The following is a 72089-nucleotide window of genomic DNA, read 5'->3' as shown; positions in this document are numbered from 1 at the left end:
AAGAGATAATAGATAATGACTCACACCACTGGCAGCTACGAAACATGCTTGATGAAGATGCCGACGTAGTGGCCGTGGATTTTAATTACGTGAAAATGGAAGACATTTGGGACATCTTACTCCAGAAACATGACATAAAACAGAATAATACTGCATATATGTAATTCACATCACAGCAAATGACATAAAATATATGGTAGTACTTGACTCTGGCAGTCCTGTTTCAGTGAAACAGCTTTTTGTAAAAGCAACAAATTGAACAATTGCCCCACACTTCCTTTATATAAGATTAAATTACAAGGTGCAATTTTTGGAAGAAAGTGTGGTTTTACACCAACAGACTAACTTACAATTATTTTGTCACAGACACTGATTTACTAAGAATTTTCTTATTGTTCCATTACTGTCGATGTAAATTATATTCGTGTAAACTTTTTTAATGAATATAAAGCAGTTTGAAAATTTCACAATGCTGAAATAAATTTAGAGAAAGATGGTAAGTCAATAGCTTTGAAATTTGAGGATTGGCTTTCAAACCATGACGAGGAAATCAATAGGATTTATCTCTTGTTAAACCACAGTTCGGAACATTCGATGGAGTTTGACTATATTAATCACTTGGGAAGTAATGACAGGGATGATATTGATAACGTATTAGATAGTAACGATTTAATTCAAAATAAAATTCAAACAGCTGCGAACTGTTCAAATGGCTCTGAGCACTATGGAAACATCTGAGGTCATCAGTCCCCATGACTTAGGACTGCTTAAACCTAAGTAACCTAAGGACATCACACACATCCGTGCCCGAGCCACGATTCGAACCTGCAGCCGTAGCAGCAGCGCAGTTCCGGACTGAAGCGCCTAGAACCGCTCGACCACAACGGCCGGCAATTGAGAACTGTAATGATACTGATATGCTGGATTTTTTTGACATTTTACAAGCATATTCCACAGTTGTTACAAAAAAGGCACAATTGAACGATTTCAATTTCTTGTTTGTGAGCACACTAAATTTTGCGTCAGACCTTAAGTAATTCTGGCACATTATAGGGACTGTGTTAGAATAGAAATACAATCTATGTTTGACGACGGCATTATTGAGCCTGCAGTAACCTCATACAATAATCCATTACATGTTGTTGAGAAGAAAAACAGATCGATCAGGCTTGTCTTATATTCGAGACAAATAAATACCATCTTCATTCCTGAAACAGACAGGCCGCAAAGGTTGGAAGAACTCCTTCAATATTTCAGTAGTGTAAGAGAGTTGTCTTCTATTAACCTTAGATAAAGATTCTATCAAACTGAACTTCATCCAGAGTGTAGAAAATATACAGCTTTCTTTGTTTCGGCGTTTGTTATCAATTTCGGGAACTTCCTTTCGGGTAGAAAATTTCTTTGGCAGCATTCATTTGTGGGCTAAATTCCATATTACCTGAGTTCTTAAAACCTCACATCACCTCATACGTGGACGATATTTTAATAGAAAAAACTTTTAAGAACAAGATAACCGCATCCTCAACAGTATGTTACGTATTTTTGCAGAATCTGGAATCACAGTTAACTTTGAAAAATCTGAATTCGGTAGGACAAAGGCGAAGTTTAGGGGACACATTAGTTCTTCTGAATGCATTCAGCTGGATCCTGATACGTTAGAAGCTATCAGTGCCATTCCAGTTCTATTAAAAAAAAAAAAAAAAAAAAAAAAAAAAAAAAAATAAAACTATGTCCGCAGTATTCTAGGTCTCGTGAATTTTTACCGCCGTTTTCTGAATATCCAAATTCTAGTAACACCAAAACTTTGCTCTCTCACTGGGAAAAATACTATTTGGAACTGGGACGAACAGGCACAGTTGTAATTTGATTCTTTGAAAGAAGCGCTACATAACGCGCCAATATTAGCATACCCAGATCTGGCACAAGATTTCTGCCTTAGCAAGGATTCTTCAAAAGTTGGTCTTGGAGCCCATTTATTTCAAGAAGTCATAGAAAATAACATTGCTCTTCATAAAACCATCGTTTTTCCTACCCGCGTGCTAACAAAATCTGAAAAAATTATTCAGTCCTTATCTCTACAAGGACTACACTGGGTCTGCACCCTTGGTGGCCCATTGCTACCATTATCTCTACAAGAAATACTGTGGGTCTGCCTTGTGGTGAGCTACTAATTCTACGAATATTCTTCAAGACCGACTTTGCTGTGGGTTTACTCTGCCGTGGTCCATAACCAATATTCATGTCAAGAGTCAGCACTGTGTTTCTGTTGGACAACACTTCTTCAAGACTGCATGGTGATCCACTACTTGGGTGTGCATTTTCTTTTACTGCTCAGACTTTGTGCATAAAAATGTCATAGACCAATGCTCTGATATATGATTAGGACTGTCTTTAGGAACTGTGAGGACAATATTAGCTTTTGACCAACAGCGCATTAATAATTGTGTGCTTTTGATCTATTTGATATAGTTAATATAAAAAATTTGTACAAATTGATCCAGGCCACTGCCCAAAGTAATTTTTTTGTGTGAAGTCGGGGGGCTATGTAAGTGGGCTGCTTCTGTGTTGGCAGCGGTGTGTAACGCTTTGCATTGGATCTCTGACTGCGCTTTCTTTGTAAGACACTCAGTGGCAGTTACTCGCCAGCAGTGATGGAAGTACTGTTTGGCAGTTGGAGGTGAACAGCCAGTAGTGATGGAAGTTAGATGCGAGAGGTTAGTATTGATAAAGGGTAGAGGTCTGAAGTGTTAGCGTAGGCTAACTATCTCTACATGTTCGACTTGGAGATTAAATGGAAAAAAGAACACATTGACACCGGTGTGTCAGACCCACCATACTTGCTCCGGACTCTGCGAGAGGGCTGTACAAGCAATGATCACACGCACGGCACAGCGGACACACCAGGAACCGCGGTGTTGGCCGTCGAATGGCGCTAGCTGCGCAGCATTTCTGCACCGCCGCCGTCAGTGTCAGCCAGTTTGCCGTGGCATACGGAGCTCCATCGCAGTCTTTAACACTGGTAGCATGCCGCGACAGCGTGGACGTGAACCGTATGTGCAGTTGACGGACTTTGAGCGAGGGCGTATAGTGGGCATGCGGGAGGCCGGGTGGACGTACCGCCGAATTGCTCAACACGTGGGGCGTGAGGTCTCCACAGTACATCGATGTTGTCGCCAGTGTCGGCGGAAGGTGCACGTGCCCGTCGACCTGGGACCGGACCGCAGCGACGCACGGATGCACGCCAAGACCTTAGGATCCTACGCAGTGCCGTAGGGGACCGCACCGACACTTCCCAGCAAATTAGGGACACTGTTGTTCCTGGGGTATAGGCGAGGACCATTCGCAAGCGTCTCCATGAAGCTGGGCTACGGTCCCGCACACCGTTAGGCCGTCTTCCGCTCACGCCCCAACATCGTGCAGCCCACCTCCAGTGGTGTCGCGACAGGCGTGAATGGAGGGACGAATGGAGACGTGTCGTCTTCAGCGATGAGAGTCGCTTCTGCCTTGGTGCCAATGATGGTCGTATGCGTGTTTGGCGCCGTGCAGGTGAGCGCCACAATCTGGACTGCATACGACCGAGGCACACAGGGCCAACACCCGGCATCATGGTGTGGGGAGCGATCTCCTACACTGGCCGTACACCTCTGGTGATCGTCGAGGGGACACTGAATAGTGCACGGTACATCCAAAGCGTCATCGAACCCATCGTTGTACCATTCCTAGACCGGCAAGGGAAATTGCTGTTCCAACAGGACAATGGACGTCCGCATGTATCCCGTGCCACCCAACGTGCTCTAGAAGGTGTAAGTCGACTATCCTGGCCAGCAATATCTCCGGATCTGTTCCCCATTGAGCATGTTTGGGACTGGATGAAGCGTCGTCTCACGCGGTCTGCACGTCCAGCACGAACGCTGGTCCAACTGAGGCGCCAGGTGGAAATGGCATGGCAAGCCGTTCCATAGGACTACATCCAGCATCTCTACGATCGTCTCCATGGGAGAATAGCAGCTTGCATTGCTGTGAAAGGTGGATATACACTGTACTAGTGCCGATATTGTGCATGCTCTGTTGCCTGTGTCTATGTGCCTGTGGTTCTGTCAGTGTGATCATGTGATGTATCTGACCGCAGGAAAGTGTCAATAAAGTTTCCCCTTCCTGGGACAATGAATTCACGGTGTTCTTATTTCAATTTCCAGGAGTATATATATATATATATATATATATATATATATATATATATATATATATATATGTGTGTGTGTGTGTGTGTGTGTGTGTGTGGGTGGGTGTGTGTGTGAGTGTGTGTGTGTGTGTTGTGTGTGTGTGTCAAAGACGATTTAGATTCGTGAAAGAGCTGGTTGTGACATTAAAAAGGTGAAAAAATACATTAATTGGTTTGCACAAAATCTTTCCTTTGCTAACCACATGCCTACTAGTAGTTAATGGGTTTGGTAGTTAAAATCTTTTATTTTGCTGTCAGTACTGACTCTCGCCGTATTGCAGTAGTTCACATAATGAAGATTTTTGTACGGTAAGTGCTTAAGGAAATGTATAGTCAGGGTCGTTATTTTGAATTAATTATTTGAAGTCAGGTTGTAATTTTCTTGAGCAGTCAGATTGTGTTGCGCCAGGAGGTTTTGTGTCTCAGTCAGTCAACAATTTAAGTGCAGCCACACACATTTTAATCAAGAAGCTTCAAACTCAACACCCAGCCCCTGAGCGGAGAGAAACTCCAACGCAGCCAGGAATCGAACCCAGGCCGTTAAGTATGACATTCCGTCGCGCTGAGCACTCAGCTACCAGGGGCGATCACCCTCTTGTGGTAAGGTCTGATGGTTGCCTCATACGTCGAAGGTCGGTTAACAAAATATTGTACAACATTATTGTACTTTCGATTTATATCTATGAAACTGTTTTACGGAAAAGCGACGGAAGAGTCAGTTAACTTGGCAAGTTAAAACGATAAGGACTTAAATTTGGATGATGACTTCTTTGTGAGATAAAAGGCGTATGTACGTTGTTAGAATATATAAGCGTTTGGGATTCAGAAACAGTTAAACGCGCACTAAACCCTACTGAGATTTTTCAGAACTGGGTCAGTATGTCACTCACAGGAACAGCTTACGTGGTTATTTGAAACTGCAGCTTACATTCATGTTGTCGAATAGTAGGTCACTCTGTCGTACGTTGGTGAGAGATAACCACAGATACTACAAAACTGTCTTGTAACCCTACACAAACCTCTCCCTCATGTAATGTACAAGCTGCCCGAACAGTTCCCTGTTCGCATGAGGGACGTACTGCGATTGGTTTCGAAATGTGTAAAGTCATCAGCGTTGACGTATGTTTGCCTCAATCCGGTAATCCTAAACCGAGCATATAACGGCTATGGTCCAGGTCACTGTCACATGTCAGGACAGCGATGGCTCAGTAGCGGCAGTGTTTCTAGCGTTTGCGTAACGCTGTGCGTTTTTTGTTGTCGAACTTTGAACTGGTGGTTATTTACTTCATTGAGCTTTTTCCATCCGCTGCTACAGTAAAATAACAGTCGATGGCGACCCAAGTCACAAATAGGGCGATATCCATGGCTACAGATACAGGCAGCATTGGTTTTTCAATGTACCCACGACAAACATTACAGTGTGGCTGGAACGGGATTAGCTCTCCAGAGGAGTTCTGCAGTTTACTGCGATCTGCAGTGACAGGGGGAAGTGTCGGCAGGACACTGACGCTGTACGTCGTGGTTAGCACAGCAGCGTCAATAAATTACACAGCAACAAATTTAGAATGTGGCGTGCACACAATCTATTATTCGTAATTTGAAAGCGAATCCACTTCGCGTTAAGTATTAATTTCCACTGAATTAGTAACGATTCCATTGACTGTAATATTTAACAACGACGATTACTAAACCAACGGGAGTTCACGGTATGGCATGAGAGTTTTTTTCTCCCAGAGCACTGCACCTAGCATGTACCAAATTTTTTATAAAATTTCTAACATTATCTAACTGAAAGTGCCGTTTTGTTTTGCAATCTGCTTCTGCTGAATTTGAGCCCAGACGTCTACCACCGATCTTCTTTACATAGAATGTATGCTGGTGGCCGTTGAATTTCAAACACCAAGCAGAGGGCAGGCAAAAACGTCAAACTGGAGTGGAGTTTACACATTCATGGATCAACAAATGATTATCGTTTCTCTGTAGTCACACGATGCATCGAAGAGTAACGCCATCCACTCTGTCCCGCCACAGTAATTTGAACGCCTGTCAAAAATGTGAACAGCCACCTTCTGCAGCGCGCCCCGCTGTAAGAAGGGCAGAGAGACAGTCTGTTAACTCGTGGATCGTACCGATAGAAATGAGGAGTCATGCGGACACCAGGGCCGTGGCCACGTGCGCTAGATTTCTCGGTCGAGGATCCATGGTACAAGAAGTGATCCACACATTCTAGATTCAGCATAGATTCGTCAGGTTTGGTGGCCAGGGGTTCATGGTAAATTCATCCCGGCGTTTGAAGTACCGCTCATCTACACTGTGAACTGTGTGAGACCCTGCACTGTTCTGCTGGCAGATGCCGTGGTGCCTAGGAAACCCAAATTGCATGTAGTCGTGGGACGTTCTCTAGGGATACATGCATCCCTGTGCTTTCCAAAACAACTACACTGCCCAGGGTGCCCCATGAATATATTTCCACGCCATAACGCTCCCTTTGCCTGCCTGGACCTTCTGCTTTCAGACAGTTCATGTCGTTCGCACCAACGGCCATCTGTCCGACGGAGCAAAAATCCGTGGTTCGTACGAAAAAGGCCACCTGTCATCATTCAGCATATGTCTATTTGCGGCCTTGGCATGAAACGTCGATAAACAACAGTCAGCAATGATACATGAACCAGGATCCCGCTGCGGAAACTGTACGTAGCAATGCTCTCAGACCGGTCGTTATGGAGTGTTGGTAGCTGGTACACATCTCCGCAGTCGTAGTTCGTCCCTGTCAACAAAGGCCAGTGACTGGCCGTTGTGGCCGAGCGGTTCTAGGCGCTCCAGTCTAGAACCGCGCTGCTGCTACGGTCGCAGGTTCGAATCCTGCCTCGGGCATGGATGTGTGTGTTGTCCTTAGGTTAGTTAGGTTTAAGTAATTCTAAGTTCTAGGGAACTGATTACCTCAGATGTTACGTCCCATAGTGCTCAGACCCATTTGAACCATTTTTGAAAGGCCTGTGGTGCACCACAGTTACCTCGACTCGGGTGTTGGACAGTATTATTTTGCGCTCAAACAGTTTACAAACTGCCGTTTCAGAAATGCTTCCACCCTTCGCCAGAAAGCCAATGAACATGCGCTGTTGGACATCAGCTACATCGCTCTGTTTGCTTGCCAGGACAACGACTTTACTGTTGTTATCCCCAGCTTCCGACAGGCGTCCAGCCTCCACCGCTAGTGCATGTCGCTGGGAAGGAGGTCCGTGGAAAGCGTGTTTTATCGTTCCGCGATACTGCTGATCACGTTGGTCGTGATCCGACAATAATCTTCCGAATATGGAGACGATAAGTTGACTTTCGGCATACTCAACACCGTACACAACCTACGTGGCTCAGCAAGACTAACGCCTGACAGGACAGACGTAGCGTTTGCTCAATAACGCAGGCCGCTAAAGCCCTCTCAGTTTCGCTCATTGGAGAAAAAAATGTTTGATCTCAGTGCACACGTACTGATTAATCGTTAATCGTGTACATACGGCACATTGATGAGCTGTGCACATACTGCCTCTATGTAGACACAAGGCATTTGCGATGAGTGAGACATTCATGCTTAGGGCGAAAATTGCGCGTATCGATGCGTGGCAGAGTGACAGAAAGAGGCAATCGTGTTTTGCCCTCTCCTTGACATATCAGTGTGTTATGTGCCAACAAGATAAGGTACTATGCGAGAATACTGCACGTATATGCTTACTACAGTCCATTTTGTCTGCAGGTCCTTCAGTTGTATTGTAACGATGCACTTGTCACACAATTGTGTCACCTTTGTCACAGTAGATTTTCTACTTTTAAGGATAATGGCGTACATTGTCTCATCGTGGCCAGGAACTGTTACCATTCCCGCAGAAAAAAAATGGGAGCTTATTGTTCTGCAGCATATTTCTTGCCAACAGACTATATCAACGTTCAACTTGTCAATTTGTTTTCATAATTCACTCATTGGAGCAGCATTTATCTGTAGTCTCTTTATCCTTTTACGTGTCTTGAGTGTTAACGAATAACTTTGGAAAATGAAGTGCTGCATATGACCATACGCTTTAGAAAACCCACGTATAAATGTTCAATGTTGAATCGTTCATTTTTCCTCGTGAACGCATGCTGAAGGAGGTCACATAATGGTTTAAACTCTGATGGTAAATTATCTCCTCTCAAAAGAATCCTGTCTAATACTGTATTTGGGCTGTGACCTCTAGTATCTTTTCAAAATTCGCTTAAACCTCCCAATAATACAGTTTAAAAAGACAAAGTGCGAACGGCTTGCTCTGTGTTCGGTTTCCGTGCCTCACCTGAGAGGGCCTACGAAATCTGGCGATAGCCTTATACAATTACATGGAAGTCCTGAAGCAAGTTGCTTAGTATTTATGTGAGCAGGTGCACAAATCTCTCCTGTAGATTGGATTTCTGAGCATGAATTTGGTCATTCCTCGTTTCCTAGAATTCTTTAAGTTTTCCGCGTTCTAAGAACCAAATAACGAATGTGTCGACGACGTAGCGATAATAGTAGTCATTCTTTGCTGGAGGCTTGCCCAAGGCAATATCCTCAAAGTCCAGCAATAAAAAAAAATTATTTGCTGTTGCTGGTCGAAATATTTATCTCTACATCAGAAATACGATTACGTCAAGGTGTACTTCAACAGTCCGGTAATAGTAACATTAATTTAAAGGGAAAGGGGTTGTATACAATCTTCGACCTTAAAACTGCAGAGCTGCCATAAGCCGCAAGTGAATTTTTCTTTAATTTGACATGATTCACTTGAGTGAAACTACCGTCGCCAGGGATTACGTAGACATAGACCACGTTGCCAATATTGGGCTATGTATACAGGGTTTTACAGAAAGGTACGGCCAGACTTTCAGGAAACATTCGTCACATACAAATAAAGAAAAGATGTTATGTGGACATGTGTCCGGAAACGCTTAATTTTAATGTTAGAGCTCATTTTAGTTTCTTCCACCTACGCACAATGGAGCACGTTATCATGATTTCATACGCGATACTCTACCTGTGCTGCTAGAACATGTGCCTTTACAAGTATGACACAATATGTGGTTCATGCACGATGTAGCTCCTGTTCGTACGATTCTCAACAACAGATTCGGTGACCGATGGATTGGTAGAGGCGGACTAATTCCATGGCCTCCACGCTCTCCTGACCTCAACCCTCTTGACTTACATTTAGGGGGCATTTGAAAGCTCTTGTCTACGCAACCCCGGTACGAAACGTAAAGACTCTTTGTGCTCGTATTGTGGACTGCCGTGATACAATACGCCATTCTCCACGGCTGCATCAGCGCATCAGGTATTCCATGCGACGGAGGGTAGACGCATGTATCCTCGCTAACGGAGGACATTTTGAACATTTCCTGTAACAAAGTGTTTGACGTCACGCTGGTACGTTCTGTTCCTGTGTGTTTTCATTCCATGATTAATGTGATTTGAAGAGAAGTAATAAATTGAGCTCTAACAAGGAAAGTAAGCGTTTCCGAACACATGTCCACCTAACGTATTTTCTTTCTTTTTGTGTGAGGAATGTTTCCTGAAAGTTTGGCCGTACATTTTTGTAACACCCTGTATAATTTATTTTTCACGTCATACAAATGTGTGCCCCGATAACTGAGTGATCAGCGCGGCGGTATGTCACGCCAAGGGGCCCGGGTTCGAATCCGGTTGGGTCGAAGATTTTCTCCACTTAGGGACTGGGTGTTGAGTTGTCCTCATATTCGTTTCATCATCACCAGTGTTGTCCTCATTATCATTTCATTATCACCAGTGTGAGGCAACGGGAAACCACAAGTAGAATCACTTCCCTAGATGCAGAGACATCTCTGACGAGGCTTCCCCCATGACAAGATCAGCCGTAAGGCAGAACACAAAGTTAAGTCATACAAATGTATGATAGTGGACCTACACACAGCTCGATATTAACGTGTGGCGGTCAGCTCAGTTTCATAATTCCTGAAGATGCTTGCACTGGTCGAATGAAACATTTCAAAAGATAGTAACAGTTAAATGCGACTTGTGACTATTCTGCAGTTTTAATTTCCAACCGTCGCTGTTCCCCTGCAGGCAATGCTCGCGGTCGTTAAATTTTTGACGTGGATACTATCTCCACGTTTGAGCTTCACCAGAAAAAATGCAGTGTGAAAAGTGGAAAATCTCCCAGAGAGAGAATGAATGATACATTCATGACGAATTCTCTAAACGATTAGCAATTTTAAAGTGAGCTTTGTTGCAGGTGACAGTACAGTGAATTTTTTTAAGAAAGAAGTAAAATAACACCAGTCTGAAAGACAAACTTCTTCTACGTTTGTTTGTACCTGCTTTTACGAACCAACGTTTCTTTCTTCTGTAAAATTTCAACTTCTTTTATTTCCATCTTACAAATGAAATATCCAGCATTTTCCATCTTTTACGGATATTGTGCACAAAATCCTCCACTGAAGGGACAAAAAGGGATCCTGAAAAAATACCGATACATTTCGTGGAACGATAATTATTTTTGGACTGGCCAGATAGTAGCGAAATTTGAAATATATTGGTCTGTAAAACAAAGAAAATATCAGCTGGAAAAATATATTAGTATGTGTTAGCACGAGAAGTACAAGGGTCTAAGAGATCATCACACCTCATTATGGATTTTGACAGAAACAGTGATGGGCTGTGGTTTCCACTAGAAATTACTAGCACAAGCATTATTTCTCCAGATTATGTATTGTATTTGTTCTCACCGTTGTATTTCTAATTCCACATCGTGATAGAAAGAGCGAAAGTAGTTAACATGTCTTCGAAGAATATTGTTATTTCTACCGCTTTTTCGTGTTACTTCAGATGCAGCCGAGCATTTTACACATTTCGATTGGAAAATGGAAGGCAGATGACGTCCTTGTCATTAGACGCGGAAAGCTGGCTCGTCTGAGGAAATGCAGACTACCTTGGAACTGACGCCTGTCTTTGAAACAAAAGCACCACTAGTACCGTTCTACCAATATAATGTAACATAGGTAGAACAGCTCTTCTTTAATTACGTTGGTAAAGGTAGTATTTAATGGAGTGTGAACCATTTGCTATTGAGGTAAGACTTCGGTGTTCAGGGAAGAACAGAAAGTAAATTCTAAAGCAAAGTAATGTATGAATTAGAAACATGTACCGGTATCTATGATTTCAACTCGAGGAAAGACGCGTGGCTCGAACTTTGCTCGTTCCCTCAAGAGAGACCTTGTTAAGTCTAAGGGTAACCTTCAAAGGAATACTAAAGCCTTTGAGACTAGAAGTTCGTCGTAACGAGTATGCAGTGCTGACCCTAAGGACTTGGTCTTCTGGCACACGTACATGGCTATCCTACCCGACACAAAATTTCTCCTAAGAGAAGTTTGGACACTTCGTGCCGAGCCCGGCAATATGCAAATGAGACGGTTGCAGACACGACACTTCTATGGGGCGAACTATTATCGTGAAATGAAACATCGCAGCAACTCAAGTCTTTCTCTGGTTGTGTTGAGCTGCAAGAGAATTAAAACCCGAGGACCTCCTCCGGTCTAATTGGATAGATGGTGCTAGAAAATATTTAACCTTCAGCTTTTAAGAAATACGAGATTACTTCGTCATACTGTAGTGGATTAGGTACACTGTATGTACTGTCTCTCACTACATAATTTCTTTCTTTTCTTTTTTTTTGTTGTGCAAGATAATACGACTTGTAACTTTGCTACTATGTTGCATTAATATGAGGCGTTTCTGCCGATGATAAAGAAATACGTTCAATGAAACTCTGCAGAGCTAGCACCTAAGAACCACACATTCATTGTTATGACAAATTTTTCACTGTTTAGCGTTAGGTCTATACCTCTATGAGTAACAGTATGCCTCAGACAATATGTCCTCCTGCTTAGCTGGGTTGTAAAGTGCTCGCTTCCCATTTAAGCAGACACGGGTTCGATTCCCGGCTGCGTTGCAGATTTTCTGCGGTTGCGGACTGGGTGTTGTGTTGTCCTCATAATTATTTCACGTGCGCGCAAGTCGCCCAATATGGAGGCACCTGAAATAAAATTTGCACGCTGCGGCCTATCTTCCCCGGATGGGACCTCGCGACCAACGATGCCATACGCTCATTTCATTACATTTTCAGACACTACGTCCTGTTAATTGTTATTGTACGCTAATTAGTTACCAAATTTATATTTTCATAAGATGAATAGTGATTTGGGATGAATTGGATCAAGATAAATAACGGAAAAGCCGCGTCTGTGTGGTCGAAGGGGCGACATCTTGTCCAGTGTTGTCAGATACGTATTACACCGTAAAATGAGTAGGAATTAATCTTTTACTAAATTGAGATCAGGGCTTTTATTGCTTTCATAAATATTTGTCGAAGATTTTTCGCAGTATAACAGGTGCTTTTATTTTTTTTAGTCATCATTAAGCTGGATGGTTTGATGAGGTTCGCCACGAATTCCTCTTCTGTGACAACCTCTTCATCATTGAATAGCATTTGCAACTAGAAATGTATTGGTCAGTAAAATTTAGATAATTTCCTTTTGTTACATTGAAATAACGCAAAACTAATTTTACTACTCAGACCGAAATTTACATGCAAAAACTTTTTGCTTTGCTTCAGTGTCACCGCATGAAGTTCCAAGATTATAACGGTGACACTTTACGGCCTTTTTCTCTGTGTTATGTTACAAACACCGTTTCTTACGCGCATATTTTACGTGTACATGTACCCCTGTTTCTTGGAAACGGATGAATATATGATCCAGATAGCGATCATAGGAGTACACTGTAAAAATTTCAGCGATCTGCGTGCGTAGCCGTCTTTAAATCTGTGGCTAGATTCTGGTACCCAAGAAACAAGTATTTGGGATGTTTCTCAATACCTGACAAAGATTTTTAAAAACGTGGAGGGGGCTTTGCTAGACAAATGGCAGAGAATATACTGCCAAAATTTGAGAAGTTTACTGCTGTTACTTATTATTTAGATTTCGCCCCATACCGAATATACATGAAGAAGTGGGGTAAATTTGAACCTCACTATATTGAAAACGGATAAAGGTAGCAAGAACACTATGTAGGTTGTTCGAGGTCGGGATCTTAGGGATACATTGTAATATTTTCAGTCATTTTCTGCGCATATTCGTCTTGGAATCCTCGACTGGGTTTTGGTTCGCTGATGACGGAGAAAATATAGTAAAAACCCCTGTTTAGGAGAAATTCGGAGGAACCACACATGAACTAATGGTACCTCCTCCATGGTGTGTGTGTGTTGTCCGTAACGAAAGTTAGTTTAAGTTATTCTAAGTAGTGTGTAACAGTTTGATCCCTTAGGAATTCACACACATACAGTTCCATCAAGCCCACCGTAAATCACATCAAATGTAGAAATAATGAACCGATTTGCTCTATTTGCCTAAGCTAGAGGAAGTGTAAAGTATACATCCTTTGACAATGCACTGTAGGACAGTGACCCTAGGACGATCCTTCTGTTTGGTACACAAAGGGCACCTAGCCAAAGGGGAATCCAAAACAGTTGCCGTACCATTTATCGGCACTAGAAACCGAGGTAGGGGCACCGATAAATCCCGTTTTTATTCGTGGCGTTTCGGAACGTATTAGTTACGCATAGTTGCATGCGTACCAATAACGGAGGAATGGGTTAACAGTATCGTCAATCTATACCACCTGACAAAGTAAAGGACGCATCCAGATGACGTCGGTGGATGTGAATATAACTACGTATGCGTACGCACCACCGATTGGTATGAAAGCGGTCAGACAGAAAGGCTGCCGGAGAGCATTAATACTGATCGTGTTTAGTGTCGTAACCAGAACTGGTAGGGTATATTTGGTGCGTGAAGAGCGTCAGATACTGAGTAATTACTGTGAAAAAATGGCTCTGAGCACTATGGGACTTAACATCTGTGGTCATCAGTCCCCTAGAACTTAGAACTACTTAAACCTAACTAACCTAAGGACATCACACACATCCATGCCCGAGGCAGGATTCGAACCTGTGACCGTAGCAGTTTTCGCGGTTCTGGACTGAGCGCCTAGAACCGCTAGACCACCGCGGCCGGCAATTACTGTGAAGGACACGGAAATGCCACGTACTCGTGTGAGAGTTTGATAGGCCACTCATTGTGGGTCTCCACTTGGACGGATGAACGAATCGTGCAACATGCAGTATTTTGACTCATTCAGATGTCAGTACCCAGATATTGCTTTGCACAGGAATCTGAGAGCAGGTATAAGGTTCTGATCGACCAAGTCTGACCACAACAAGGAAGGATCGCCGTGTTTTGCACCAAGCGCGTCGTAACTTCTTCGCATTTGCAGCTGCAGTGTGAGAATAATGTACTGTGTCATCTTGACCCAATGATCGGAAGCTGGCAGAAGCTCGACTCAAGCACTAGAGATTCATGCATTGGGTACCGTTAACACCAGTATACAAACAGTTGCGTCTGTAGTAGTACCGTGATTGGGAAGCGTGGACTGCTGACGAATGGAGTGGCATTGTGTTAAGTTGTGAATCGTGCACTAAGCAGGAAGACTTTCATCAGCTATCACGGCAGGCCCCGGGATGGAGGCACGTTCTAACGTTGTTTTGAAGAGGCACAGTGATAAAAATATTGGCATCATGGTGTAGGGGGCTATGGGGTATGGCTTCAGATCATGTGTAAGCAGACCGCACGAAGGTACGCCAAGGACAACCTGTATCCTCTTTTGTTATCCAGAATGTGACAGTATCGTGATGCCGTTTATGAACGGGGCACTACACGTCCACACATGGAACTTGTAACTCTGAAACGCCCACGTTATGTTGAGGTACTTCGTTGACTAACACCGACAGAGAATGTGTGGGACCAACTCGGACGTCAACTCCGACCCATTGCCAAGACCCGGGATGCCAAGGACCAGCAACAGGTGTTGTGGACCAGCTCGCCTCAGGAGAGAATGCAGTGGCATTGTTAGTCAGTGCAAGCGTACAGGCGAGAGGGGCTGAACATCACATTGATAAGTGGTTTCGTACTGCCAAGTTTTTTGTAAATTTCACTGCATTTTGCAAATCTCTGAAATCATAACACATAGGCTCTCAAACAGTGAAGTTTCATTTCGCTTCCTTTACTCTTGTTGGGTGCAGCTGTTTTTTTGTAAGGCAGCTTGGCTGAAAAAAAAATTGTCCAATGTAGATTTTACTCAACACTAGTCATTCTGAAGATGGTGAGACTGTCTTGCCTTCTGGCTACCACTATTTGTACACGACAGTAACGTTAATATTGCTAAGTGCATTCAAGATAATGTTCTCAGTTATACATGCCAATTAAGAGGTTAAACCATTCTTCTACAAAAAGCACTGTGTTTTTACTTTTAGCCGAAATGAGTACGCTATATGCGAACCCTGTACTTCCTTACCTATTAGAAAGATGTTGTCCTCTATCTCTGTCGTAAATATTGGAGTATAGTTGCGACAAGTCTTAACCTTACTTAAAATTCTTCATGTCTCTGATTTTCCTTTCTCCATTCAGATTGCCTATCAATACAACTTCATTTCTTCAATGTAACTTTAAACCATTCCCCTCTCTCTGCTATTTGTGCCAAACTTTGTCAATATTCGTATCATCTTATTCTGTCCAATGTCTCTCAAAACTATGCCTACTCCTAGAAATGCAAGGATAGTAACATGATACATCATATCAATGTTCCTTCTGACACACTTAAAACACAACTACAAATTACTGGTTTCGTATATGATGTTGCTTATAATTTACTAAAAAACCGTTAAATATGGCAACGATGTATTTAATGTTTTTTAAATAAATTTTTAGTAATTTAGTAATAATCACACTTCACGTATTTCATCTAACCGTATCACAACAAACGAACTACTGTAATACTGGTGCAAGTCTTCTCTTTCCCTTTATCTTCGACTACAGTCATCTGTCGCCTTTTCTTTTCCATTAAGAAAAGCATGTCAGCTAAACTCGATGGATAACCTCTGTGAAGTTACACATTTATAGAATTTTGCTTTATCTTCTGCAGAAATCCAGGACTGTCTAACCTGTATTATCTGCCTCTTCACATTTCTCGATTTTACCAATTCTTTTCCTCACTACCCATTAATTTTATTTCTCCTTTTGTTACGGTCCTTAATCCGAAGACTGCCATAATTCAACACTATGCGCTAGCAAATCCTTTGTAAACATTTTCATCTTTCAGTAGTTGCTTCGACTACACTATTTGTGCCAGCTTACTGTAGTAATGTGTTGGTATCCATTTATAATTTCCATCCCTGTACACTTCTCTCCATTACGAATGTGGCGAATTTTTGATGCCTCAGTGTTTGAAACTTCCTGGCAGATTAAAACTGTGTGCCCGACCGAGACTCGAACTCGGGACCTTTGCCTTTCGCTGGCCAGTGCTCTACCAACTGAGCTACCGAAGCACGACTCACGTCCGGTACTCACAGCTTTACTTCTGCCAGTATCCGTCTCCTACCTTCCAAACTTTACAGAAGCTCTTCTGCGAACCTTGCAGAACTAGCACTCCTGAAAGAAAGGATACTGCGGAGACATGGCTTATCCACAGCCTGGGGGATGTTTCCAGAATGAGATTTTCACTCTGCAGCGGAGTGTGCGCTGATATGAAACTTCCTGGCAGATTAAAACTGTGTGCCCGACCGAGACTCGTACTCGGGACCTTTGCCTTTCGCGGGCAAGTGCTCTATGATCTGAGCTACCGAAGCACGACTCACGTCCGGTACTCACAGCTTTACTTCTGCCAGTATCCGTCTCCTACCTTCCAAACTTTACAGAAACTCTTCTGCGAACCTGAAAGAAAGGATACAGCGGAGACATGGCTTAGCCACAGCCTGGGGGATGTTTCCAGAATGAGATTTTCACTCTGCAGCGGAGTGTGCGCTGATATGAAACTTCCTGGCAGATTAAAACTGTGTGCCCGACCGAGACTCGAACTCGGGACCTTTGCCTTTCGCGGGCAAGTGCTCTACCAACTGAGCTACCGAAGCACGACTCACGTCCGGTACTCACAGCTTTACTTCTGCCAGTATCCGTCTCCTACCTTCCAAACTTTTTAGAAGCTCTTCTGTGAACCTTGCAGAACCAGCACTCCTGAAAGAAAGGATACTTCTTTCAGGAGTGCTAGTTCTGCAAGGTTCGCAGAAGAGCTTCTGAAAGAAAGGATACTTCTTTCAGGAGTGCTAGTTCTGCAAGGTTCGCAGAAGAGCTTCTGTAAAGTTTGGAAGGTAGGAGACGGATACTGGCAGAAGTAAAGCTGTGAGTACCGGACGTGAGTCGTGCTTCGGTAGCTCAGTTGGTAGAGCACTTGCCCGCGAAAGGCAAAGATCCCGAGTTCGAGTTTCGGTCGGGCACACAGTTTTAATCTGCCAGGAAGTTTCATATCAGCTCACACTCCGCTGCAGAGTGAAAATCTCATTCTGGAAGCCTCAGGGTTTGTTCAGTCAAACCATTCCTACTCTTGATCAAAGTATTCAGTTATTCAGTTATTTTTCTATAATTCGAGTCAGTACCTATTCATTACTTATCATATGTACCCATCGCGGCTTTAAAATTCTACTACGAAAGCAAATGTCAAAGGACTCTACTCTCTTCGTGTCCCGAACTTTTATCACTGACGTTTCCCTTCAATGCATAGTAACACTTTAACCAATACCGTCTGCAAAATACTTCCCAAAAATTAAATTCAGTTCGAAGTTAACAAATCTCACTTCTTAAGACTTTTCTGTTTGGCCTTTGCCGTCATTCATTTTATATTCTGTCATCTTCTGCCACTATCAGTTATATCACTGTTCGAATAATAAAACTTGATAACTAATTTTAGTGTCTCATTTCTTCATCATCGCCTCATTTATTTCGACAACATTATTTCAAGTAGAAATAATTTAAAATTGCTTTTCTGGGGGTCATTCTTGGAATGTAGCCTAAGGCAGAGGCGAAACGCGAACGTTTAGAAATTCAGCCAGAAAGAGAACAGAATTCCTCAATTTCCAAATCGCCAGTTAATTCAAACGACCGATTCGTCAACGACGGTGTGGAAAGATAACCTCTCCTTATTCCTTTAGTACGTCGATACTCGCGAAGAGCAGCAGTACTGCTGCTGTTGTTTTGATAAAACAGCTGTACGAATAAAGCCTAGCTCACCTTGTCCAGATAAATGTTCACTGTGTGCAACTGTTACACACACTGATGCTAGTGTCTGAGCACTACGTCGCCGCATCGGCAACGCCGCATATCTGAAAATAATGTACCTAACACTGCTAACTAAGCCAATCCTGCAGCGTACAGTCGGAACAACTTTCCTATGATGTTGGCTGCTCACACTCTAAATAATTATAGTCTACACGGGCTCAAGCAGCGATACTTTAATTATAACCAACCTGTAGTTACGAAGAAACTAAGGGACTTGTGCCAGATAGACTAGCATGGCGAGCAGCTCTACTTCTTTTGATGTTCATCTGATAACTTATTTTGAAGACACTATCGATTTCGTTCAACTGTTCTTCCAAGTCCTTTGCCGTCTCCGACACACTTACAGTGTCATCGGCAAACTTCAATGTGTTTGTTTTCTCTCTCTGGACTTTAAATCCCTGACAAAGTTTCTCCTTTCCGATGTTCGTAGCTTGGTCCATGTTAAGATAAAATAACTTCAGGCATAGGCTACAAACGCATCCCACTCCTTTCACAAGCACCGCTTCCTGTTCTTGGAGTCCCATAACTGCATTCTGGTCTTTGTACGCATAGTTGTCAGCAAATACCTTCCTTGGAATTGGAATTATTATATTATCCTTTGAGCCTTAGGACACCTCGCCTGTCGTATACTCTCACATCCCAAGTAGAACAGTTTTATTATGATAACGTCTCTCTAAATCCTCAATAATTCTGAGGGAATGTAATATGGCCTACGGGTAGCGTAATCTAAAAGTCCTGGATCCCTGCCGGAACCTCGCCACTGCTTAAGTTTTGAATAAATATCACCAGCAATCGCGATCGAAAACTTCTGGCATAAGACGTCGCCCTCATTCTGCCAATGGACTTGGCAAAGACGGCGGTAGAGCGGACTGAGATTCAGCGCACTCTCTTGCCCCTGGGGTGGGAAACCACATCGAACTGTCGCTAGAAGGTGGAACATCAAGCAATGATCAACGGCATGAGGGTGCAGAGGGCAATGGAAACATTTCACTGTATCAACAGGAGATGTGGCCTGTAATTGAAAAAGTCTCAAGATAATCTCTCAATCGTCAAAAGATTCTGGACTAGCCTCCCATTCGGTTGACCGTGAAGACTGAGTAACGAAGAAGAAGGGTAACTTTCAACGAGACGGGACGTGTGATCGCCCTCAGTCAACATATACTGGGAAGCAGTCAAGTGAAATGGATGGAAGACAACGATTTCTGGTCAGACGAGTATAGCGTAATTTCAACAGCAGCAGAAAGAAGTATAACTCGAATAGGATTCGTTGTGAATAGGAAGATAGGACAGAGAATTAATTACTGCCAACAGGTCAGAGATAGGATCGATCTCATCAGAATCGACAACAAACTAACACTAAGAACTATAGCTCAGACACACATTCCGACGTGTCCGAAACAGGAGATGGAGAGAGAGAGGAGACAGACAGACAGACAGACAGACAGAGAGAGAGAGAGAGAGAGAGATTACATGAGTATATTGAACAGTTACATCATTGCGTAAAGGAAGATGAAAACCTAATAGTCTTGGGACTTCGGTTGCGTGAGAAAGAGAATGAGAAAGGGTTAAAGGACAAACGGTGTTGGTAGTGGGAATGTAAGAGGGGAAAGACTAAAATATTTTATCTAGTAACAACGAGTTATTTGTTCAAGGATCACAAGAGAATTAAATATTCAATGGAAAAGTTCCGGAGATATAGGAAGATTCCAGTTAGATTACGTCTTGGTCACGCACAGATTCCAAAATCAGATATCGAATTGTAAGGCGCACCCAGGAACAGATATTGCCTCAGGTCACAATTTAGTAATGAGGAAGAGTAGGTTGGAGTTCAAGAGACTAGTCATGAAGAATCAGTGTCTAAGAAAAGGGATACGGAAGTACTAAGATATGAAAAGATATGCTTTAAGTTCTTTGAGGCTGCACATACTGCGATAGTGAATAGCACAGAAGACAGTTCAGCTGAGGAGGAATGGACTTCTCTAATGGGGCAATTACAAAGGTCGGAAAGGGTATCACAGGTTCAAGGAAGGTATCTGGAAAGAAGTAGTGGGTAACATAAAAAATAATTTAGTTGATCGACGAAAGAAGGAAGTGCAAAAACCATCAGGGAACTTCAGGAACACAGAAATAAGAGTCACTTATGAATGAAGGAAACAGGAAATGGAGGGAAGCTAAGGCGCAAGAGCTACATGAAATATGTGACCAAATCGATAAAGGATTGAGCGTCGGAAGGACTGATTCAGCATACAGAAACGCCCAAACAATTATTGGAGAAATGAAATGCATATGTGGGATTCCAGTGTTAACGCAAAGGAGAGAGTGGATAGATGGAATGGGTGAAGGTCCCTATGGTGGGGAGGACTTTTCCGATGACCTGAAGGAGGAAGACACTGGAGTCGACAAGGAAGAAACAGACAATTCACTTTTAAAATCCGAAATTAGAAGAGGTTTGTGCTGCATAAGGCACTATGAGGCAGAAGGGATAGGTAATATTCCATCTGAATTTCTATAATTATTAAGGAAAGTGGCAGCAAGGCACTATTGACGTTAGAGTGTAAAATGTATCGGACTGGCGAAATACGATCAGACTCTCAGTAAAACATAATCCACACAGTTTCTAAGATAGCAGAAGCCAACAAGTGGGAGAAGTGTAGCACTTTCAGCTTAACAGCTCATGCATTCAGGTTGATGACAAAGATAATATACAGAAGAATAGCAAAAAGAAAATTAACGTTCCGTTAGATGGACATCAGTTAGACTTTAGCAGAGCTGATGGCACCAGAGAGGCAGCTCTAACGTTTATGAAGTTTTAGTTGAGAGTGTAAGTAAACCTGAAATAACATCAAGACACATTTATATGATTTGCACACACTTAAAAAGAACACTCAACAATGTATAATGGAGCAAGATGTTCGAAATTCTGTGAAAAATTCAACCCTGTTATTAAATCTATAGGCTGAAGAAGCAATTACGGACATAAATGGGGACTAAAAAATGCGAGTAATCTTCAAGGCGAAATTATATCGTTGATAAGATACACTGATGGCATTGCTATCCTCAATGAATGTGTAAGTTTTACAACATATGTTGACTGAAATGACTAGTTTAATGAACACAGACTAAGGTTTTATAGTAAATCGAAGAAAGACGAAAGTAATGAGATGTAGCAGAAATGACTACCGCTGGTAACTTAATATCAGAATTGCTGATCATGAAGTAAACCAAATGAAGGGAGTTTGTTACCAAGGCATGAAAAGAACCCGTGATGGGCCGAACAAGGAGACATGAAAAGCAGATTAACAAGGGCGAAAGAGCGTTGGTGGCCAAGACAAGCCTACTAGCCTCAAACATAGTTCTTAATTTGCGGAGGAAATTTCTGCGAATGTAAGTTGTGAGCACAGAATTGCATGGCAGTAAGGCAGTGAGCCGTGGACCGTGGGAAAACTGGAACATTAGAGAATCAAAAAATTTGGGATGTGTTGCTACAGAAGAACGTTGAAAGCGTCAACTGGACTGGAAAGAGGACGTTATCCCCAGAATCAGGTAGGAAAGGAATATATGGAAAAAAACTGATAATAAAGAAGGGACCGGGTGACAGGGTATCGGTTAAGAAATCAGGGAAGGCTTACATGTCAGTGAAAGGGGGCGGAAGACGGTAAAAGCCGTTGCGGAAAAGGAGATTGGAATACATCCAGCAATAACTGAGGATGTAGGTTGCAAGTGCTACTCTGAGATGAAGAGGTGGGCACAGGAGGGGAAATAATGCCGGATCGTTTCACACCAGTTCAAGAGTGCAATACTGACGACGGTCCGAACCCATCCTCCCCCCCCCCTCCCCCCCCCCCTCCCCCCCCCCCACACACACAGAATTATTCCGACGGTATTATATATCCAATCTCATACATGTTTTACATGCATAACGTCGTTTTCAGGTCTCTTTACTTTGTATGGACATTCCATGTGTCCCTTTCAGCTTTCAGCCTTCCCTTCTTCCATTTAGTGTTTACAACTGGCACCCTTAGCTCTTGATAATGGAACAGCTGTTTCTCTTTTTCTCCCAAAGTTTCTGTGATTTTCTTAGAGGCAGCATCTATATTTCCCATCGTCAAGCATTCCGCCTCCCCATTTCCCAATTTTCTTCTTTAGTGACATTAATGTCATATTATCATAATTAATATCATCTTACATTCCTTCACGCTTCTAGTTACCTATGGAGATAGGCGTATACGTCTGTGGCGGGTCATGGCTTTTAGCTACGACAGCACTTTCATATTGCTTGTAAGTATGCTGTTTAGGTTTTTACGTTGGTAACTCCACGTAGCGTTCTGTATGAAAATCACTGACTGTGCTGTCTGCAGTCTGTGGCTGGTTGACGTTGTAGAAATATTTGCTATTGTACTGGTGTGCAGTTGGTTGTGAATAGCGCAGTTGGAGGTGAGCTGCCAGCAGTGGTGGATGTGGGGAGGGAGATGGCGGAATTTTAAGAGCGGACAATCTGGACGTGTGTCCGCCAGAAAGAATAATGATATGATGACTTTGGAACATTATCAAGGAATAATACATTGTTTGTTTTCTATCAAAATCTTTCATTTGCTGATTATGCCTGTGAGTAGGTTGTGCCTTCAGTAGTTAGAATCTTTTTTTAGCTGGCAGTAGTGGTGGTCGCTGTATTCCAGTAGTTCGACTAACGAAGATTTTTGTGAGGGAAGTGGTTTATGAAAGGTATAGGTTATTGTTAGTCAGGGCCATTCCTTTGTAGGGATACTATTTCAACACAAATGCACACTCTGAAACTTGGTTAAGAAAAACACACTGAGGAAATCAGATCACTATCGGAGAAAGTAGCCGGACTTTCAGATCAGTTTACTAACTTATCTACAAAAGTAGATGATGATCTGAGTGAGACAAGACCCATAGCCCTCACTGACACACAAGGGCATGAAAAAATTGGAAAATTCAAACAAAATCAAAATCAAATCAATACACAGTACAAAAGAGAAATCCGGGAAGTACAAGATGAGTTGATACAGGTAATACAAGAATTACATATTTCAGGGGAGACTCGCGCTCCAACACGGGAAAAGGGACAAAAAGGGACTTAGAAATATGGAAAAGTTACAATATAATAACACAGGGGATTTCGGAAATTATAAAAGAAATTGGCAAGGTGCACTGAATATTGAGATGGAATCGCCGAAACGAAGTAACAATGACCGATGTGCGACTCGCCGACATGATGATTTTGACTATAAGCTGTTCATTACAACACGTAAATTCTAAACATTTAAGAATTCTGGAACGACATTCATCCACAAGCATGGCTTCATCAATTCCTCCCAACTGCTCATTGGAGCACAGGTTAGAATTTATGTGTGGCTACTTAGAGAATGAACAAGCTGTAAGAATGCGATCTGTCATTCACGATTGTCACACTGAAGGAGAATTTTATCATGCCTTTCTCTCAGAATATTGGTCTCAAGCTACACAAGACCGAGTAATACATAGCAACATATCGAACAATCTGAATTTTCCCGTCTTGTCAAATATTTCGAAGACATGTTACATAAGAATCAGTATCTTTCAAACACTCGCCCAATGAACCATGGACCTTGGCGTTGGTGGGGAGGCTTGCGTGCCTCAACGATACAGATAGCCGTACCGTAGGTGCAACCACAACGCAGAGGTATCTGTTGAGAGGCCAGACAAACGTGTGGTTCCTGAAGAGGGGCAGCAGCCTTTTCAGCAGTTGCTGGGGCAACAGTCTGGATGATTGACTAATCTGCCCTTGTAACATTAACCAAAACGGCCTTGCTGTTGTGGTACTGCGAACGGCTGAAAGCAAGGGGAAACTACAGCCGTAATTTTTCCCGAAGGCATGTAGCTTTACTGTATGGTTAAATGATGATGGCCTCCTCTTAGGTAAAATATTCCGGAGGTAAAATAGTCCCCCATTCCGATCTCCGGGTGGGGCTACTCAAGAGGACGTCTTTATTAGGAGAAAGAAAACTGGCATTCTACGGATCGTAGCGTGGAATGTCAGATCCCTTAATCGGGCAGGTAGGTTAGAAAATTTAAAAAGGGAAATGGATAGGTGAAAGTTAAATATAGTGGAAATTAGTGAAGTTCGGTGGCAGGAGGAACAAGACTTTTGGTCAGGTGAATACAGGGTTATAAATACAAAATCAAATATGGGTAATGCAGAAGTAGGTTTAATAATGAATAAAGAAATAGTGAACGTATTATAGTAGCCAAGATAGACACGAAGCCCACACCTACTACAGTAGCCATGTTTATATGACAACTATCCCTACAGATGACGAAGAAATTGAAGAAATTTATGATGAGATAAAAGAAATTATTCAGATAGTGCCGGGAGACGAAAATTTAATAGTCATGGGTGACTGGAATTCAACAGTAGGAAAAGGGAGAGAAGGAAACATAGTAGGTGAAAATGGATTAGGGCTAAGAAATGAAGCCGTCTGTTAGAATTTCACACAGAGCATAACTTAATCATAGCTAACACTTGGTTCAAGAATCATAAAATAAGGTTGTATACATGGAAGAATCCTGGAGTTACTAAAAGGTATCAGATAGATTATATAATGGTAAGACAGATATTTAGGAACCAGTTTTAGATTGTAGGACTTTTCCAGGGGCAGATATAGACACTGACCACAATCTATTGGTTATGAACTGTAGATTAAAACTGAAGAAATTGCATAAAGGTGGGAATTTAAGGAGATGGGACCTCGATAAACTAAAAGAACCGGAGGTTGTACGGAGTTTCAGGGAGAGCATAAGTGAACAATTGATATGGGGGAAAGAAATACAGTAGAAGACGAATGGGTAGATTTGAGGGATGAAGTAGTGAAGGCAGCAGAGGATCAAGTAGGTAAAAAGACGAGGGCTAGTAGAAATACTTGGGTAACAGAAGAAATATTGAAATTAATTGATGAAAAGAGAAAATATAAAAATGCTGTAAATGAAGCAGGCAAAAAGAAATACAAACGTCGCGAAAATGAGATAGACAGGAAGTGCAAAATGACTCTGCAGGCAAGGCTTGTGTACAAATGTAAGGACGTGGAGGCTTATCTCACTAAGGGTAAGATAGATACAGCCTACAGGAAAATTAGAGAAACCTTTGGAGCAATGAGAGCCACTAGTATGAATATCAAGTGTTCAGATGGAAACCCAGTTCTAAGCAAAGAGGGGAAAGCAGAAAGGTGGAAGGAGTATATAGCGGTCTATACAAGGGCAATGTACTTGAGGACAATATTATCGAAATGGAAGAGGATGTAGATGAAGATGAAATGGGAGATACGATACTGCTTGAAGAGTTTGACAGAGCACTGAAAGACATGAGTCGAAACAAGGCACCGGGAGTAGACAACATTCCATTAGAACTACTGATGGCCTTAGGAGAACCAGTCCTGACAAAACTCTACCATCTGGTGAGCAAGATGTTCGAGACAGGCGAAATACGCTCATACTTCAAGAAGAATATAATAATTACAATCCCAAAGAAAGCAGGTGTTGACACATGTGAAAATGACCGAACTATCAGTTTAATAAGTCACAGCTGCAAAATAATAACGTGAATTCTTTACAGACGAATGCAAGAACTGGTAGAAGTCGACCTCGGGGAAGATGAGTTTGGATTCCGTAGAAATGTTGTAACACGTGAGGCAATACTGACTTTACGACTTATCTTAGTAGTAATATTAAGGAAGGGAAAACCTACGTTTGTAGTATTTGTAGACTTAGAGAAAGCTTTTGACAATATTGATTGGAATACTATCTTTCAAATTCTAAAGGTGGAAGGGTAAAATACAGGGAGCGAAAGCCTATTGACAATTTGTACAGAAACCAGATGGCAGTTGTAAGAGTCTAGGGGCATGAAAGGGAAGCAGTGGTTGGGAAGGGAGTGAGATAAGGTTGTAGTCTCTCCCCGATGTTATTCAATCTGTATACTGAGCAAGCAGTAAAGGAAACAAAAGAAAAATTCGGAGTAGGTATTAAAATCCAGGGAGAAGGAATAAAAACTTTGAGGTTCGCCGATGACATTGTAATTCTGTCCGAGACAGCAAAGGACTTGGAAGAGCAGTTGAATGTAATGGACAGTGTCTTGAAAGGAGGATATAAGGTGAACATCAACAAAAGCAAAACGAGGATAATGGAATGTAGTCGAATTAACTGGGGTGAAGCTGAGGGAGTTAGATTAGGAAATGAGACACTTAAAGTAGTAAAGGATTTTTGCTATTTGGGGAGCAAAATAACTGATGATGGTCGCAGTAGAGAGGATATAAAATGTAGATCAGCAATGGCAAGGAAAGCGTTTCGGAAGAAGAGAAATTTGTTAACATGAGTATAGATTTAAGTGTCAGGAAGTCGTTTCTGAAAGTATTTGTATGGAGTATAGCCATGTATGGAAGTGGAACATGGACAATAAATAGTTTGGACAAGAACAGAATAGAAGCTTTCAAAATGTGGTGCTACAGAAGAATGTTGAAGATTAGGCGGGTAGATCACGTAACTGATGAGGAGGTCTTGAATAGGATTGGGGAGAAAAGAAGTTCGTGGCACAACTTGATTAGAAGAAGGGATCGGTTGGTAGGACATGTCCTGAGGCATCAAGGGATCACAAATTTAGCACTGCAGGGCAGCGTGGAAGGTAAAAATCGTAGAGCGAGTCCAAGAGATGAATACACTAAGCGGATTGAGAATAATGTAGGTTGCAGTAGGTACTGGGAGATGAAGGAGCTTGCACAGGATAGATTAGCATGGAAAGCTGCATCAAACGAGTCTCAGGACTGAAGACCACAACAACAACATCTTTCAAACCCATACAGCCCCTCAGAACCCATCCAAATTTGCTTATTCAAATTGCCTGTACATTTACGACATACTATATTGGTAGGCCGTTGCGAAGAGGACATTGAAGATTTTCAGGGACTGTTACAAGAATTGGAAATTGACACTGACAATCTCGGAACGCGAAAACAGGAGCACAACAATTACAGGTCGCATACGTCACAAAAATAGAAATAATAACTGGACACATCAAGGCTATTCTTACAAATCGTGACCAAAACAGACAACACCCGTAAGAAAACCGTTGGCAGAGTAATAATAATAGGACACAAAGATCGCATTCCCATCGTAATGACTGTAACAGATAGAATCAGGGAAACAGACAATATGGGAACCCAAATAATAATTATCGAGAGAGACAGAATAACTTCAGACGCAACACTTCAGCGCGCAGTTACGATTTAGAAAGAAATTCTCCACCACGTGACCTACAAGAAAGAAACTGTGCAATCGACATGACGACAGACGATGCAATCGTAACGAGAGACCTGAATTGCATCAGAACTGACGGTATTCAAACAGGGCAGGGTCCTCTCGACAAGGTGAATTTGTAGAAGTTAGGTCTCCTAACCCCAATAACGACGCGCGCCAAGAAAGAGACAGACAAGGACTCGCACCGCAGACAGGCACGTGCCCCGGCTGGCTCAGAGAAAACATTTTAGCATTCCTTACCGATGTATACAACATGATAATTACTTTGAAGTTGAAACTGCGCAGAAGTGATTTTACTTTCTGGAGGACCTGACCATCATATTGCAAGACAATGCTCAAGCATGTACAATGCAAGCTGTTACTGATTTGTTTGCCTGATGGGGCTGCTAAGTGCTATACCACCTACTGTACTCCCCTGACTTAAGCCCTCCTGAGTTCAATTCGAGTTTCTAAACCGAAGCAAACGCTTCACAGCATTCGCTTCAGCACTGCTACAAATTCGTTCTGCAATACACCGCGCCACTCGAACTGTCAACACAACTGGCACTGCTAAAAGTGTACTAAGACTTCCACATCGCATGGTAACGGGTTATACAGAATGCTAGTGACTACTCTGAAGGTATGTAAAACTTTGAAACAAGTATCTATTTTGCAAGATCGGTAAATAAATAGTTGGCGCTATTAAAGTTCCAACCCTCGTATATTGCTTGTGATCTCCTTGGGCGGAACTCAAAACGAGAAAATGGCAACTCTGTCTACAGTGTATTGCTGTAAGCCTCCTATATTATACCAGTACAGTATAAGAAAGGTGCTCAGTTTTAAAATCAGCGTTTAGGATTCGGAGCTTAACATAACGTTTAGAAAGGACGTAGTGAAGTTTCTAATGCGTTTGCTATCCTAAGTTACTAATTCAATAATTATTCACTTTTAATTCGTAAATTGTTTAATTTTACAGTATGGTAACAGAAAGGTATTATCGAAAGTGGAGCACAGAAGAACTGAATTAGAATTTTATCGTTACATCTAGATTAGCGTCATGGGAAAAAATAATGCGTACGAACATAAAATGTGCTTAAAACAATTAGGAGGCGTGCTGAAACAAAAAATAAAAATGCAGACGGGGTTACGAAAGTTTTAGCCACAGAAAAAGTGTTTTTACAACCAAATAGAAAATTAATTGGAAGTGCATATTCCTAAATGTTCATACACGTCGGACATAAGAAAATTTGCATTAGACAGTGCAGAAAGAAGCGGATTGTCCCATAATTTCAATGCACAAGAACCCGAGGTATGCAAAAGGTGGGCTAAAGGCGTCCATCCAAGACACAACTCCCAGCCAAGTGAACTTTCCAAGCAAAACTTCAAGGGTTTGAGAGGGAGCCTGTGTGCTGACGAGTAGACTACGCAAAAGAAAGGCAACCGATTCAAAGAGCAAAGGAATCTAGAACAACAGCTATATCTGTTAAAAAGATGTGTCCCGGAGACTCTGCGGTGAAGCTAAGACAGGAACTCATACTTAAAAGAGAAGAGCGATAAAGGGAGTTGTGTGAGGAAGATCGAATGAAAGAGACTGGACAAGCATGAGTACGCAAAGAAAGCAGGCAAGTGCCTGGAACTACAATACGATATAAGGGAGAAAAAAGAGCAAAAAGTATTATTTCCACCTGTGCAGTTTTATTTCATATGTGTTATTCTCAAGCACTTCAAAGCAGATTTTCTCAGTTCGTATCTTCACAAAATTGTTTCCCTGGCAACTTCTTATACAATGCACGAACCACCGTAAAATTTCCAGAGAATACATTCCTTATCATGGCCTACAACATACTGTATAGTTTCTGCCTAACACTAAAAACTTTTAAAGTTTTGAATAATTAATTAACTTAAAAATTCTACAAGATATGGTTAAAAAATTCAATTTATTGTAGAACAATTTCCACGTGGAGTGATCTGACGATCGTAGTGAATATTGTGCCTACGTATTACAGCTATAGAACCGAATATAAATAAATACAAAATGTTTATAAGATGTTGACATATCAAAGAAATCGTACGCATACTTCTTTAAACAATAAATTATATTTTTTGAGGTAGAAAAAGTTAGATTGGGCCCCAACTTTATATGCCACCTTAAGATGCGCCTTTACTGCATAATAAATACTTGAAATTATTTACGAGTGCATGACTGAGTGTCTGTTCTATTCACATAAATACATGTGAATCTTTTGCTAGTTAACAGAGGACTGCAACGCGCTGTGTGTGCCAGCTCTACTCCCGTTTATTTATTAGTCATTGCGTATAAAATACCAAGAGTCAACATTGCTTTTAAGTTCAGTTAACGCTTGAAGGGAGGGCATTACAATTCGATAAGACTTCACCTCAAAACACTAATAGGAGATGCTGAAATAAGAGGGTAACTAGAGGCCTTTCACCACTTCAGGAATGTTTATGTTTGATTTGGTTTCACAATAAAATTTCATAAAAGTGACATATTAACTCGACTTGCACCAGAGACAATCCTCCCAGATTAAAACGTCTTTAGCTGAGCTTCACCACGCGAGCAGGAAAGCTACATTCCACACAGAGGTTCAGATTTCTTTAATACGTTAAGCACGAACAGTGCGTTGAGAATTCTGACAAGCAGTGAGGACCCGTCTCGACCCACAGACCACACAAGACGGATGTCATTTCAGCATTATTCTACATTTGGGAATATTAGACACACTACTGCCATGACCCAAAAAAGATGTCTTCCAGTAACAGATACCAATGCACATTCTGCGAATGCACCATTTCTGTATCAATTGCAGCATCAATATCCAAATACTGGGCAGTGCACACACCACGCTTCTTCGTCAGGTTATTTCAGTGATGTGTTTAGTTCTTACGAAAAAAAGAGAACAAGCAACCAACCACAGATAATAACGGTATATATTAAGAAGAAATAGTGCCGTTATCAGTTTCTAATCAAAACATTCACAGCCCGAAAGGTGTTCAGATTTAAAGTAGATTCAGGTAATACTACGTTCGCCGTGTTTCGCTGGGGCGGAAGTTTTTTAAAGTGATGGTCCCATTGGAAATCCACAGATTGGTACAACAGTAGGTGAAGAGATCAAGAGATTTATAAATGTAAAGGTGACAAGGAATGTAATGATACATACAAGAATACCCAGGAACATTTACATGAAAAGTGTTACATCTGAATATCAAATATAGCGAGAAAACATGGTAAAGAGAAAATCTGAACATAAAGGAGTGATCGTGCGGTTCTAGGCGCTACAGTCTAGAGCCAATCGACCGCTACGGTCGCAGGTTCGAATCCTGCCTCGGACATGAATGTGTGTGATATCCTTAGGTTAGTTCGGTTTAATTAGTTCTATGTTCTAGGCGACTGATGACCTAAGAAGTTAAGTCACATAGTGCTCGGAGCCATTTGAACCATTTTTGGTTAGACAGTATATTTGTCGTGGAGAAAACACGCACTGCCAGTTGGATCATTGCATGAAGGTTAAAGAAATTTTCCCAGAATGTCTATTTAAATTTATTTTATTATTTCACCAGAGAAATGTGAACACGAGTTAGTGGAAGTGTGTGAGCGAACCCATTCCTGGGTCAAAGCTGAAAGAATTATCCGATGAAAAGAAAAGAAAAATGAGAATGGGGAGATTATTTCGTAACCGAAGAACGGCGTGATGAGAGACTCAATGTGTACTGGATATTCGAGTCTTTACTACTTATTTTGCAGAGACTAATATTATTCTTTGCATGATTATATTCTTCAATAAATGAACTGGTAGGAAGAAATATATCCATTAACAGATTTCGTACGAACTACATTTGACTTACGGAAGAAATCTTTGCATATCTGAAGAATTTTATGAACGGTTATTTGTCTCCCCGAATAAATTGGAGAAACAATACAATTGCTGTTACCCAACGAGACCTAAACTGCAGGCAGAGACACACGAACCTCATTGTGCAATACATTGTAACCTTATAACTGCGAAATATCGACGAAAGAACTAACGGATAACAACAAGAAAGGATACAGAGACGGAAATACATCTCGAGAGATGAGGAAGAAAGACGTTGGAAGATGTGAGTTACATTTGCATTTCTGCCTACTTTCCTCTCATGTGACGAATCTGGACTAAATATAACAATTTTGTATTTGCTGATTGCGTCTGAGCCTTCTTGGCTTGTCGAAATCTGTCAGGAATGCTATGCTGTGGAATAATTTCGGATCTGTTCATGAATTGCGTATATCCCGCGATGGAGTTCAGCCAGTCAGTACTTCCACTCACGAAATAGACTGTCTCTTCCATTACATTTCCAATGTGCGCTGAAGAACTACAGTTTGAAGGGCAGTCCCAGTGGCAGCATGTGTTTCAAGTCCCTGTAATGGATTTTTACTTTGGAGATGTTGATGTATGTGATACAATAACAATGCATGCCAGCGTTACTCTTATACCTTTCATTTTAAATCCATACCATTCACATGTTCGGTTAGATGAGGTGCCATTCTTGTTGGATGTTACATATACGATCAAATATGAAGCCTTGTGTGATAGCTTTGTGCGGAATTAACTGGACCGAATACTTTTCGGCCAATTCAATTCGTGTTTCATTCAGCATCATCTTGCTCATAGCGAATACTCATGTAAGCTGAAGAGGCAATCGTCGATATTGTCACGTTGAAGGAGGTGTAATTAGATGAATGACGAACACTAACTTCACTTAACGGAAGTTTATTCAGCACTCGCACATTCAAGAGCGCAGAGCGAACTGCCTGCGGCCAGAACACATACAGTACATACACAGCCATAGAACATTCCAATACAATATTCCTGACATTTGTGGATACTTCTAGAATGTACTCGAACCGAATATAGAAATTAAAGTAGTACAGTCTAGGTGAGTTCTGAACTCACGACCCTCCACGCCACAGTTTCATAACCACTACACCACAGCGCTACAAAGCTTCTTGTGCGACAATATCATAGACGGTACACTTATTCTAATGGTGTTTATGCTGTACGTTGCCCGTTTGATACTACGTTGCTATCGTTAGACGATGGCTTTGGAGGCCGAAATCGATGACGGTTTAAAATAAACAGGAAAGTGGAACTAGGGCGGACGTTTCCTTCCATATAAAAATGATAATATTTTTAACAGCCAAATGTAGAACGTTGTTATTCAGTGACACAAGTGATTTCCTGAGTCAGTGTTTCCATGAACAAGTAATTTAAAAGAAACGTCTCCTCATTGTTATCACATGACTTCTTTTTATTTTATCTTAACGAGACTACTTGAAGTGCTCCCCCTAGCGCTATTTCCGATTTATAAAGAAACACTGAATGATGTACCTGTGCAGTTACTCAACAGACACTGTGACATGTATTTAGAAACATGTAACATGTTGATCAGTCATGCCTTTCGAAAGATGGGGGCCACCTTTAATATCTTTGGTAAGTATTCTGTGTTATGAAGTACTCCATGTAGTCTTGATCAGACTGTTAATATTAATAATGGAGGTGACGCATTGATTAGCGTAGTGTCGCCTTGCACGTTGAGCGAGCAGGTTGTCGTTAACTTTCGCCTGTGCCGCAGCGCCGTTTGTGTCGAAGCTACTCTGTCCTGTTGGTGTATCGGCCCGAGTCACATCGTAGTTGCGTAGCAGAGGTTGTTGTCGTTTTTTTTCTTGGCGGCGGTGTTTTCTGCCCGCACCATGGTGTATGTCGACTCTCCTAAATCTGTTCCTCGTCGAGCTACCGTTCGTTTCAGTTTTGACAAGAGTACGCGTCGTGTTCAACCTGGCTCCTTAGAAATTCACGATTGGTTGGCCAATATTATCCGTGTTACACCTGATCAGGTAGATACTGCTTACTTTGATTCTGATTAGCATGCATTCTTTGCGAAGTTTTACAATCCATTCTACATAGAAAGACTTCTCTCCCGGATTGGTTCTAAAGTGTTGTTTACACATCGCGATGGTTCCGTTAGTCAAGTCCTCCTTGAAAATGCGGCACTCGAGTGCACTCCGGGTAGAATTTATAACCTTCCTCCTGAGGTGGACGATTCATTATTTAAAACAGCGTTGCTTCCGTTTAGAGTCATACGTCATATCCGATGGGAAAGCTGTTCGGCACAACATCCCTTCCAGTGTTATAATGGTTTCCGGACTGAGGACATGTGCGTTAAAAAGAATATTCCTTCCCATTTAACTCTTTGTGGTTACCGAATCCTTATTACGTATACAGGGCAAGAAGGAACTTGTTTTCTCTGTAACGAAAGCGGTCTTATCAGATATGATTGCCCACGCCGTGCTACTGTTCTGACGTCTTATTGTCAAAAACGTCTTCCTTTGACGTTAGCAGACATACTAACTTCGCAGTCAGCTGTCAGTCTCCAGCTTTAAGCGATTTAGGGGCAACATTACCCCATATTCCGCGCGAATTTCCAGCGTTACCGACGAGTAGCAGTGCGTCCACGAGGGGACGACGGCTCCTCCAGCGCACGTCAAAGGCCGGCGGACTGAGGAAGGTACTGATTTCGAGGACGTCCCACTCCAGACTCGTTCTTCGGACACGGCGATGACAGAGGGTGCACCTCCTGGCGGTAGTGAGTTCTTTACTGATGTTAATTGTGATTCCAGTATTGCCAGAGAAGATGTAGCTGCTTCTCTTGATGTTAAAACGTGCGTTCAATCTGCGTCCACCACTTCACCCGTCGACGTGACGGTTCCCGTCGGTTCCGTTGTTCCCGCAGAGACGTCGCGTGCTGGCCAGCGTTTACAGTGTTCTACTGCAGTACCACCCCTCCTCCACGCTGAGACGGTCGAGAGACAGGGGTTTTCTTCCTGATGGTCAGGAGATGCCACCCCTACACCAGCACTGCATTACCTGTCTCTTCTGTACCTGGTGTTGCTGTTGGTCGTTCTGAGTTGTGCTCCCAGATTTCCGATATGTGCGGTGGCTTTGGCTCCTCTATCAAATCGGAGCTTTCCGTGCCCTCAACCTCTCCACATCAAAAGTGTATGTTTTCACGGAGTGGTGTGAAACAGCGTTTTCAACCTGCACCTACCGCGGCTCGTCGTAAAAAGAAAAACGAAGATTCCTCGGCGTCAGGTGGGGAGAACTAGCATTAGCCCTTCTTTTCCCGGCCTCCGGACGTTGGGGAGAGACGGACGTGATAATGCTTTTTCCTTAATGTTGTTTTATTGGCCTTACATGTGTTAACGGATGCAGGCGTATATATTCTAACCCTCAATGTTTATAGGATACATTCCCAAATACGGCTTGCTGCATTACGCCAGTTTATTTACGATTCCCCAGCCGATATCGTGTGTTTACAAGAGGTATTATTTGATGCGTTTTGTCTTCCTGCATATTCTATGTTTTTCAATGTCGCGCTTGAAATTTCTACCGGTATGGCTTTGCTTTATCGAGATGGAATCCCACTGACGGACTTCGAAACGCTAGATGATGGTCGCGGCATAGGCTGTAGTTTTTATGACCTCACCTTAATTTTTCTTTACGCTCCGTCTGGATCCGGTCGTGGATCCGAACGCGCGCGGTTTTATAAGGATGAAGTTGCTTATTTACTTCGGCGGAACCCGCGGAAGGCTTTGTTAGGGGGCGATTTTAACTGCGTCTAACACCGTATGGATCAGACACCCAATTATTTTGTCGTGAACTTAATGACGTGGTAACGTCCTTGCATCTCCAGGATGCTTGGGTTTGCAGATATCCTACATTGGTGTGGTTTACATTTTCTACAGCTACTTCAAGTAGAAGATTGGACCGCTTGTGTTTATCTTCCCCCATATGTGGTCAGCTTCTAACGATTGATGTAATTTGTGCCAGTTGGACTGATCACTGTGCTATTTAAATGACTTTTACCCATGTTCCGCAGCGGGTCCATCTTTCGCGCCCTTCATGGAAGCTAAACACTCTGCATCTCACGGACCCCTCTCTGGAACGCATCATCGCAGACGTAAGGCGGCGGATAACCCAGTCCCAGACGCGTTATTCCTCACTTCTAGAATGGTTGGTACCCTTTGCGAAACCCCGGATTCGAAATACACTCAAGCATTTAAGCGCTGAAAAAGCGGCTGAAATACGGCGCACAAGTGAATATTGTTATCTTTACGATTATGCTCATGATGCCCCCTTGAGGGTCGTCGACTTCTCCAACTCAAATGTAGGCAAATGGATGGTGACCGATTGCGTTCCCAGCCTCGTTAAATCGTACAGGATGAGCTGACCTCTCTCTATCATCTTCTCCGGCTTCACAAGCGATCTCAAAGGACGTGTCTTTCTACCATTCGTTCTCTAGATGGGCGTGAGGGGTCGTCCCAATCTGTTATCATGCGTGAACTTTACCAGTACTATTGCGAGCTTTATGCTGAAGTGGATTCAGACGGTCCACCGTCTGTTGATTTCACCTCCCTCCTTGATTGTGTTGTTACTCCAGCCCTCCAGGACGAGTTTTACTCTGTATTCCATCGCGATGATATACTTGATATTGTTTCTCGTTCTCCCTCCCACATATCACCTGGACCCGATGACCTTCCCAAGGAATTTTATGTTAGATTTTGGCCCCTAATAGGAGATACGGTAACTTCCATGGTGAATGAAGTGTTCCACGGAGGCCTTCTCCCGCCCAGCTTTAAGGTTGCTAAAACAGTCCTGGTCCCCAAAAAGCCGGGACCTTTGCGTGTGGATCAGGTCCGCCCGATAACACTCTTCAACTATGATTATAAAATAGTGGCGCGACCGGTCAATAGCCGTGTATCGGTATTGTTGTCTACCAACATCGAGAGGCACCAAAGTTGTCTTCCGGGTCGTACTCTCCTGACTACCGTTGCTGCATGTCGTGATTTATTTTCGATTGCTTCCTTCATTCCCGTGCCAAGCGCTTAGCGTTTCATTGATTTTCACCAAGCGTTCGACAGCGTGAATCATGGTTTTCTTATGCGAGTATTAACGACTGTTGGTTTTTAACGATGCTGCTTGACGGCCGTTTAGTTCTCTAATCACTGGTATTCGTGATTCCATTGACGTAAATGGCCGTCTTCCTTCCCCCATCGAGGTGTGTCACGGCGTTCTTCAGGGGAGTCCATTATCTATGTCGCTCTACGTGCTGTTTCTGGAACCATTATTGCAAAATATAGCAGCTCGTTTGAGTGGCTGGTCGCTGCATATGCTGATGACGTTATGGTTCTTCTCCGTACCCATGATGATATACCACTGCTGAACGAAGTTTTAGATGCCTTTTGTCGTCTTACGGGAGCGCGGATTAATGACCAGAAATGTCATTTACTACGTTTGCTAGGATTTGACACTGATGAAATTCCATGGGTTTTGATATTCACTCTCTATCGATCGTTGGGTGTTATAATTGACAGTTGTCCGCTAAAGATGGCTACGATAAACAGGAAGTCTGTCACGGATAAGATTCAGGGTGCAATCATTGAACACGAGCGTCGCTCCCTCTCACTTCTTCATAAGGTTCGGGCAATGGAAACGTATACGTTAGGTAAGGCTTATTTTATTGCACAAATCTTTCCATTTCCTGCGATGGTGTCCCGCAAGTTGCAAAGTTAACGTGGCAGGTTTATCTGGTGCCACTCTGTATTTCGCGTGCGTTATGGGGTCATGGCGCGGCCCCGCTTACAGGGAGGTTTGGGCATCCCTGACATGCGGGTTAAGGCTTCTGCCTTATTCATCCGTCGCACCGTCTAACGTGTCACCGTGCCCCCCCTCCCCCCCCCCCCCCCCCAGTCACTTACAGCTCGCCTTTATGACTGTGTCCGCCCGGCGAGTTTAACACCTACAATAGAGGTTAGTTATAAATTACGGCACGTTAAGGAATTTTTTGTTAAGGTCAGTTATATAGGAGTAATTATTCTTTCCCAAGCAAATCTCACCCTAAAAATGCTGTGGAACCACTGGGCAGTTCCTCATAGTATTCCCTCTGTGGAAGCCCTGTCGCCAGAAACGAACAGGAAGATTGTTTGGTGTAACATCAGCCTCCCGATTTTTCCTATGGAAGTGGCGTCTATATCTACATCTACATCTACATGACTGCTCTGCAGTTCACATTTATGTGCTTGGCAGAGGGTTCATCGAACCACAATCATACTATCTCTCTACCATTCCACTCCTTAACAGTGCGCGGGAAAAACGAACACATAAACCATTCTGTTCGAGCTCAGATTTCTCGTATTTTAGTTTGATGATCATTCCTACCTATGTTGGTTGGGCTCAACAAAATATTTTCGCATTCGGAAGAGAAAGTTGGTGACTGAAATTTCGTAAAAAGATCTCGCCGCGAAGAAAAACATCTTTGCTGTAATGACTTCCATCCCAATTCGCGTATCATATCTGCCACACTCTCTCCCCTATTACGTGATAATACAAAACGAGCTGCCATTGTTTGCACCCTTCCGATGTCCTCCGTCAATCCCACCTGGTAAGGATACCACACCGCGCAGCAATATTCTAACAGAGTGTAGTGTAAGCTGCCTCTTTAGTGAACTTGTTGCATCTTCTACGTGTCCTGACAATGGAACGCAACTTTTCGCTCGCCTTCCCCACAATATTATCTATGTGGTCTTTCCAACTGAAGCTGTTCGTAACTTTAACACCCAGTTACATAGTTGAATTGACAGCCTTGAGAATTGTACTATTTATCGAGTAATAGAATTCCAACGGATTTCTTTTGGAACTCATGTGGATCACCTCACACTTTTCGTTATTTAGCGTCAACTGCCACCTGCCACACCATACAGCAATGTTTTCTAAATCGCTTTGCAACTGATACTGATCTTCGGATGACCTTACTAGACGGTAAATTACATCATCTGCGAACAACCTAAGAGAACTGCTCAGATTGTCACCCAGATCATTTATATAGATCAGGAACAGCAGAGGTCCCAGGAAGCTTCCCTGGGGAACACCTGACATCACTTCAATTTTACTCGATGATTTGCCGTCTATTACTATGAACTGCGACCTTCCCAACAGGAAATCACGAATCCAGTCACACAACTGAGACGATACCCCATAGGCCCGCAGCTTCATTAGAAGACGCTTGTGAGGAACGGTGTCAAAAGCTTTCCGGAAATCTAGAAATACGGAATCAATTTGAGATCCCCTGTCGATAGCGGCCATTACTTCGTGCGAATAAAGAGCTAGCTGCGTTGCACAAGAGCGATGTTTTCTGGAACCATGCCGATTACATATCAACAGATCCTTTCCTTCGAGGTGATTCATAATGTTTGAATACAGTATATGCTCCTGATTCCTACTGCAAACCGATGTCAATGATATAGGTCTGTAGTTAGATGGATTACTCCTACTACCCTTCTTAAACACTGGTGCGACCTGCGCAATTTTCCAATCTGTAGGTACAGATCTATCGGTGAGCGAGCGGTTGTATATGAGTGCTAAGTAGGGAGCTATTGTATCAGCGTAATCTGAAAGGAACCTAACCGGTATACAATCTGGACCTGAAGACTTGCCCGTATTAAGCGATTTGAGTTGCTTCGCAGCCCCTAAGGTATCTAATTCTAAGAAACTCATGCTAGCAGCTGTTTGTGTTTCAAATTCTGATTCCATTCGTCTTCCTTGGTGAAGGAGTTTCGGAAAACTGCGTTCAATAACTCCGCTTTAGCGGCACAGTCGTCGGTAACAGTACCATTGGCACTGCGCAGCGAAGGTATTGATTGCCTCTTGCCGCTTGTGTACTTTACATACGACCACAATTTCATCGGATTTTCTACCAAATTTCGATACAATGTTTCGTTGTGGAAACTATTAAAGGCATCTCGCATTGAAGTCCGTGCCAAATTTCGCGCGTCTGTAAATTTTAGCCAATCTTCGGTATTTCGTGTTCTTCTGAACTTTGCATGCTTTTTCCGTTGCCTCTGCAACAGCATTCGCATCTGTTTTGTGTACCACGGGGGATCCGTTCCATCTCTTACCAATTTGTGAAGTATGAATCTCTCAATTGCTGTTGCTACTATATCTTTGACTTTGAGCCACATCTCGTCTATATTTGCATAGTCAGTTCGGAAGGAATGGAGATTGCCTCTTAGGAAGACTTCTAGTGACACTTAATCCGCTTTTTTAAATAAAATTATTTTGCATTTCTTTCTGGTGGATTTGGAAGTAACGGTATTGAGCCTAGCTACAACAACCATGTGGTCACTAATCCCTTATCAGTCATGATGCTCTCTATCAACTCTGGATTGTTTGTGGCTAAGAGGTCAAGTATGTTTTCACAACCATTTACAATTCGCGTTGGTTCGTGGACTAGCTGCTCGAAAGCATTTAGGACAATCTCGGAAGACGTTCTCTGCCTACCATCGGTTATGAACAAGTATTTTTGCCAACTTATCAAGGGAAGGTTGAAGTCTCCACCAACTATAACCGTATGAGGGGGTATTTATTTGTTACGAGACTCAAATTTTCTCAGAACACTTCCGCAACTGTATCATCGGAGTCTGGGGGTTGGTAGAAGGAGCCAAATTATTAACTTAGTTCGCACGGAGTATCTACTTCTACTTCTACTTCACTACTTCCTCGTGGTAACAAGTTGTTAATGACACTGTACCTACCAACGTGCGACTTTTTCGTATTGGCCTCAGTGTAACGGAAATCTGCAATCGTTGCCAGGAAAGTGGTACATTATCTCATAGGAGATGGCTTCACCGACAACTGGCTTTTATTCTCAGGACGTCGGAGGCGGCTATCTCGGGGGAGATTCTCTTGCGTCCAGATTCAATCTTCTTTCAAGAAAAATACCACCATGTGGCTTGTTGGTCATTATGCCCACTACGAGATGGTGAGTGGATATGACGCAGATCCATGTGCCTTTTCCTAATATATGGCCACCGCACATAGGACGTAGCTCAGGATGCCCCGTTACCGTGAATTTTTTTCAAATATGTTGTATCTTGTTTTTCATCGACAAGGCTTTGAATGAGTTGCCACGCCCCACATTTTTTTTTTTTTTTTATTTTTGTGGACACTTCTATGGATTTATATGTTCCACGATGTAGAAGTGGCGGAAGAAAGAATGTGCGGGTACGTTAAAATTGACGCCCCATTTCTTCCTATTCGTTTTTTCTGATTTCACCCTTTTGTTTTTGTCGAAATGACTTCTTTTGTTTTATTTTGATTGCCTTCAAAAAGTGCTTTGGAAAAAAAAGTTAATATTTTCCTTTTTTGAAGGAATACACTGCCATTAAGTGTAAAAATGTAAAAAATGTGATAAAATCTATTGATATTTAGGATGCAATTGTTTTATTAAAAAAGGCGATAGAATGTCAATCCTAAAGGCCTGGGTTCGATTCCGGCTGGGTCGGTGATTTTCTCCGCCTAAGGAGTGGCTATAAAAAACAAAACAAAAAAAAAAAAATTGCACGCTGGACTCGCATACGGGAGGACGACGGTTCAAACCCGCGTCCGACTGGCGTGATTTTTTTGATTTTGTATTTGGTGATATCCTTAAATCACTTCAAGCCAAGGTCGGGGTGGTTCCTTTTAAAGGGATGACTTCCTTCCCCATCCTTCCCTGTTCCGAAGGGACCGATAGCCTCACTGTTCCGTCGCTCTCCCAAATCAGCCACCCAACGAGATATAATGTTTGGAACATTTTGCTGTATCACAGAGCTCTCTGTACATTTCGACGTGTCGAAGCCAGTAACGCATAGAGAGATTTATCAGAGAAGGGTGTAACTTCTTTTACGATCGCGGAATTCGACTCACGTAAACAATTGGCGCCTGTGCAGCCTTCCCGCCCCTCCTGGGCGCTGACTTGGGATAAACAGATGAAGGAATACCGGGGAGCAGGGCGGGCCCTTTTGAAATTCAGCAGCTGTCGCCGGAACAGATGAAAGCGGACAGATAAGGGCCGTAAGTGAGAAGGCGCGCCGGATCGATGCGGATTGTCCCCGTTTCCTCCTCGCTTCGGCCCGGCTCTCCCTGCCTCGCGTCGGATTCGTTGGCCTACTTCCGATTGCTCCTGTGGGGGCTGGCCAAGTCGCGGTGCGGCGCTGTGTTTCTTATGGCGCGTCCCGCGAGCCAGCACGTACTGCGCCTACAGCGGGGAACTGATTCGACTTATTTCCGTCACGATTTCAGTCAACCAGTATAAAGTAAACACTGAGCACTTAGCCACTGCAGCTTCCATGGAGATTTGCAGTTTGTCAAGAGAGAAAAATTCGAACGAAGCCTTGCTCTAAAGAAAACAGAGCTTGTTTCTAATTTCACGTATTAAAAAAAAATCGCCGGCGAGTGTGTACGTTTGTTCGGAGTTTACGGACTCTCAAAGGCGGAGGATATATGTGCCCTTACAAACATTAAAAGAAATGAATGTTTGTGAAAAAGGAAAATGATCGTATGGCGTTTATGGCCGGAGTTCCCCACGTGGGAAAGTTCGGCCACCGAGTTGCGTGTTGATGATGATGAAATGATAATGAGGAAACAAAACAGTCAGTCACCGAGCGAAGAAAATTTCCGACCCCTGCTGGCAACGGGACCCCGGCCCGATGCATTGCAGTCAGACGCACTGACTACTGAGCTAAGTAGAGGGCCATGAATATTGGTAAAGTGGCTAAAATATTTTTCACCGTAAGGAGCAGGTGTACAAAATGCCACTTACTGACTCACACTCACACCACTAGCGATGACCGACACAATAACTTCATCTCACACGCCATTAGACAATGGAGAGAAAGTGTAAGGTGCTACATCTGGGATTAAAACACAAAGAAAACGACAACGGACTAAAATACCAGCACAAGGAAATATGAGTGGCTGACCATAAAAAAAAGGTACATCAAGTTTATTCGCAATTACAAACCAACCTCAGCTGTATAAGGGAATACCGACAGTGCACATTGGCGCCGGATCTGGAATAGTGCCCGGATTTCCCACTTTCAGCGAGTGGACACGGATGCGACCATCATGATGCTGTAAACTGAAGCAGGATTCATCCGAAAAAATGACGTTTTGCCATTCGTGCACCCAGATTCGTCGTTGAGTACACCATCGCAGGCGCTCGTGTCCGCGATGCAGCATCAAGGTTAACTACTGCCATGGTCTCTGAACTGACAGTCCATGGTGCTAAAATGGTTGTCGAACTGTTCGTGGAGATGGTGGTTGTCTTGCAAACGTCCCCATTGGCTGCACGATCCGTTACAGTCAGGCGAATAAGATGCCTGTCATCTCGACTGCCAGTGGTACGAAGCCGTTGGGATCCAGCACGGCTTTCCGTATTAACCTCCTGCACCCGATTCCGTATTCTGCTAACAGTCATTGGATTTCGACCAACGCGAGCAGCAATGTCGCGATACGATAAAGCGCAATCGCGATAGGCTACAATCAGTCTTTTATCAAAGTCTGAAACGTGATGGCACGCATCACAACAACGTTTCACCAGGCAACGCCGGTCAACTACTTTTTGTGTATGAGAAATCGGTAGGAAACTTTCCTCATGTCAGCACATTGTACGTGTCGCCACCGGCGTCAACCTTGTGTGAATGCCCTGAAAAGCTAATCATTTGCATACCACAGCATCTTCTTCCTGTCAGTTAAATTTCGCGTCTGTAGCATGTCATCTTCGTGGTGTAGCTATTTTAATGGCCAGTAGTGTAGTTTTATGAAGCTTAGTTAAACTTTCTTTGTTCATTTTTATCAGTCGTTATTATTAGTTTCCCGTTTTCCGTTACTTTCATGACTGTGTCTGCGTACCTGCACTGCACATTGCGAGTTGTGTACTAAGAAGCGCTGTTATAAAAACTTTTAATATACCGCCGTGCATCGCACATGGCAAGTACGGAAAATTAAATTAAATTTTTTACTGTCTCATCATTATCCTGATAGTGACAGGTTCCAGAGCAGAAGGCGATCGTGCGCACAGCTGGGCCAACATATTTACTTAAAATCAATGTTCATATCCACTGTAAGGCACAGTGGTTGTTAGACTGTATCTGTGACAATAATATCAATAACGATTTATAGGCTTAATACCAGAAGAAAATTTCAGTACAGTTATGTCTTCTAAGTTTTCAGGCACACTAAGCGCAAAGTCAAATGCGTTTTGCAATCAATTAGCACATCTAAAATCCATTTAAAACAAACTGCTTCTCGCAACGAATTGTTTGATGTGCCGGCTAGTTTCGATTTCGCATTGTGCAGCATGGCTTCTGTATATACCTGTTCAAAATGAAATTTTCATAGTTCTATTTACCTGCACGGAAATTTACACATTTTGATATCAAAATAAGGTTCACAATTTTTGTAGATACCGACTTGACCCGAACACGAATTCCAGTATTTCACAATACATTCACATGTTCTCTGGCACCCATCAGAAAGACATGTCCTTCCCTTGCCTTTGGAAGTAGTGAAGGGGGTCCTAAATATCCAGTACTACTTCATCCACTGGATACAAAGTGTTGCCGAGATCTGAGGGCATTTAGAGAGTCGCAACACACCCAGGAATTTAGCAGACACGACACATCTCGTATGCTCCAGCACCCTCAAAATTGCCGTTAATCGTCTACGAGAAGCGCCTCCGTTATAAAGACTGGTGAATCCTTATGAACATTGCTAAGAGGGTGTTGTTGGCGTGTACACGGTTGTGCAGCCTGGCATGGATGCAGAAGTCTTTGGTAAGATTCGGAAGGCATGCGGCACGAGGTGTTTAAGTACGTTTTATGCAATTCCTAAAAATTACAGGTAGGTAGTTCGTGTGCGCAGAACGGGCGCAGGATAGCGCCGTAGATATATTCCGCCGGGTTCACATCAGACGAATTTTGTGGTAAAATCATTACGGCGAACTCACTGTCTTGCTCTTCAAACCACTGTAGCACGATTCCACCACCGTTGGCGGCTCTCCTGAAGGAAAATACCGTCGACTTTAGGGAAGACTTCAAGGCATTAAGTGGTGCAGCTGATCCGCAATAGTGTCCACTGTTTAAAGACCATCGATTATTTCCATACGTCCAATGCAAGCTCCACTTCCCATAGTATAGCACTTCCGTCACTACCCTGTGTCCCAATGTGGTATATGTTAAAAGCGGCCGTTCGCTTAGAGGGCGGCTTGTCCCGTCTCAGCCATCGACTTCCTGTTACAGGAAATATGTTTCATCCAACCACGCAAAACATTTCCATTGACTATCGTACCATGTTGACGCTCCTAAGTTCACTGGAATCGCCACAGAAAATATTTTGGCTCAGAATGGGCAACGCAGGGATCATCCACAGCAGAGCTTCGAAATAATTACCCTTCTACCAGAAGAGCATTCTGTCGTCAGATTAGCCAAAAAAGCTGCATTTCTGCTTTGCAGTGAGCGTAACCCTGCAGCCCGTATGTCACAAACTTGTGGCCTGCTCATGTTTTCAACGTCCGACGGACGACTTCTGTAAATGCTCACAACAGCAGCACTCGAATATCAAAAGAATTTTGCCGTTTCCGTAATGGTTGTTTCCAAGCAAAGAGCCGTAATAATCTTGACTTTGTTGTAGTCACTTATGTCAGTGGAATTCCCTATTTGCGGCTCTTATCGTCGCTAGAACTATTACATCATGCATCTCTGCTCAGCTTATGTACAGTACTTTACGTACCTTACATACCGTATCACGTGCCCACATTACCACCAGTTGGCAATGAATTACGCGTTACGCAATAGTCAACTTCTTTACAGCCAAGACAGTTTTTTTTACAAATAGCCAACACGGATTCAGAAAATACCGTTCTTGTGAAACACAACTAGCTCTTTATTCTGTGAAAGTAATGAATGTTATCGACAGCGGACGCAAAGCGGGCTTCAAATTTTAGATTTCCAGAAAGCTTTTGACACCGTTCCTCACAAGCGATTTCTAATTAACTAGCGTGCCTACGCAGTAATGCCTCAATTGTGTGACTGGATTCCCCATTTCCTGTCAGGAAGATAAAAGTTCGTATGACTAAAGCAAAGTCATCCAGTAAATTAGAAGTAATATCCGGCGTCTTCCAAGAAAGTGTTATAGATCCTCTAGTTTTCCTTATCTGCTTCAATGATTTAGGAGACAATCTGAGCAGCCCTCTTCGATTACTTGCTGATGATGCTGTCACTTGCCATTATGTTAAGTCATTATTTAATCAAAACCAGTTACAAAATGACTTAGATAAGATATCTGTATGGTGCAAAGAGTAACAATTCACCCACTTGATGAAGATGGTGAAGTCTTCCAAACCAGCACAAAAAATCCGTTAAATTTCTTTTACACGATAAATCACAAACATCTGAAGGCTTGAGACTCAACTAAACACTTAGGAATTACGGTTATGAATATCTCAAATTGGAAAGATCCCATAGATAGTGTTGTGAGGACAGAAAACTTAAGACTGCAGTTTCATGGAACAGGTTTACGACGTTCTCGTGAAATTTGAGTCACCAACTTTCGCCGTAGAGTGCGGAAACGTTTTGTTGGCTCCCACCTAAGCAATTAAATGAATTAGAGCTCACACTAAAAGATTTAAGTGTTCATTTTTGTCACTCAGTATTCGAGAGTGGAATGATAGAGAAACAGCTTAAAGGTAGTTCGATGAACTCTGTCCCAGGCACTCAACAGTCAGTTACAGAAGAATTACTTAGATATTCATGTAGATGTGGAACACCGTTTCACGCTGCTCTATCTTCATAGTTCACAATTTTCTTATTTGTCTTTGGGAGGTTCGTATAGTTCGTACCTTGCTGGAGATCTGTCACTGATATTGTAGGCAGACGGCCTTCCTAGCGGATGTCTCAAGCATTTCTTTCACCAGCTGCGACATAGTCGTGTATATGAACTGTGATCCAACACTGTCAAATGTTTTTTAAACCAGTCTTTGATCACACAATCAGTTCTTTTGACGATGACCGGTTTCAGTCAGTAATGACCATCCTCAGATCTTTTCTACTCATGGTGTAGGGAATATCTGAGGATGATCATTACTGACATATGGTGTAAAAAAGATCTGAGGATGGTCATTACTGAATGAAACCGGTCATCATCAAAAGAATTGATATTGTGATCAAAGACTGTAATAAAAAAGATTTGAATTAATTGTTTGTCCTTCTGGAATCATTCATTCGTTCTTAACGGTCATGATATAGTAACTTCTATCTTTCAATAACTTCTTTCTTTCAGTAATCTTCATAACGTTCCCTTCCACTTCCCTAAACTTTCTAATTGCTTCATTTCTCATGTAACATATTCTTGAGGCTCCTGTTATGAATATGATTAAGCCCAGATTCAGGTTTCTTGCTCCATGGACTACAGCTTTTTGTCTTTCACAAATGTATGATCTTGAAAGGCATCTGTTTAGATTTGTTTTAGTGAGAGTGGATCTGTACTGTTGGTTGTGTTTTTAATTCTGACTTGTCCGCTAGATGCTAAGCTTGGGGCTTCCTGTTTTTAATGGTGTGCATATGAAACTTTAAGGCTTACAGCATGTGTAACACTTAATGTTTGTGACGGAAGAACGCACAGAGAAATATAGCAGCGAGAATTCTAAGACAATAACTCCCTGTCTGAAACATATTGTTATTAGAAAATCGAACTATGAACTTTGCTTGCTCCTTGAATTACGAAAGTGCTACTTTGGGGGGTCTACTAAAAATGTTATGTCCCTGATAGTGCCTTTGGTACTCTTGTTTGTTCCTGTGTCTTCTATCTCTGATGACACAGAATTATCTGGATTGTACCCGACTCAGATTGTCATTGTAATAGGTGTTGCTCTGATAAACCTCCCTGTTTTTGTACATAGAGACAGATTCTTAAACATCAAGCAAATTGTAAAACGTCACGGAATGCACTGATGTTTTCTTTCCGGTGTCCTCTTAGCAAACATTAGCAAAGAAACAGGTAAAGATCTTGGAAGCTTAGAAATACGAAGCTGGATTAACGGGGTATGTAATGGATTTTGGTCCAAGAAATCGATTTTTCAAAAATATATTTTTCTTGATCTACACAGTTTAAACTATGTTGTAAGTGAATTTCATCGTGGCAGCAGCTTTAGATATCTAATATCTTAAACTGAGTAACTCTGCACTGGCGACCATTCCCTCCTTTTCCGACATTTGAGAAACTGCTAGCTCCATCAGAATTTTTGTGAGAGTGAAGGCTATTTTCTTTCGATATCTTTGGTTGATATCTATATCTCTGGCTGACATGTGAATCTTTGCCTAAAAACTTTCTTGCATGTCGTGTACGTTTTGAGAATACTAACAGATATTAGTAGGAGTAAGGTTGAATTCTCAAACCTTTACGTGGAAGTCAAGTTTTATGCATAACGCGTGGTGAAAAAACTGTGTTTAGGAAACGGAATTTTCATGAAAATCAGTTTACAAACAAAAAACGAGGAAGCAGCTCGAAATGAAGAACGTAACCTCTCGGCATCAGCATCGAAACTTGGGACAAAAGAATCGTATATGCGTAAATGATGTTGATATGGATTCCAAAGGATTCAGACTTATTGATTTAGAGCTTCTCTGACAGGCTATAAAATTTCCATGTTCATGTGTTCGCTGTAAATATTCAGAATGCATTGTTGTTGTTGAAGAAAGTAGAATGGAAATAGCTTGTGATTTTATATTAATTTGTAATTCATGTGGTTATGAATTTTTATTTTCCGCTTCCAAAAATGTGACACTGGTACCTAAGAAAGCAATTTCAGATTATCATTTGCTCTGAGATGTCTTAGACATGGCAGGGAGGGGGTAGTTTATTGTGTGGTTTTCTGAACATGGCACCACCTTGTGCAAGGAAAAAAAAAATAAACAGACGTCTGATTCTGTATGCGATACTTCCAAAGTTTCTATGAAGAAAGCAGCAAAAGGAAATGATGGAAATAAACTACAAAGAAATAGATCCTGGCGTAGAGATTCATGACAGTGCATCTCCTACAAATGTTACTGAACTGCGTGTATCTATAGATGGAACCTGGATGAAAAGGGGCCACACATCTCTGTATGGAATTGCATCTGTTATTGGCATTGACTCAGGTAAAGTTTTAGATGTAGAAATCATGTCTACATGTTGTGACCAGTGTGCAACAAGAAATATGTCCAAGAACAAAGTCAGTGAGAAACTGTGATAAAAAAAGCAAGCAGTAGCGTGCTTTAAAAATTATAGTGGCTCAGGTGGGGGCATGGAGGCTGCTGCAGTTGAGAGGATGTTCTCCAGATATGAGGACCAGTATGGTTTTAGATATACTAAATAACTTGATGATAGGGGCTCCTCTTCGTTCAAAGCTGTAACAGATAAACCTCCGTACAACACAACAATAGAGAATTTGGAATGTGTTGGCCACAAACAAGCGAGGCTTGGTGGTAGGCTTTGTCGCTTGCTGAAAGAGAAAAAAGGTGAAGTACTTGAAGATGGAAAACGCAGGCTTATTCTGAAAGAAACTCATTCTCTTCAGTTATTTTATGGGATAGCTATCAAGAAAAACACAAGTCACATAAATTAGAGGCAATGAGGCGTGTTGAGTGGACATTTTTTTTCATCACTGACCTAACACCAATGCAAAATCTGTGTCCGAAAGACTACTGGTGTAAGTTCAACAACAGAAACGAGGCGTAATCTGATAAACACTCATTACCAGAACCTGTTATGAATGTAATTAAGCCCACATTAAGGTTTCTTGCAAACCATGATTTATTGAGGAAGTTTCTTCATGGAAAGACACAAAATGCAAATGAAAGCCTCAGCTGTAGCCAGACGGTCCAAAAAGTAAAAATTATCAATGCACCGTAATATTACAAACAAATGATGAAGACAGGGCTGCAAAAGTTGAAGATGTTAGAAGCTAAACTCTTGGATAAAGTTTAAGCGATGTAAATAAGTCATGCCATTGCAAATTTCTAACTGATAAAAATATTTGTAATCGAACCCGTCGTGTCTTGTTAAGTCATGGAAGTTCAGTTGGTTGAAACACGTATGTGAATGTTCGCGATTATTTTCAAAGTCTCTTTCAGTAGTAAGTCGGCCAAATGTTGTTCTTGCACGAAATCTTTTTCTCGTCCGTGAAAGCTCCAATTTCAATCACATGTAATTTGGTTCTTGTATCCAATGCTTTTCGGTGTCACCTAGACGCGTGTGTAACCAATTGATTCCTTGAAACTTCCTGGCAGATTCAAACTGTGTGCCCGACCGAGACTCGAACTCGGGCCTTTGCCTTTCGCGGGCAAGTGCTCTACCAGCAGCTGTGAGTACCGGCCGTGAGTCGTGCTTCGGTAGCTCAGTTGATAGAGCACTTGCCCGCGAAAGGCAAAGGCCCGAGTTCGAGTCTCGGTCGGGCACACAGTTTTAATCTGCCAGGAAGTTTCATATCAGCGCACACTCCGCTGCAGAGTGAAAATCTCATTCTGGAAATTGATTCCTTGTTTGTACTGCATTTTTTATTTCTTTGTTTTTTCCCTTTACCTGTCGTCCTTTAAAGTGCTCTAGGGACCGAAATTATTCGGTTTCTCTAAACTATATTGGTTGTTTGTCTATTGAGTGACCGTCTGTGTTTACTTCGATCACCTCAGTTTTCTTTGAAAGTTCATCAGTTCGTGCTTTCAGTGTTTCAAATCTTTTTCTTTTGCTCTCGTTTCAATTTTATTTGATTCTTTCCAGATTCTGTACATGTTCCAAATGCTTTTGTGGCTAGCGCTGCTATTTTGAGACTGCGTCACTAGGAACTACTTTATTAACTTTTTCAATAACTGAAGCTTACGGTATTCATTTGTAATTCTTTCACATTTTTGCCTCTGAGAATACAGACACTGTAACTGTGTGTTTCGAAAATTTCTTCCCTTTTTGTAGAGATTTTTCTTCATTCTGTTTTCACTCCTGCCGTTACATTCTTTACGATTGAATGACGGCTCTCTTTTCGATTTCTATCAAGTATTTTGTTGTGTTATTCTAATTTTGTTTCAGGGTGACTTCATAACTTAGTTCCTTGTCATTTTCTTGTAATTAGTGATGAAGCAGTGCAAAATAGTTTTCTTGCTAAGTTTCTTGTTAATTGCTAGGGGATGATATGACTGTTCGTCTCTCTTCGTTCACTGCTGCGTATAAACAAGAATTTAGCATCGTCTTTGTGATGATACCGTCAGACTGAGTGGAATGTAAGACTTACAGTCTCGAGTCTTACGTCTCGTCGTGTAAAGAAATATTTTAAGTTTGCTAAAATGTGGCCGTTGGAATTCTGTGTACTGTACATATTCCTCGTAACCTGCCTACCTGGAAGGGATGCTCCTACTTCAACCACTGTTGTGTCTGAATTAGTCTCTGTAGCAGTAATAAGTGATTCAACAGAAATTAAGGTATTGTACTAACTTGTATTGTTGCATATTGGTTGTCTGAGGACGACTTCTGCGCGCCGTGCTATTTACTGCGTTCCGCGGCCTAGTAATTACGACAGCAAAAATAAATATTCGAAACAAATCAAGAAATTTGCAGAAATTATACCAGACAGCTGTAGGAAGACATATTTTATTAGGAAATAGCGCAGCAGGAAAACAAAACCAAAAGTGAAGTGCGATTGAGAACAGTGCATTTTATCTACGTTGGAAAAAAAAACCTCTGAAATTCCGCGACGTACAAGCCGAGAAGGAAAGCCACCAAGAGAAAGTTATCTGCTTAAATTTATTTTAGTGAAAGAGAGTCTGTAATGTTGATTGTGTTTGCAATATTAAATTGATTACGAGATTTGTACTATTTTTTTTTTTAATGGTGCGCACACCGGATCTTAAAAGTTAGCTGCCGTAAAACTAGCTGTTGGTGACAAATTTGAGCTGCGAGAATGCTTAGAGAAATAACTGCGAAAATGCTAAGAAAAGCATGCCTGTCAAACTTATTGTCATCAGAAAATCTGACTATAAACTTAGAAATTAAAGTTGGTCGAGGTGAAATTTAAGTAAATAATCTGTTTTCTAGACTATTCGGCTTACTTAGATTGCACGGCGTTATCCAATGCAACCGGTTTTCGCCGGCCGGAGTGGCCTTGCGGCTCTAGGCCCTACAGTCTGGATCCGAGCGACCGCTACGGTTGCAGGTTCGAATACTGCCTCAGGCATGTATGTGCATGATGTCCTAAGGTTAGTTAGATTTAATTAGTTCTAAGTTCTAGGCGACTGATGACCTCAGAAGTTAAGTCACATAGTGCTCACAGCCAACCAAACTGTTTTCATAGCTGCAGCATATCTCGATACGAGCTGCAAAATCTACCTGCTCAAATCCGGAGAAGTGCAGTACGTTCTCTAGAAAAATTGCTACCATTCTTAGTTGTTAATTTTGAATAATGGTTTTAAGTAAATTGAAAATTAATTGGCCCTTCGGATGTGGACAATGAGTCTGGGTTACATGAGTCAAAGCTATCTCATACTATTTGACTTAATTGCGTTTAGTGAAGTTTCAATAACAGCTAAGCTTCCTCTCAGATCACGCAACTATAATAAAAAAATTACATAAATTGAGTTTCATAGCTATAACTCCCAAATCTAATCATATGTCGATTTCTCTCACAATGATCGATAATTTCCAAAGACGAAAATGGTAAGCAAAACGATTCCTGATCTGATTGTCTAACTAACCAATAATGCTGCATCGTCAAACCACTGGCGCAAATAAAACAAAATTTAATCAACATGTTTAATGCATTCTTTACATGGAGTATAATCTTGCCGATGTAAAATCTATTCTATTTCTCTCCAGAATAAATATTTCATCAATCCATAATAATTAATAGGACCGCGCGAGGTACAACCAGTCAATCTCGCTTTTGATGGTTGGTCTTCCTTTGTGTCCAATTCTGTTTCATCCTTTGAGAATGAAGTCTCTTTCTTTCATCAGATGACGGTATTCCAGTCCGTTTTCTAATTTCCCTCTGACCAACTTTCCAATCACAGATCTTTTGTCTGAATTTGATTATACCTGTTACGTCTGTCTGCTGATACCGGCTACTTTAAAATATTCGTTACTCGCAGTGATCTATTTAATTGGCTCAGTTTTGGCGAAACTTCTCTTTTCGTATAATTTCACTACTTGTTTTGTCAACCTAGTGAGTGCCATAACCTAAGGATATCACCCACATCCATGCCCGAGGTAGGATTCGAATCTGCGACCGTAGCGGTCGCGCGGTTCCAGACTGAAGCGCCTAGAACCGCTCGGCCACCACAGCTGGCGAAATTTAAGTCTTCGTTTTCTCATATGTATGTTTGTGAATTATTCTATTTTTCTATACTTTTCAGCCTACAAGTTTCTCCATCAGTAATTTTGGGGCCTAATATTTTATTAATGAATTACATAAATCACCAAAATCTCTAATGTTTAGTGCTTACTGCTGCTAAACCAAACGTCGGTTGTTCACTTATAACAGCAACGATCAACTGTCTACTACCCTCTTCTCTCTCTTCCCTCCTCGCGATCAACAGATACATCTTTGGAGCGTCTTCGCAGTGATCACCCATTACTCATCTCCGAGCAGTGCAGCTTATCTGCTGAGACTGCGCTTGTGTCTAAGCTGTTCAAACCCTGTGAATATGATTCCAGAAATCAGAAACAAGAAAAATTCCTACGAAAAATTCCTCACACACCTTTCAAGCAATAAATGCGTAATACAATCTTTCAAGTATTATTTGCGATCGTAATACGCGAAAGGAATGATTTTCATCATTTTAACCTAAAATTTGCAACTTCTGTACCATACTGTTCGCTGCTATCTACTACCATACATTTTTCTCCGAAGATTTTTTAAAATATATTTTTCAAACATATAGCTCGAGTACTCACTGTCCTCGCCATTTATCTCTTGGCCACCAGTTAGTATGGAAGTGTTCGAGTCTCGATCCAGCACGCGGATTTAACCTGTCAGAAAGTTTCAAATCAGCTCAGACCTTGCTGCAGAGTGAAAATTTCATTCAGGAAAGAGTATACTTTATCATCTGACATTGAAATGTCCATTTTAATAGGTTCAGTTCTTCGTATCGAATATTTCTTCTTGATATACTCTAAGAAACAGCGGACACTCAACTGACACTGAAAATTGGTAAAAACAGTTAATATTACGTTTTAATTACAATAGCCGGAATGTGCACCCTCCCGAAAACACGCTACGTATGACGAACAGGATCTAATTTTATTGCCTTATTAATTCGAGTTGCAGTGGGGATCGATGAAGTGATAGTTTGCAAGCACCGAGTCTTCATAAGCAACGCAATGCGGAACGATCGTGCCATGCAACTCTACTTACATACTAGCAATCGTTCTGCTCTCTCTCTCTCTCTCTCTCTCTCTCTCTCTGTCGCTTCTTCGCGCTAGTGGTGTTCAAACTAAAGTTACAAATGCCGTCAAAATCAAATCAATTAAAAAGAAATTCTATCAAATTGCCTAAACTAATGCATCAAGTAAAACATACGTTACTAAATAAAATTTCAATATTATATATGAAAGAGACACTGGCCTTATTCGAAAACTTCATTATTAAATAAAAATGTTAATACGTAGAAAGAAATCCTCAACATAGTCTCACATCTCATTTTCTCCTTTTTTTCGCTAGTGAACATACTGCGAGTGCGAGGGCTCTTCGTTTCTCAAGATCCGATCGATTATGAAAGGCAGAGGACAGCGAAAATCCAGTGCAGCTATGCGCGGATGTTTGAGGCAGTCGGGTCAGGTCTTTTGTGAGTGAACAGTGATCACGGAAAGATGCCTAGAAAGTAGTGTCCCCAGTTAAATATGGGTGCCAGCTGAGAGATTTCACCTACTATCATGCAGTTCACATGACGTAATTATAACGAATTTCGTTCTTGACGACAGCTCTCCGCCGCAAACAGCACGGCCAGTGGAAGTGCTCCTAGAGCGTTTTAGACAGGAACTGTTTGATGAACCACCATACAGCCCGGAATTGATTTTCATATCTACTCACTTGAAATGCTGGCTATTGAGATACTTTGGCACAGACAAGGACCTGCTTATCAGCTTAAAGAATTGGCAGAAAGCACAGACGTCGGCCTTCTACGATGATGGTGTTAGAAAACTGAACAATGCTACGACAAACTTCGAAGTCGAAGCGGCGATTATTTAGACAAGTAGCCAGAATATTTTTGATTTCCACTGCTGCTTCCACTTCAAACCGATAGGACGTGAAACGAAGAGCCCTCGTATATTCTGAACTAATAACGCTAATAAATTTTTTCCTTCTTTAACTACTATCTCACTTAAATCCTAACCACAGTTAGTTGTACTCCCACAGCACCAACTCTCTTCTTCTCCATTAGTGGGCAAGGCTAATGCTCTACGAAGTCCTCTAATCACTGTAAACAGATCCGGCGAAATGACGCCCTGGTCAGTAGCTGCATCGATTACCACACTGCTTCGACTCTCTCCTGACTGAATGGGGATCTCTGGTACGTTTTTGTTGTTTAAACCAACAGATTATTTTCCATTAATTCCTCATCATTGTATCGAATCAACCGTACTTTCGGGTACACGCTCCTAATTGCTAAGTGGACGGTCAGTCCAAGACTCTCCAAGCCAACACTATGATTTCAAGCCTCACCTTGCATTCACATCTGAGCTTCGAGTTTACTCAGTTTCCCTTTCACGTCTGTTTCGCTGTCCATTCGTGGATTCCCTTCTCATTCGCTACCTCCGTTTGTCCTGGTCTCAGCTGCGACGCCTGATTGGATGGTCATACCGACTGTAATTAGCATCCCGCTGAGATGGCTCATCAAAGCGCTCCAGTGCGCCACGATTAGACGCTTGTTACCGTCCCCAGACGTGCGTGCTGCTGATGCGTGGCCATAAACTCTATTTCGGCGTTAAATATACTTAGCACAACCGATATTCTCTGACATCTGAAATGGTTTACTGTAGTTAATTGAGGAAATTTCTCATCACTGAATCTAACTTTTGATCCCATAAGCATAATCTACACTGCAGCTAGTGAGAAAGACAAGTATCGTATTAGTGGAGTCAATTGTAGAATACAACATTTGACTGTTCATCTCTGGTAATCAGTTGTTCCCACAGAACATTGTGTCAAGACGGTGAAAAAACTGCTGGTGTGGAATTAAAGAGGCAAACTCACTTTTTGGATTCTGAGAACAAATAATTAGAGTAATTGAAAACCTTTCTGTCTTTACATATGATGTAACTAGTTGTTCTCATCGCACTAATAATGCTTTTGAAGGCAAAAAATTATATCCTCTTTTATTCCTGCGCAAGGCATTAGTGCAAGGTCTCACAGTTACTAACACCATCATGAAAAATATATTGTACTTAATCAAACTGATGCAATAAACAAAATGTCAACAAAGGTAACAGATTCCCTTCTGATCTGTGATTATTAAATCACAAGAATCTCAGATCATCATCCTCTTCCTGTGCCTTTGACCCACTTCAACGTGGGATCGGCCTTGTTACTATGGATTTGGCGATGTTTGCTTCAGAGGGTGGCCAGATACCCACCCTGTCGCCATCTCATACCCCCCCCCCCCCCCACCCACCCCCGGGGATGGAATTAGTGTACCCCAGCTGTCTGCGTCTAGTGTAAGACAAGAAATAGTGTGAACGTTTTAAAATCTCTGCGAGTCGTTTAACTCAGGAGGGATGTGGGTACCAGCCCGGTATTAATCTAGGCGGAAGTAGAAAACCGCCTAAAAGCCACACCATGGCTGGACAGCATACTGGCCTTCGTCGTTAATCTGCCGGGCAGATTCGATCAGGGCCGGCGCGCCTGCCTGAGTCCAGGAAGCAGCCCATTGGCGCCCTCGGCTTACCTGGCGTGTAAATTACATAGAATTCAGATATTTCATATATAAACAATAAGCATATTACAACATGAGCTACGTGGTATACATTCCACTTGCAAACAGGTACCTGCTCTTCGCGGTGGCCGTGACAAGTACAAAGTGCAGCAAGCCTTTAGGGAATGAAATATCTGCTTGTTAAACTCGACTGCGGTCAAATAGAGCATGAGAACAGAACAGAAACTACTTCACATTAATCCTAACCACGAATAATACTCTGCTAATCATTCTTCTTTAGTAACCCTGGAATATTACTTTTCCAAAATGCCTCACTAAGTTCGTATACGGAGAAAAATATCACCTAATGTCCTAAAATATGGGCACACCTTACCATGCACAAGCAGAAGCACTCCCTGACTCCCAAATACAGTTGAACGGAAAAGACAAGGTAAAAGGCTTTGTTTCGCTTGAAATTTGGAGGCCACATATGTCGTAACACCGGCCTAATCCGAGGTGGGGATTACATTTCTCGATGTAAAAGTCTAAATGAAAACCAAGCAGTGCAGGAAAAGTAGCAATTTGTATACGGAAAAGCGAGCAATGGTCGCAGATTTGACAGCAAAGACTGCTTGCGACTAGCATACAAGTAAAACATACACATTTCATAAAAAATATCTGGACACCAAGCTGAAAATGACTTACAATTTCGTGGCGCTTCCATCATCAGTAATGCTGGAATTGAAAATGGTGTTGGCTCACCCTCGGCCTTGATGACAGCTTCCACTCTCACAGGCATACGTGCAATCGGGTTCTGGAATGTTTCTTGGGGAATGGCATCCCGTTCTTTATAGAGTGCTGCACTGAGAAGAGGTATCGATGTCGGTCGGTGACCGCTGGTACAATGTCGGCGTTCCAAAACATCCCAAAGGTATTCTATAGAATTCAGGTCAAGACTCTGTGCTCGCCAGTCAATTACAGGGATGTTACTGTAGTGTATCCACTCCGCCACAGGCCGTGCATTATAAACAGATGCTCGATCGTGTTGAAAGATGAAATCGCGAATGCCGAATTGCTCTTCAACAGGAGGAAGGGAGAAGGTGCTTAAGACATCGATTTAGCCCTGTGCGGTGATAGTGCAAAACAAGGCGTGCAAGCCCACTCCATGAAAAGCACGACTACACCATAACACCACCGCCTCCGAATTTTACTGTTGGCACTTCACAAGCTGGCACATGACGTTCACCTTGCATTCGCCATACCAACACCCTGCTATCGGATAGCCACATTGTGTACCGTGGTTCGTAGCTCCACACAACATCTTCCACTGTTCGGTCTTCCATTTTCTACTCTCCTCACCCCAAACGAGGCCTCATTTGGATTTTACCAGCGTGATGTGTGTCTTACGAGCATCTTCTTAACCATAAAATCCGAGTTTTCTCACCTCCCGCCTAACTTTCATAGTACTTGCAGTGGATCTTGATCCAATTTGGAATTTCTTTGTGATTATCTGGATGGATGCCTGCCTATTACACATTACGACCCTCTTCAACTGTCGGCCGTCTCTGTCAGTCAATAAACGAGGTTGGCCCTTACGATTTTGTGCTGTACCTGTCCCTTCACGTTTCCACTTCACTATCACATCGGAAATATTAGACCTAGGGATGTTCAGGAGTGTGGAAATCTGGCGTACCGACGTATGACGCAAGTGACACCCAATCACCTGACCACATTCAAGGTCCGTGACTTCCGCGGATCGCCCATTCGACTCTCTCACGATGTTTAATAACTACTGAGGTCGCTGATATGGAGTACCTGACAATACGTGTCAGGACAATGCACCTGATATGAAAAACGTTTGTTTTTGGAAGTGTCCTGATACTTTTGATCACAAAGTGTAATTTACGGACGTTAGCAAATTATAACAGACAACTATCAGCTTCTGTGAGTCTGGAGACACACTATCAGACGTCACCAGAAATATCACTCGCACACCCACGAAGATAGTAAAGGCAAATAAGTGTAAGAACTATCGTACAATCAATTGACAGCTCATGCAACCCAGTTTATGAGAAAAGTAATAGACAGATAAATGAAAAGAAAGACTGAGGGACTGTTTGATGGCTATCATCTTAGTTTCTGGCATGTTAAGGAAACAGAGGGGTAGTGGCGTTCCCCTTGAAAATGGTAGCAAGCTTTAAGAAAAATCAAGACTGCTTCAAGTGACTAGTCGACATAGAAACAGTACTCTACAATGTAAACTGTCTCAGGGAAATAAGTGCGGTCTATGGGAGATGACTGGTAATATTCAATATCTGCAAGAAACAAGAAGAAATAAAAGAGGTGGATGAACAAGAGACATCCTCAGACTGAAAAGGGGTAAGGCTACGATGCATACTTTCTTCTCTACACTTCAACGTGTACCACAGAGAAGTAATGACGGCATTGAAAGGAACATTTAGAAATCTATATTCTGAAAGATATTAAAATTCTGGGTGAAAGGACAACAATGATGAGGTTTGCTGATGATATACCTATTCTCACTGGAAGCATTGCAGAAACCCTTGAATGAAATAGAAGGCCTAATGAGTACATACTATTTAGAGAAAAGTGAAGGAAAGCTGAAGAAATGAGTGGTATTAATGAGATTTGTGACAAAACGTAGCACCAAAATTAGGGACCACAAATATTTTGACGAAGTGACAGAATTCTGCTATCTTAGAAGCAAAATAACACATGACGGACAAAGCGAGGAAGACTTAAAAAGAAGTCCAGCAGAAGGAATGAGGTCGCTCATGGTCGACAGGATTCAACTAATGTCAAACATTGGCCTTAATTTGAGGAAGAAATTTGGTGCGCAGTGTTGTACGGAGGTAAATGATGGACTGTGGGAAAATGGGAAAACTAGAGAATCGAGGCACTGTGATGAGATGCAATAGACGGATGTCAAAATCAAGTGGGCTAATAATAACAAATGTGGGAGTTTCCACTGAATCATCAAGGCGAAAAAAAAATTAAAATCATCGACAAGGCATCAAGGAAATACTTGTTTGGCACTTCGAGAAACCGTGAATGGTAAAAGGGAAAGGACATGAAAGATACTGCAATTCGTCAAACAAGTAATTGCATACGCTGGATGCGTGTTGTAAACTGAGACGAAGGAGAGGTAGGCTTGGCGGGCGCAGAAAACCTGCCAAAACAATGAAGATCATAAGAAAGAGAAATATTTTAGTTTTTGATCAAATATTTTTCGAAATACCTGAATATACTGTCAGACCAGTAAATGTGACATACTGGATACTGAACATTACTGTGCCATCACATCTCGATGCCCGACGGTCGATAATTCTCCAGGATACCCTGCTCGAAGTCAGCATGAACAGGCTACTAAAGGATATTTTATTCCTCATTCTAGCTCGTGGAAGGGTGCCTTTGGTTTTATAAGGACGGAAGGATGTGTACTATGCCACTCTGGTTTGATGTATTGGCACGCTATCCTCAACTGCAACTGAAGGTACTATCTTCTCAGCCCCTTGCGATTTCTCATTTGCTAGCCACTTCTCAGTGTTTTATACTTCAGCTTATCAAATATTACTTGCAGCTACGTGGTTCATTCACAGTCTAAATGTGAATTTGAAGTGCGGGGTTTAAAAACAGATGTAGTTTTGACTACTGTCAAAACTCCTTGACGTGACTGACTTTCAAACGCATAGCTCATAAGTCCACCTCTAATTACACCTTTACGTGCTCAAAAGCAGCTTATGTTTCTTCAAACTGACTCTTTATTATTGATTTACAATGAGAAATAATGTCTACAATGCACAGAGTACAAATGACGAGGTTCCTGCAATTAAGCTATAGAGAATAGAGGGGGAAGCTGGACCTCGAATTTTTGGTGGCCCAGAGAGAGACTAGGAGAAAGGCGATGTTTCCCGTCATTTTAGGTCACGTAGTTGCCAAACAGGTTTGGGCGGACGTGGATGACCTGGACATGTGCCGGCTTCAGTTTCATATTGCATAGTTGCACTAGATGTCGTGATTCCCTAGAGGGAGAGACCTGGATTGTGGAAGTCACTGGAGGTCTTATCATGGAAAGTTTCCTTGAGATGAGATCGTTATCCGTCACAGAAATGATCATGATATCCTAACGGCGACTGCCCAGAGATGACAGTCTTCACCCACTGAGTGGAAATTTTTACAGTTACTTTACACTGTAAAATATTGGCACATTATCTCTGCTGGCACAAATCGGACTCAAAATCAATGTCTTATTCCTCTTAGCTTTAGATTTCCTAGGCCTATGATATCATCAGGTAACTAATTAAAGGCGCTAGGTTCAGCATGTTACTCTACATTATTCCGATTATTTCCTAACTATATTTTTCAAATAACATAATTTGTCGTAATAAAGGGCGTGTATCAACTCAGTGGATAGCACTTAGTATTTCAATTATAGTCTTATTCCCATTCTGAATGCACTGTGCCCATTTAATTCCTTAATATCGCATATTCCTTCTAACTTAACTTAGGTCTCATAAGATAAACGTTGTGATAACTCTTCCAAAAATCAACAAATGACGCCAAACAATGTTTGTTCCACATTCTGTGCTGTGATCTTCTTACTCAAAGCAGTAGAAGTTTCTCGATGTATAATGCCTTCCGAAGTACATACATTAAAAGTTTTATTCACTTGGATAACAGTAGAATATCTCGGCCTTTGTATGTCGGTTTCATTTGCATTGAAATATTGACTGTATGGAATCAAATACGCGATGTTTTCCTCTGCCGTGTCCCTGGATATTTTGGCTGTTATTGTCAGTTTTACAGAATTAATTAAAATATCACGCAATAAATAAAACACTTAAAACACTCATCACTCAAATTAGGGGTTGTCATAGCGTCGTATCATTAGTCACCACTCCAGTATTATATAGGTGACTTAGTCAAACAAAATCATATCCACTGGAAGACTTCAACAATTGGGAAAAGCTTTGAGAATGTCAAAATACGGAATATTTTTGCCTCTGCTCATGTGGCTGATGTTAGTTTCAATAACAGGGGTGGTGTAGACTCAGTCTATCATTTCATGGATGCATTTTACACGTTATGCTGAAAACTATATCTACGTGATCGCCAGCAACATGAACGGCATAGGGATGTGAAAGAATGTATAAAAACGATCAACTAGTATATGATAGACACAGATTTTACTGTCTAGTAAGAACCTGTGTACATTGAATCAGAATTGTAATTTTCAGAAGTAAGGGAAATCCCATGTTTCCAAATTTCCTGTAGGGAAAGGGAAGCAAGTAAGCACCGACAGTTTAATGGAAACATAGCGAAATCTCAAGCTGAAGAACAATGGGGAAGAAATCATTCAGTGAATATCCTTGGGCGATTTAGTGAACCATCAGAACCTTAATCTGGGCAATAGGAAATGGATTTGAGCCTCACTCTTTCCAAATGTCCATCCATAATTTCAACTACTGTCCCAACGTGCTAAATCTAAGTACTTGCTAAGTCGATGGGAACAAAAGACGGTAAAAGAAATTTGAAAATGTGAACTTCTAAACAAATTATGCTGTTCTATGACTGTTTGATTCTTTTATGTGCCTAAACTATAATGTATTTTGAATTCATTTTACGGTTTCCTGAATTAATTTCTTGCCATAGTTGCACATAGCATTTACTTACTATTTAACCCTCTGCTTACCAGAAAGTCTGCGAAGCTTTGCCTAGCTACCAGTCAAGCCTCTCAGGCCCATGCTGTTTAAATTGACGTAAATTGACTCTAATCTGACTAGTTACCACGTAAACGACTTCTGAGGTATAAATACCTGTAAAACAATTTCATTTATTTAAAGTATACACTTTTAAAATACAATTATTATACTTTTACTGGTGCCTTTAATTCTATTATGAATTTGTGTAGGGTCTACGGACAATAGCAGCATTTTCCGAGGATACAGATTTGGTGCACTTATAACACGTAATAGGTCTTTCTCTACCTCTCATCTCCACACAATAAACACATCTTCTCCTTTTCTAAGCTGCTGATTTCATTGCTCTTCCTGGAGCCGGTGCTACTAATGATTTCGACTCCTTTATCGCTGCTAACTGCTTTCCCAAACTGATGATAACAATCCGACGTCTTGCCTTTTTTTATTGGAAGTCAACATCATCCTAATTATTTATGCATCCATTACACTTAAATCAATGATGTTGAACATCATCAATAACCAGAATAGCATGGAAGCGGCTGCGAGAGATGGTTTCATTGAACACTGGTCACCAATTTCAGCATTCAAAAATCTACTGATATCTTTACGTCTGGACTTCTAGTCAGGACAAGAAGACCAAGAAAAATTTTTATTTCATGCATATCTGTATCCACCCTGTCCTCGTAAGCCATTCGGCTTTCTTTGTTAGTCCACATACACACCTTGTTATTGAGAGACACACGAAAGAACAACGTAAAACCAATTCTTTAGTATCACAGTTCCTAATCAAATAACTGGCAGGTCCCTGGTCTTCTTTCAATTAGACGTATTTGTTGCACCTACCAGGAATTCGAGCTTGAGGAGCTGTAGCCAGTGTTTCATTCCCAATACGAGAAAACAATGAGTCACACTAAATAGAATTTGCACAAAATAGTTCTTTTCTATCTTCTTGAAGGAATTCTTCATGATCATCACGTTTGTGGAGTTCTGAGTTTTCAGCGACATCCACCTTATTATCATCATCACTGGAAGATTCACAGTCACTAGATGCAGCAAGAAGAGCTTATGAAGGATATACTGGTGTTTGTAGTTTTGGAAGGGTATCAGTGTCTTCCGTTATGTAACTGGTGTAGTGAGAAGTCTTTTACCGTTTATGGCAGTATCAGGGCACGTAGAACTTCACCCAGGTTCATGCACGTGATTTATGTGGTCCATAAAGTAGTATCTGGTCATTCAGAAACCACAGAAGCTCGATTAGCTTTGGATTTAAAGCAGGATAGTACACAATATCGTAAGTCTACGGAATCTCAAAATGATCAACTGAGAATCAGTTATTACAGACAGTGAATTGAGTAATATACAGGACAATGCCGACCAGTTGGAAACTGAGTCTATGAATGAGAAAATGCGACAATGTCGCAGGTGACATAAAACTCGGAAGCCCCTGAACCCGAGGAAGTAACGCACTGTATTCTCACGCACTGGCGCCGTTTCATCTTTGTTCATTGATAGGGAAATGTAAAATAAAAAGAACTTACAAAATATAGACAAACAAATGGAAGAAAATTTTGCAAAATAACGTAACGACCAAAAAAGATGTCCATTTCAAAAAGGAAGAAGATAAATCCGGTGCCATAGAAAAAGAAAATGAACAGTAGCACAAGAAGAGCAAGGAACATTTGAAGAAAATAAGGGAAATACCTGAAGTCAGAGCAGAAACTATTGGACAAAGCAAAAAACGTGATAATCTGACCTACAAACTGTATAGGACAATTGAAGAGGCATCAAAAAATTCTGAAGTTAACTCAAATAATTAAAGCAACATTAAGATACGTACAAAGTCATAAGAAACGAAAGGTTAATAAAATCAAACAATGGAAATGTGAAATACAGAAGACGTAACTAAAGTCATGAGACAAGTCGAACTGCTGCCGTTGCAAGGTGACTCAGGATCAGACAGAACAGCGCCGGTTAATTTAAAAAAGCAGGAAAATATCTTGGTACCATTCCAGTTAATAGAAATTCAAGGGGACGGCAACCACGGAAACTGTGAAGCTTTGGTGGAGTTACTTAAAAAAAAGAGAACGAATAATGGATCAAGTAATAGCAACAAAAGAGTTTGGATCGAGAGAGAAGATGAAAGGTGAAACGTAAAGGAAAAATTGTGTCAGATGACTAACAGACTTTTCTGTATAATTGGCGAGCCGGGTCAATGATCTCCACCCGTACAGCTAGCAATGCCAATAAGCTCTGGGTATCAGGAGGATGTTTAAGATGAGGTACACAAGCACTTTGTCTATATGCAAACATACGCGCTATTCCAGAAACATCGAAAGAATTGGGTTGAATGATTACAAGACTGACTGCCTAGATCATGGTCTGCAGCATTCAACACAAATTTTATTTCTGCGCATCTCAGAAGAACCAGCAACAGCTATGCAAGTAACTGTAGTCAAGTGAAGAACGTATGAGGAACTTAAATGATTACTGAACACAAAATAAACAAGATCACACGAAAGTGGGCATTTTAATGATAGAACTAATTGCTGAACCGCAGTACCGAGATCCAGTGCAGTATATCAGAAAGATGGTGAACTGTAGTCACCTCCGAACACGCCTTATGAGTAGAAATAATTGCTAAAAGTGTGCCAGACGACATTATTGTACACGATTCAGAGAGACAACGTGATTGCAAGACGTGGTATAACGACATTAGTGCAGTCCAGTACTTGGTTCGGTCACAGAGAAGAGTGAGAGAGTCTATATATCTTGTACAAATTCACTTCGAGTAAGAAAAATATGGTTCAAGTATTTCGAACTGGTAGATGAGACACCCACCCCACAATAATAATTGGAATTGAAGCAACCATCGTAGACCATGGGAGCCATTGTACAGACGAGATTACATATGCACTAATGGAGGACGCAATGACCAGCACGGAGAAGGAGTTGAGACTATTGTAGTCCATGGTCTTGATCTGCGATGTTATCAATGGAACGTTGATGGAGACACCAATAGTCAGCGTGACTGACTAGCAGCTGAAGCATTGCCTTTGCCTTCAGGCGACGTACAGCCACCCAGAGTCTTACTTTTTGATTCCGATGAATTAAAAAGGAGCTGGTCGGAAAATGATGCCATGTTCTGCAACTAGACAGAGGATATTTCATGTCACATTGTCGATGTGACCATGGATGGTATAACAGTGCCATGAATTTTAGACTCAAGCAGTCAAATTTCGGTCATAGGTTAATACGTTCATGTCATAAGAAAAGTTAGTGGTTGATGTTCAGAATGCATGATGCAGCATATGGGATGTGCACACAAGGCAAAGAGCCCATAAGGACCAATTTTGAATGTTAATCTTACATTCTTACTGCAAATGTGTTGGCCATATGGAAGCTGCCAACGGTACTATTCTTTGTATCGACTTTGTGAAGCTCTAAAAATTAGCATTGCAACCGAAACGTAGGTATGCATTGATACTCTTGAATGAAAAAATTTAAAATATAATTCAGACACAGTTTAGGGGTTTCATCAGAAGGGAATTTTGACGTGTTAGGGACTGTGCTTGTTGGTGAATTAAAATGCAACCAGAAAGTCTCCAAAGCCAAGGAAGAGTTTCACCAAGATGGAAAAGAAAGTAATGCAGTCGATTCATCCCCACGGTGGAGAGAAAAAAAAGGTAACAAAAAAGTTCAAGTACTAAGACGCTACAAAACCGATAAACGCCCGTGGCACTGCTCATTAACTGGATATTCGATAACGTCAATGGAGTACACTTACCAACTGCACAAATGGCTTAAGGCCCAATAATCACTGTCTTTCAAGGCGAAACCAAAATATTTGGAAGTCTTAAGTACCTGCAGTATAAATGTTCAAGAAAGAATTAAAAGTCATGACCAATCAGTAATTATTCTTAGCAACTAAACAAAAGGCTAAAGCCCGAATGACAGTTGTCTACCATAGCAAAACCATTTAAAGTAGTACTGTTCTACACAAAATTTTGATTAAGCAAGACGTTTCCTCGGACATAAGACCAGTTTATCAGCAATATGTCCCAAACTTAAGTGAAAAGAATTACACTTCAATGAACCCTAATAGCATTTACGACCAACACGGGGATAACAGAATTACTTACTAGTAGCAGTGTAACAACTTTACAGTTGGTGAAGGTGACTTGTGATTTACAGGAATTTGTAACAATTTTGGAGACTCATAACAGTAAACACAGATAGTCATACAGGTCAATGGCTGTGTGAAACATCATATTAAAATAAACAAAATCCTGCATGTAGACGGTGCCTTTTAGATTTACTCAGAAGGGATTTAGAAGAAATCAGTTCCATTAAATCATTTACAGCTGAAATATAAATCACCGTAGCAAGCGCAATGATTAACATAAGATGTTACAGGAAAAGAAACAGTGGCAACAGCCGACCAATTATACAGGCATAATCAACTAAGCCCGTGGGCACAAATGTCTAATAAACATATGGCGCCGGCCGGAGTGGCAGCGTGGTTCTAGGCGCTACAGTCTGCATCCGAGAGACCGCTACGGTCGCAGGTTCAAATCCTGCCTCGGGCATGGATGTCTGATGTCCTTAGTTAGGTTTAATTACTTCTAAATTCTAGGCGACTGATGACCTCAGAAGTTAAGTAGCAGAGTCGTCAGAGCCATTTGAACCATTTAAACATATAGCAAGATACGATACCAAAATGGATATGTTTTCCAGAGATATATTACGAAATAGGTTAGTGAAAGTCACCATATCGACCCAAGCAGACAACGAGGTTGGTAGGTTGATGTGCGGACTGAAGGAAAATGTGAGATCATTGTTCTCATAGGATTAGGGAAGGATAGTAAAGGAAGTCTGCCGTGGTCTTTCAAAGCAACGATACCGGCATTTTTCTGAAGCAATTTAGGGAGGCCACGGAAACCTAAGCCAGGACGGCCAATGCGGGTTGGAACTGTCACCCTCCCGAATGCGATCTCGGCGTGCTAATCACTGCGCCACTTCGCTGGGTAAAATGAGGTCCCTAATGAATATTACCTTAAATAACGGCTACGCCTGTCATGTAACACACACACACAACACTGTTGCGGTTAAATATAAAACCAATGCATAAAATAAGTTTGATAAGCATTGAAAGCTTTAACCAGTATTCGAATGAAATAGAGGAGGACAATAAATAAAGTCAACTGGGCAAGCACGAAATGCTAAACACAGTTGTAATAAAATGCCAAAACCGTCATTCAGTTATAGGCTGGCAACCACTCTATTCATAAGACATAATATACTCGATAATATGTGAGGCAGTCAGGTTTACAATTATCTTTAACAATACCTTGATTACAACTGTAATAAAGTACTGACACTTTAAAGAAGCTTAATGAACAGTCACCTCTGAATGGCGCTTTGGAAATTGTTACATAGCTTGAACTGAAATCATCTCAGAATACATTATATGAAAATTTGATGTAACTGGAAGGCAATTATTATGTTATAACACAAATCGGTAATGCATAAGAGGGACAATCCTATAGAAAACAGACAATGCTGGACACGCTGTAATCTGTTATTACTAAAGGTGGTGACAATATTTATCTCACATTACAGGACAAGAACTTCAGTAACAAAACACATAAGTTTGTCAATCAAGCATATATCGTACAGGATGGGCGCAGTGCCGTATTTATAGACTATATCTTTAACGTGAATGCCTGTTCGAAGATGAATTAATTTAGAAATTCACAAACAATACGAATAATAAGATTAACAACAATACATACATGGCTCATTTCTTTCTACTGAAAGTGAAATTTTACAGTCATGTGAATAGAATGTCCGAGCCACTGTACATGCAGCTGTAGGAAAGAACATGACTATGATTTTACTAGATATTGGTGCTGTGAAGAATGTTGTTATCCAATATGTTCAATGAGATTCGTTAGGTCACAAAAGTACTGGTACATGCAGTACAAAACTTGGAAGTCCTAGGTGCTATTTGTGTTAAATCGTGCAGTATCGAGATGCAAATCAATTGGGAGTTAAAATAGGAAATGCAGAAATAAAATTTCCATTCCAAGCCACATGTGAATTGATAGGAGAATTCACATTTGGCACTGATTTCATAACACAGAAAGATACAGAACTCGACTCCTCTTTGGGCACATGCATTCAAAATGTCGGCAGACAAAGGGTTGATGTCGTGAAACCAGGAGTATAGCATCATAAATACTAAACAGAGCTTAAGAGTGAGGTGAGTAAAGATAGAACACACGTCAGTAGTACACGTTCACACTCTAGTCAGGCTTAAAATATTGAAAATCAAGTAACAGGTAAAATCGTTGACACTACTACTATTAAGTCATTGCGACAAGCAGAAATAATATCTGCAATTAACGTAATATATGTATTTGGAAACAGGCCTTTTATTATCAACCCACATCATTGTCAGAAGTAAGTTCGTCGCCAAAATATCTGCTGTTATAACATTAGTGACTGCAGCTCTCTTGGTCTACGGGATGGTCTAAATCAGGTAATGTAAATATAGTATATTAAATTGCTTAAAAATGTACTGTAGCGGGTCCAATCATTAAAAGAATGGTCAACAATTGCAATCAACAGCCGGCAAACCCTGCTGACTTACTGTCAGGTAAAGAATCATATTTCACTTGTTGAACGTGGAAAACATTTTACATGAATAGGGCACTAAATAGATACTGATTTCAGGTTTTCATCTGGAGGGAAATCTCAGAAAATGTATCTTTTGAGAATTAACCGTTTAATCAGAACCTATGCACACAGTAATCAAACAAAAGAGTAGGGTAATCTTAGCTTCTTGAACAGGTTGTGAGCAATTTGCTACTGTAGAACGCACAATTCACTCCAGCAGAGCTCATAACTAGGATGAACAGGAATAATGAACGGATAAATTGCTTCTTCATTGCTAAAGAGAAGAGTATTCCCGAGATGAGAATGAAAGAAAATTCTTAGTCTCAGTGGCCGAATAGACACGTTTGAGAAAAATCATTGTGATAAAAGATTTCGACAAACACAAAAACATCGGGTAGGAGAATATATTCTGTTAAAAATAATCAAAAACCTTCTCTTCTTCATATAAGAACTGGAAATGGCGAATTTTGTACAAGAGACCTTATAAAATAGCGAGGAGTGCACACGAAGGAAGTTATCTCTGGGCCTATCCTAAAACCAAGAGAATTAAGGGATAACATGCCCACAGCGACGTCAAGAAATACTTGCATAAATGATTGGCCCTATTTGTATTATATGCAAAGTTCTATATTTAAGTATAATTATTAATGTTGATCTGGAACTGGTTTAACCACAGTTGTACGTAGAAACGTTAGTGCCATACGTAAGGAAAATAACTGTATTGACTGAAGGAATGCTTGGAGGTTAATGCTATTAGAATAGTTATTATTACTTTGATATTCATAAGCAGAAGTAGAAAGACTGAGTTAGTAATATTTAGGTGAAGTTAGTTCTTACTTCCGGAATGCTACTTGCTACTCCCTCTACACCCCAGTCTATTTAAAATCTTTATTTCTGTATATACGCATATAAGCTGTTGATCCAAGTAGAGGAAAGCCAAAAGACAGTGTAGTATTAGTTTGGATAGTGCATGGATAGTACTCTGAAACACACGACCAGCTGCTGTGGCTATCACTGAAAGAAATGCATTGGAAAGAAAAGTTTTGGTTTATGAACTGAATGAGATCTGGTAGTTCTGATTACTCGGTTAAAACGAGATCATACTATCCCATACGTGATTGGCTTGTTCGTGTTCCGGGAGGAAAACGATGACACAGTGGAATAAAAATAGTACACCCACCACAACAGGACCATGGAATGGGTGCATACAAACATAATTAATGTTAACTCATTTGTCCCAATGGAGACGAGACGATCACTTGTTATTTCGTAGAAGGTGGTCGGCCGAGGACTGATCCACTCCCATACCTACTCTTGCACTTCCTTGTCTCATAGAAGCCAACGTCCAAGTGCGTCTTTCTTCAGGTCACCAAACATTTGAAAGAGCCGGGCTGCATATAGAATGTTGCAGTGTTTCCTATCTAAACAGTTGAAGCATAGACTTCATCCGATTGGCAGCGTGTGGACGGGTGTTATCGTGCAACGGGATTATTCCGTCCAACAGCACTTAGACAGCCTGTGGGCAAACGTCACAGCCAACAGTGAAAACATCTCACACCTCACACACCAAAGAAATTCAAAGTTTTTGTCTTAAGTTCCGTTAAGTTTATGATGAATTTCTTCTCCAACTGAAGGAGCCCACTGCTCGTCGAGTACCTTGAGCATGGAACCACTATCAGTGCACAGCACTATGAAGACACTCTGCAGAAATTGTGACGTGCCATAAAGACAAAACGCCCAGAAATTTCTGTCGGACGGAATCGTTCAAAATGGTTCAAATGGCTCTGAGCACTATGGGACTTAACGTTTGAGGTCATCAGTCCCCTCAAACTAAGAACTACTTAAACTTAACTAACCTAAGGACATCACACACATCCATGCCCGAGCCAGGATTCGAACCTGCGACGGTAGCGGTCGCGTGGTTCCAGACTGTAGCGCCTAGAACCGCTCGTCCAACAGACCGGCGGACGGAATCGTCCTGTTGCACGATAACTGTCATATCTTTGGCGACCTGAAGAAAGCCGTGCGTGATGGTCGGTTTCAATGGGAATAGGAAGTGCGATACTGGGTGGAACTGTGGATCCGTCAGAAGCCGAGTGCGTACCATGGAGTGGGGACTGATCGTCTCATTTCCCAATGGGATAAATGTCTTAACACTTGTGGTGATTATTTTGAATGGAATAATTTCACGGTCCTGTCGTCGCAGGTGTTCGGTTTTCATTTAAATGCCCGTTATGTTTGTATGAGTTTACTCTCCATAGTATGAACAGCATACAGTAATAATTCTTCATGCTTTCCCGGCGATCTGTTGACATCTTGGATATTCGGGAATTCAGCCGGATGTTCGCGTCGTTCTCGCACGATATTTCAACAGCGTGCCCCGCTGTCTTCTTCAGGTGCTACCTGAGACTGGTCCTTGGGTTGATCGAGTCCAGTATTTATGCCTGGGAGGAGCTGGGCGTTCCCTAATCGGTCCGCGCCGAGTCGAGTGTTCCATCTGTGGTCCGCGCATGCCAGACTCGGCTTCAACGGACCCTTCCAGTCGCGGATGTTCCGACTGCCGTCGGCGCCGGTTTTGGCCGTCCTCAACGGTTGTGGTTGTCATTTGAGGTGTGTCAGACCCGATCTGAGATGTTAGGTACTCTATCTCATGACTGTTACTACGGTTTCCACTTCAGTTACGTGCTGGGCGCTCCCTAATCGGTCCGCGCCGCGTCGTGTGTTCCATCTGAGGTCCGCGCCCGCCAGACGCGGCTACATTGTCCATCTCTGTTCGCCGGTGTTCCCTCCGTCGTCCGCGCCCGGCCTGGCCATCTTCTGAAGTCGAGTTCATGACCTGGGGTGTGTCAGATCTGGTCTCTAATGTACAACACCTTGTCTCACGGCTGTTCCCTCGGTCTCCACTTATATATCTGGCTGAATCCTGGAGTGTCCTGCGTTGAGTTTTCACAAGCTCAAGCGCAGGATTCCAGGCAGTGCTGATTTGGTATCCCGAGTCACGGTTGATTAGATTGTCTGTGACTTTAATCTCAATTGCTTCTTTAATGACACTGTCCCAAAATCTTGAGGTCTGTGTCACAATCTTGGTTCATTGTAATCCATTGAAAGACCAAGTTCCAGACAATGCTCTGCT

This window comes from Schistocerca gregaria, chromosome 7 (assembly GCF_023897955.1).
Source record: "Schistocerca gregaria isolate iqSchGreg1 chromosome 7, iqSchGreg1.2, whole genome shotgun sequence".
NCBI lineage: Eukaryota > Metazoa > Arthropoda > Insecta > Orthoptera > Acrididae > Schistocerca > Schistocerca gregaria.
The sequence above is the reverse complement of the archived record's forward strand: the minus strand, read 5'-3'. Positions refer to the sequence as shown.